Source organism: Salvia splendens, chromosome 7 (genome assembly GCF_004379255.2).
Source record: "Salvia splendens isolate huo1 chromosome 7, SspV2, whole genome shotgun sequence".
NCBI classification, from domain to species: Eukaryota; Viridiplantae; Streptophyta; class Magnoliopsida; order Lamiales; family Lamiaceae; genus Salvia; species Salvia splendens.
In genome coordinates this window covers 12,921,063-12,988,252 of record NC_056038.1, presented here as the reverse complement: position 1 = coordinate 12,988,252, position 67,190 = coordinate 12,921,063, and the positions used below count along the sequence as shown (strand labels likewise).

At 39.3% G+C, this 67,190-nt stretch overlaps 3 protein-coding genes and 1 pseudogene across 5 annotated transcripts; 1 reads left to right on the top strand and 3 right to left on the bottom strand.

Annotated features, from left to right (window-relative positions):
• Positions 1-20,802: 20,802 nt before the first annotated feature.
• LOC121810288 (putative ankyrin repeat protein RF_0381) lies at positions 20,803-23,908 on the bottom strand. 3 transcript variants are annotated; one of them, XM_042211080.1, is made up of 7 exons: positions 23,689-23,908; positions 23,544-23,618; positions 23,276-23,353; positions 22,311-22,775; positions 22,116-22,220; positions 21,601-22,028; positions 20,803-21,536 (listed from the first exon to the last, which is right to left on the bottom strand). In XM_042211080.1, exons 1-7 carry the CDS (start codon positions 23,891-23,893, stop codon positions 20,862-20,864), a joined length of 2,031 nt encoding a protein of 676 aa, XP_042067014.1. In that variant the 5' UTR covers positions 23,894-23,908; the 3' UTR covers positions 20,803-20,861. The 3 variants fall into 3 exon arrangements, with proteins under 3 accessions (XP_042067014.1, XP_042067015.1, XP_042067017.1); XM_042211081.1 differs by having other exon boundaries at positions 20,803-21,503; XM_042211083.1 differs by lacking the exon at positions 23,544-23,618.
• Positions 23,909-29,689: 5,781 nt separating this feature from the next.
• On the top strand, positions 29,690-38,441 carry LOC121811185 (MYG1 protein-like). Its single transcript, XM_042211988.1, has 8 exons — positions 29,690-29,890; positions 35,477-35,548; positions 35,629-35,775; positions 35,944-36,042; positions 36,761-36,952; positions 37,118-37,237; positions 37,914-37,985; positions 38,126-38,441. Exons 1-8 carry the CDS (start codon positions 29,732-29,734, stop codon positions 38,348-38,350), a joined length of 1,086 nt encoding a protein of 361 aa, XP_042067922.1. The 5' UTR covers positions 29,690-29,731; the 3' UTR covers positions 38,351-38,441.
• A 4,667-nt stretch (positions 38,442-43,108) lies between these two features.
• Positions 43,109-43,543, bottom strand: LOC121810433. Its single transcript, XM_042211203.1, has one exon. The coding sequence runs from the start codon at positions 43,541-43,543 to the stop codon at positions 43,109-43,111; it is 435 nt and encodes a 144-aa protein (XP_042067137.1).
• A 4,599-nt stretch (positions 43,544-48,142) lies between these two features.
• On the bottom strand, positions 48,143-48,714 carry LOC121741767 (annotated as a pseudogene).
• Between the last annotated feature and the right edge of the window lie 18,476 nt (positions 48,715-67,190).

Here is a 67,190-nt window from a genome sequence, read left to right as displayed (position 1 = left end):
GGATACCTCTAGCGTACAATCAGCGATACGTAGAGGCTAATTTTGTAGTTCACTCGATTGATTTACTTCTTTTCAGTACGAAGATTTAAAAAGAAAGAATAAAATATCCCCTTTCTTCCTTGTTAAGTGATTCACATTCCTTTTTGGGATGTCCCGAGCTAAGTGAGTTATTTCCTTTTTTTCCACTCTCTTATTTTTTCCTCTGTACTTTTTTATCTATCTCATTTTATTCTCTCCACTTAAGTAACAAAGGACTTTCTTAAAACCAGTGTAAGAAAGTAATGTCTCACTTAGTAAGGAACGGAGGGAGTAAGAGATAGAGTAAAGTAAGAGATATGAAAATAGAATAAAATAGGAGATAGTGTTAGTAATTTCTTACCAAAAATAGAAATGACTCAATTATATTTAAACTTTCCGAAATGGTAAAATGACTCAATTAACAAAGAACAGATGGAGTACTTTTTTGCTCCGCTTGTATCATGCTCTCTTGTGGGGGAATGGACCATTTTCGATCACCCCTCTACGTTTTTTAAAATCATGGAACTGTGTTTCGATTAAGCAGTCAAATTCCTTGGACTTGAGCAATGCCATGATGAAAGTTGTGTGTAAGGGCATCCGCAGTGGTGCGGATGTCCCGGCGGAATTCCCCGCGGAATTCCCACTACCACGCAATAAGGACTTCCCACTGCTCTGCCACGTCATAAGGACTTCCCACTGCACAGTGACGGAATTCCCACATTAAAAAAATTCACAAATTCACAAATTAACCAATTTCCGGAAGTAAATAATTTACGAAATTAAAATTTCTACGCGAATACGGAGAAAACGAACACACTTTATTTTTAAAAATACATACTTCATTAAAAAAATACATAATTAATAAAAAAAATTAAATGCAAAAATCGAAATTCCGTGACAGTCCACGCAATGGCGGACTTCAGGACGGAATTTCGCACAGAATTCCGCGGAAGGGCGCGGACCTGCGACGTCCTCATGCGAATTCCGTATCCGCGCGTGTGTGGCCTAATGGCGGATGTCCGCCACGGAATTCCGCCAAATCCGTGGGAATTCCGCGTTGAACTCCGCCATTGCGGATGCTCTAAAAAAATTATGAAGGTGTGAATTTGATATTCTTGACTCTCTAAGTAGATGACTTCCTATTATTCAGAAACGGCAAAAAGATAGTTGTCAAGCGTGAGGAATTGGTTGTCCAGTTTGGAATGAAAGATATGAGCGAAGCTAGTCGCATTCTAGGATCAAGGTTATCCAATATCGGAATCTTACATCAATGCAGTGATTTTTTTTAATAAATAGGAAATTACAAATGTCAAGAGCTCGAACGGAATATCTTACACAATAATGTCTAAGCTTATTGCCGCTAGGACAAAGGTTGTGATCTTACATCAATGTAGTGCTTAAACGCTTTATCGTGCAAGATTCTAAGAAAAGTTTTTTATCTCGAGAATCTTACATCGATGTGTTCAAAGACAACATCTGAGATAATGAAATGAAGACGAGTTCCTTACGCAACAATAGGAAGTATTACTTCCTCCGTCCCCTAAAAAATAGAAATTCATTCCTTTTTGGTCCGTCCCCTAAAAATAGAAACTTTCATTTTTAGGAAATTTCTTTCTCTCTAATGACGTGGGATCCATTTTCCACTAATACACTTTTCTTTCTCTCTCCTACTTTACCAAATTTTGCATTAAAACCTTTGCCATTACAAATGTTTCTATTTTTGGGGAGTATTATTTTTTATTATTATTTCAAAAAATATATTTAACTTTAATATTTTAATTTCTTATAAATCAGATGTAAATTGTGTAAAATGGATTTTTATCATGTAAATTAGGTTGAAAAATAAGGTTTAATCGTGTAATAGTATTATATTTAATCGTGTAATATCAGGTTCGGGTTGTTATCATGTCGTGTCAACTTATGTAATATCGTGTCATTAATGGGTTCATGTTGGGTGTGGGTCGTGTTCGGGTTCGAAGGTAGCCAGTCGGATTCATGTTTGGGTTTACCGATTCCTCAACATGACGAGTTCGGGTTTAGGCATTATTAGGTTGGGTCGTTATCAGGTTGACATAATAACAAACCAATGTGCACGATTTGTCACCCCTAACGATAATTATATTGATATACGAGTGATTATCGAAATATATGAAAATTCATGAAAATATTATTAAATTTTTATTATCCTGTCATGCTCCCTTTGTCCCAAGATAATCGAATCATTTCTTTCGGGCACGAGATTTAAGGAATTGATATTTAAAGAGTTACAGTGGAGAGAGTAAAGTACGAGAGAGAGAAAAAGTAGAGAAGTAAAGGGAGAATAAATTAGATGGATAATAAAGTAAGAGAAACGTTTTTTTGCTAAATCGGGAAATGACTCACTTATAGTTGAACATCCTAAAAAGGAATGTGATTCGCTTATCTTGGGACGGAGGAGTATGCAATTAGGATATCGTTAGAATCCTTATAAAATTACATTACGAAAAAATAATTTTAATTGAAATAGTTATATAAATTCAAAGTTTTAACATACAAGTATTTTTTAAAAGAAAAAAAAAATGATTAACAACTAATAAGAGCATCTCCAACCATTACACTTAACCCAAACCCATTTTAGCATAAATATCACAGTAAATATAAATATTGATTTTACTCCAAACATTTACGCTAAACTCAAATCCAAAAGAATATTCCCCACTCACTTACTTTTTATACTACTTTTTAGTCATACCTATATATTATATCTAAATTACACACTAACCCATGACACTTTATCAATAATTCAAATTAAAGTAAATAATATAATAAAATTTATTAATTAATATATCTATATATGAAATCTATATTTTTTAAATCAAAAAATTACATAATTTATAAATTTTAAATACAATAGAATTACTATAAAAATATTACAACGTACACATAAAATAACTAAAATTCAAGATTAAAATTCATTTAAAGATACCACAAGTATAAACATAATAGGTATTGTTTAGTTATTACTCCCTCTGTTCCAACTAAGTTGAGTCGTATTCCTCCCAACATTCATTTTTTCACCAAATTTCTGTCAGCTTTGACTGCACTGCGCAATGTTCGTAGAATAGTCATAACTTTCTCCACAGAACTCCGATTGAGGCGTGCGAGGTATTCACACGAAGCTTTTTCGAAGATGAAGAGAATGGTATGCATTAATCACTGATTAGACTTCAACACTGACCGAAAACTCAGCTAGAACTGAGGCTGCTACACCTTGGACTTTTTTGCACCGTTTTCTGCCTTTTTCTATCATTTCTCAACAAACACGTCAATATACCGATATGTATAACATATGCAATTTAAGAACATAATTTGCATGATCGACATTTAAAACAAGTAAAATCTAGCCTGAAAGATCTCAGGTTTGCGTAGGTGTCGCTCAAGCAAGGATCTATCCTACTGATCAGTATAAGAATCCCCGCTAGCCTAGAACCTGCTTTCAAAGAATACTCAACCCTCTTCTACTGGATAGTATAGTGAAGGTAGGGGTCGAATCCCACAGAGATGGTGCGCTAAAACTATTGCTATGATATTCTGGAGGGTTTGGTTAGCTACCACGCTCGGGTTGAGTCTCTACCTATGCAAGAATTTAAAAGTAGTATCCTACTGACTAGAATGGGGGAGAAGTGTAGATGTGCAGCTGTGTACGTGGAAATGGGTAATCATGGTGTAACAGAAAATATTCGAGAAGTACTGGGTTTCTATTTTGGGCCAAACGGAATATCCGAAGGTAGTGGGAATTGTGTGACTAGGCTGACAGATCTGCAGAGTACAAACTAAAAGTGAATGACAAAAGACAAAAAGTATCTAAAAAGTACAAGTGGTCCCCAACTATTGACATGGACATCATCTTCTTCAACACACTTGATCAAAATTAAATGACAACTCCAGATTCACCACGTAAAAAACAGAATAATAACTCATGAACACATATCCACAAATAAAAATTCCAAATCTGAAATCAAACACCAACACTGTAACTCCGCATACCGGTCAACATGAAAACGAATCGAAACTCAAACTAGACTTTGCATGCAACGATTTACTTCACAATCAAACAGTTCCCGATTGTACTAACTCAGAGAAAATTACGACGAAAACAGCAACAACCGATTTAACACTTAAAACAACCAGAAATTCTAGATCTAAGCTAACTAGGCAGAATGAAAAGCGAATCAGCGAGGTAAACTGAACAGAAAACAATTTCATAGCATAAAACAAGTTCGGATCTGCAAACAAAGTAGTTCTAAGCCGTGAAAATCAAAAGCAACACAGATCCATCGTGAAGAAAAATAAGAAATTTAAACTACGAAAGCGAAATAAAAGTGTTTGCCACTCCGGGCGATGGAACTCCTAAACTATGATCTTGCTGGCTGGAACGAGGATGACTGGAACTCCGGGAGCTTCTGGAACTCAGGTAATCATGGTTGTGTTGAGGAATGAGAAACTGGACTGGGCTGAAGAACTGAACTACCGAGAGAAATCTACCTAAAAGTGATGATGGTGAAATTAGATATCCCTTTTTCTCTCCAAGGGGGTTCCTTTTATAGAGAGACTTACCCTTGATTTTAGGGTAAATCCTTATTCCAAGATGACTCTTTTGCCCTTAATTGTGGGTAATCAGCCTCAGCTATCCGTCTTCTAAATCTCGAACCGTTTTAGCATGTATACTGATCAGGATAGCAACATCCTGACACCCTTTTCACTTGAGTTATTTCGAAGCTTCCCTACTGGTTAGAACACTCAACCTGCACGCTTAAGCAACTTGTTTTGTAGATAAAGTTCAAATATGCACATCATACTGACTAGTAACCAAGGCCTAGAATACGACCTATCAAACTGCTCACACTTACCACATGCTTGTCCTCAAGCGTGAAGAACAAACAAAAAGAAATAAGTCGAATTCTAGCCTGGTTACTCCCCTGACCGACTCTACCTAAACTAGACTCTATACTACGACGCAAAGAAAAACACTTGAACAAACATAGAAAAACACACAAACAAACATAAAAAGACTAAAACACAAAGATCTGGCTATATTTTCAACCATCCATCCCCTCGGGATCAGGTGCAATCCGGCCTTAGACAGCCTTGAACTTCTGTCGCCCCCCTTTTCTTTCCCAGTCAGTACATCCGCTTGTCAAGATCGCCCACACTCTCGGTCGAACACTAGGTTCACTCAGTCACTCATACCTCACCAGGAGTATTAGGACTGTTCTCTCTAATTGCTGGACTACAAAATGCTTCGGACTTAGATCTCACGTGCAGCGACTGAAGGACTTAAAAGCTTGTAAATGGGCTATTGACTTGTAGTGTTTTGGGGTGGATGTTCCTAAGGCTCTAAGGTTCAAAACCTCTTCTTTATTGATGTGGGGGAACTGTGTGCATTAGGCTTCTGATCAGTTGCTTTTTCTGACTTGGGTCTCCAACTGGTCAGTAGCATCTTTGTGGCTTCGCCACCCTTATTCCTTCTTCATTTTTTTTAAAACTATTTTCTTCATTTTTCCCCTGTTCCTTCTCTTTCCTTCCTCTTCTTTGTGGCTTCGCCACCCTTATACCTTCTTCTTCTTTGGACCTGGGACGACTCCCTGGTCTACTTTCTTCTAAGTTCCTTGCCCAGCTGGTTTCTGCCTTTTTGTATATCTTTCTGGCCAGTAAGCTTCATTCGCCTCATGCCTTGCACACACAGTCCCAGTGGCTAGGGGTGTTTATCTGGATATAGAAGGCTAAAAAGAAGGGTTCTAAAGGCGGGTTTTTTTATGGGGGTTTCCTACTGCCTTCAGTGTTTGCTACCCGTGGTCACTTCACCCTAGGCAATTTGTGGTAGCCACTCTTTTCTTTTCAATATGTGTGGAAAGTGGTTCCACTTAAAGCTTATAACTCACATTTTAAGAGGGATTTTGTGTTTGGCTCTAAGTATGAGCTTTTCTCTCATACTCACATCATCTATCCTGACTAGGAGGTACTAGGGAGGATGGTTTCGGTTTTCCAGCATGTCTTATCTCCCTCAATTCCCCTCACCGTTAGCTCGAGTCAGTTGAGTTTTAAGCCCAATCAACACACAAAACAAAAAACTAGACCTAACAAGACATAAGCACAAACACAGACCATATACATCATACTGACCATTGCGTCCCCCCTCCCACTTCACAAGTGTCTGCCCTCAGATAGGGCTGTGAAGTGGAAAAGGTAATGGTCAGTATGGTCGATATGCAGACAAACAACAAAACAACATACTAGAAACGAAACTTCTCACACTTAGACTATAGAATAGGCTAAGTGGAAGAGTTTAAAAACCTAAACAGAAACCTAAGACACAAACTCATTTATACACACTTCTCACACTTAGGCCATGCCATGGACTAAGTGCGAGTCAACATGCACACGAAAGAAAACATAAGAAGAAAAACATAGAAAAGCATGCTCAAACGATACAAACCTTTACTTCTCACACTTAGACTATAGAATATGCTAAGTGTTATGAAGTGGAGTCTGCGCACAAACACAAATTAACTATCTAAACAAACATTAAAAGAAACAAATACGAAAACCTAAAAAAAATAGAAAACTAAAAAGAAAACTAACTTGTCAGTATGGGGGGTCTATCGATGTCTCCTGCTCCTTCGCGGGGCAGGTGGTGCAGGTTGCTCCTCCAGTGCATTACCTTCCCACATTTAATTTCTTTGCTGCCATCGTCCAAGCTTTCAAAGGTATCCTCCAGCTTCTGTGTTTCGAAGAGTTTCATCTCCTCAGCAATCTCATTGGTGAAGTCTACGGTCCAGTGTTTGTATCGGAGCCTCTCAACTGGTGGATGCACAAGCTCTCGGTGGTCACCCGGGAGCGACTGTTCCCCATACTCCTCACCCTCCAAGGAGATGTCGCTATCTGAATCTGACTCTGCACTAGCGGCGTACTCACTATCACTTAACTCCCCTCGGCTGGGTGGAGTTCATTGAGATGCTTCGGTGATGACGATTCCTGTGTTTGCTACTCTGGACTTCTTGGTGACCGACTTCTTTTGGATTGGAGCCTTCCCTTTCCTCTTCCTGGCTCGCTGGTATTGGGCTTCCTCCTCTTGGGCAGTAAGGGTGGTTTCTCCTGGGGCTTGAGCATCAACATCATCAGCTTCCTCTGTCCTTACTGACCCGGGTGCGAGGTCCGGACCCTCAGCCACCCCTTCAGTTTCCGCGCCTTGCTCGTTATGTACAGGAGACACCCTAGTATCCTCTTGATCAGTAGCCTGTGTAGGCTCACCCTCTGCCTTCTTGCGAGTGGCCTGTTCTTCCTCGCTTGAGATCCCGACTGGGCTCTTGATTGTGCTCGCCTGGGCCTTGCTTGCTGCCCATTTGCCCAGGCATCGCTGCGATACCCTTTGCGGCATCGGTTGTACATCCTTCTGGTCTCCCTTCAACACTAACTTCCTCTTAACTGCCTTTGGTTTTATCACGGGTGATACTACTTGTTCAGATTCCTCTAAACTCTCTGCCGTCTCCTTCTGAGCAGTATGCTTCTCAACTGCCCCTTTTTCTTGCTGGGGAGTTTCTGACTTGTCTTCCAACATTCCTCATGCTACCCCGGATTTGAGGTCCGGTCCCTCAATCATCCTGGCAGCGTCTTCTTCCTGCCGATATACCCCTTCCAGAATCGCTTGAAATTCTTCATCCGTCATAAGGCCCTGCTTCCTGGTCGTCTCATTTAGATCTATGGTCTCTCTTGCTACTCCTTGAGGAACCGACTCTGCTATCGGTGTCTTCTCTGTCTCACCGCTCCCTTCTTTGTCTCCCTGTTCCTGACTCGTCCTGGCCTCGCGCTCCCTGTTCCTGACTTTGTCTCCCCGAATTGGGTACTGAGGTTTTCGGTGGCGCGGTCGCCGAGGGAGTTCCCTCCTCTGAATGTACTGCTGTATGGCTGACCGGCGCAGGCGGAATTTCACTGGGTGCGGTTCCTACGCCCCCCATTTGGCCGAAACTGGTCAGCGCCATCGTCCAGTCCCTTGTCGGGTCTTGTTGGCGAAGAAATGCCATCATGGCATCCATGGAAATCATGGGTGGCGGCTGAGCGGTCGGTGCCGGTGGTGGTGGATTTGGCTGTGGTTGTGCCTACGGGGTTTCTTGGCGGCGAGGTTTGATTTTCTTGGCGAACGCTTTCTTCCCCATGATCGGAAATTTACGATTTGGTGGTGGAAAGTAGGGTTTGAACTGGTGGAATGGGAAAGAAACTTTTGGGAGAGAAAATGTAAATGAGGGTTTGTGAGGGAAAAGGGTTGGGACGGTGAGTTTAATTTGGGTGAGAGAGAGCAGTTGCAGGTGGCAGTGACGGAACTAGAAATTTAAAGAAGCCGGTGCTAAAATTTAATAAAAGTGTTGCATAACACGTCCTTGTTATATGCCGAAGAAGCTAGCCTTTATCCCCACAAATCCAAGACCTTTATCCCCACATATCCAAGATTATATTCGAAGTAGATATTAGTTCATTTTTATATGAACATAAATACATACGTACGAATTATAAGGATATTGTAAAATAAACTAATAGTACTCCATTCATTCGTGATATAACGTCTCAATTTACTATTTTGTAATGTCCACAATTTAACGTGTCATTTTAGCTAGCGAACCCCCACACTTTACTAAAAAAGTGTGATCTACATTTCAATAACTTTTTTCACTATTTTCTTTCACTTTTTTTTAAACTCATGCCGAGTTAAAATGAGACTATAAATCATGAACAAAGGTAGTATTATTAAATTACTAATTTATATATAACATAATACAAATAAATTACTACTATAATACAAGAAATTAATACATGCAGTATATTATTACATACGAAGCAAAATTTTGAGTAATGTTTTTCTTGAAATATTAAGAAATAGTAATAAAATATTAAAATATAGTAAAAACTTTCCCTCACACTTTTTAAAACTAATACTCCATATACATTAAGAAAATATACTAGTAAAATATTGAACAGTATTGAGTAAAATAAAAAAAATTATAACTATTAAATTCCCAATCAAATGAATCCCAATCCATTTTTACGAAATCCCAATCCTACCTCGCTTCTCCCTTCTAACACTCTCTCTCCTCTCCAGCCCAATTAATTCCTCTCTCCCACCGGCTCGACTACTCCCCTATGAAAAATGGTGGACGGCACCGGCCAAGCCCCCGCTGAAGCGGGGGCTTGTCCTTAGCTGGTTCCGTCGGTGGCAGGTGGTTGTAACCGGTTATCAGGGGTTGTCGGTCGCGACGCTTCAGATGGGAGGCGGTTGAGATTGCTGGCCTCTGATTGGTCAGCGTGTCCCTTCTCTCTGCTCACGCGCCACTCCCAGCCGCTGCCACCCTGCAAAAGCTGCACCAACTTTAATTCAAATTTCCGTCATCTCCATAATCCCCCCTATACTTACCTAATAAGGAAAATAAATCAAATTGGCCCTTAAATAAAATCTGAAATAGCACCAGATAGGCAATTTTTTTTATCAATACGTACTCCAAATTAAAATTAAGGCCCGAATTTTTTTTTGGATTTTTAGAAATTATCTTGCATGCAGAGATTAACTACGTATTTACAATATTTACATTCCTTAGGCAATTTGAAATTCTACTTGGCCAGTATATGCATACTATTTTCAAAAAGAAACTAGCCACGTGGAACTCCAAATTCCTATCTTACTGATCAGTAGACAACCGTAGTAAGTGGTTGCAGTGGAATTTCATCCACTATACCCACCTCACTATTCTCCCTAAATATTTTTAGCCTATGTCCGTTTACTATGAAAGGTTCAGAGTTAGGAAAACTCCCTGAAATTTCCACTGGTCCATTGGAACGGAGTGAGGTGATGACATAAGGCCCTGTCCATTTCGACTTGAGCCTCCCAGGCATGAGCTTCAGCCTCGACTGGAAGAGTAGTACTTTCTGCCCAACATGGAGATCCTTGGTCCTCAGATTCCGGTCGTGCCACAATCTGGTTCGCTCCTTGTACCACATAGCTGAATCAAACGACTCCAATCTAAGTTCCTCAAGCTCCTGCAGCTTCCTTTCCTCTTCACAGGCTGTAGCATCCATATTCACTTTCTGTACTGCCCAGTATGCCCGGTGTTCAATTCCAACCGGTAAATGGCACATCTTCCCAAAAACGATCCGGTATGGGGACATTCCCATGGGGGTCTTGTAGGCTGTACGATATGCCCATAGAGCATCCTCTACCCTTGCACTCCAATCCTTCCTAGAAGGATTTACAGTCTTCTCTAAGATCTTCTTTATCTCGCGGTTAGAAATCTCCGCTTGACCGTTAGCTTGCGGATGGTAGGGGCTTGATAGTCTGTGGTGTACGCCGTATTTTTTCATTAATGCTTTAATTGTGCGATTACAGAAATGTGTACCTTGGTCCGATATGATCGCTCTTGGTACTCTGAACCGGCTGAAGATATGACTCTTTAGGAACTTGGCCACCTCCCTTGCTTCACACGTGCTTGTGGCCTTGGCCTCCACCCATTTGGAGACGTAATCCACTGCAACTAAAATGTACAAATTGCCATAGGACGAAGGAAACGGACCCATGAAATCCATTCCCCATATGTCGAACAGCTCACAAACAATGACGGGTACCTGCGGCATTTCATCCCGGGCAGATATTCCTCCGGTCAGTTGACAGCGTTCACAAGTTCTGCAGAACTCGTACGCATCCTTGTTGAGCGTTGGCCAATAAAAGCCGCTGTCCAGAATCTTCCTTGCCGTCTTCTTAGGACCGAAGTGTCCTTCACATGCCAAAGAGTGGCAATGTGTCACAACGTCCCTTTGCTCCCAGTCAGGAACGCACCTCCTTATCACTTGATCGGATCCTACTCTCCACAGATAGGGGTCGTCCCAAAAGTAGTATTTTGCCTCACTCTTGATTTTCATTCTCTGGGTCTTGGTAATACTCGGCACCTCTGGAAGTTCTCCAGTCACTAGGTAGTTGGCCAGGTCTGCATACCACGGCTCTTGCCCTACCTTTTATTTTCCTTTTTCAGTATCGTACTGGCTAGTAAGCTTCATCACTTATTCCCAGTCAATCTTCCTGGCCTCAAAATTTACCTCACATAAATGCTCTTCTGGAAACTTGTCGTACACTTCTTCGTTGTTTCCCTCTTGCACTATTCTACTCAAATGGTCCGCCACCTTGTTCTCGACTCCCTTCTTATCTTCCACGTCCCAATCGAATTCTTGTAACAAAAGGACCCATTAGATCAAGCGGGGTTTGGATTCCTTCTTGGCAATCAGATACTTAATCGTTGCATGGTCAGTATAAACGATGACCTTGGATCCCAACAAGTATGGCCGGAACTTCTCGAAAGAATACACCACTGCCAGCATCTCTTTCTCAGTGGTATCATAATTCCGCTGGGCTTGATTCAGAGTCTTAGATGCATAAAAAATTACGTAACTCTTCCCATCGATCTTCTGTCCCAGTACGGCTCCCACTGCATAATCGCTGGCGTCGCACATCACTTCGAAAGGATAGTCCCAGTCAGGAGCCCGTATGATAGGTGCGGATATCAGCTTTTCCTTGAGAAGGTTGAACGCAGCCTTGCATTGCTCATCAAAAACAAACTCTACTTCATGCTGAAGGAGTCGGGTAAGGGGTTGGGCAATCTTGAAGAAATCCTTGATAAATCTTCGATAAAATCCGACGTGCCCCAGAAAACCCCTTATCCCCTTCTGATGAGTAGGGAACGGTAATTTGGATATAACATCCACCTTAGCTCGATCCACCTAGATTCCCCTCTCTGAAACCACGTGTCCCAGAACAATCCCTTCGGTGACCATAAAATGACACTTCTCAAAATTCAACACCAGACTTTTTGCTTGACACCTTTCTAGAACTATATCCAAATGATGAAGGCAAGAATCGAAAGAGTCTCCGTAGACCGTGAAGTCATCCATGAATATCTCTATGCAGTCTTCAATCAAATCGGAAAATATGCTCATCATACATCGTTGAAACGTACCTGGAGCGTTGCATAGACCGAAAGGCATGCGTCGGTATGCATAGGTTCCGAATGGGCAAGTGAAGGTGGTCTTATCCTGGTCTTCAGAATTCACGTAAATTTGGAAGTAACCGATGTACCCATCCAGAAAACAGAAGTACTTCTTCCCAGCTAATCTCTCCAACATTTGGTCGATGAAAGGCAGGGGAAAATGGTCCTTCCTGGTCGCATTGTTCAGCTTACGGTAATCGATGCACATTCGCCAACCCGTGACTAGCCTCGTTGGTATTAGCTCATTCTTCACGACTTGGATCCCTGATTTCTTTGGAACCATGTGAATGGGGCTGACCCACTCGCTGTCCGGCACTGAATAGATAATCCCTAGCGACAACAACTTTAAGATTTCCTTCAATATCTCTTCTCGCATTTTAGGGTTTACCTTCCTTTGAGCATCTCGATGTGCCTTTGCTCCTTCCTCCAACCTAATGTGGTGCATGCAGACGTCGGGGCTAATTCCAACTAAATCTGTGAGACTCCATCCAATCGCCTTCTTGTTCTTGCTCAGCACGGTCAGTAGCCTAGCCTCTTGTTCCTTCGTAAGGCTGCTGCTGATGATCACTGGATGTGAGTTCTCCTCTCCGAGGAAGGCATACTTCAAATTTGATGGCAATTTCTTAAGCTCAACTTGGGGTGGAAGTGTGTCTTCGGGTAGAGGGTTTTTCTCAGCCTCTCCTCCTTTCTCTAATTCTCCCTCTGGAGATTCCTCTATACTGACTGGTAGCTGAGCCCCTGCGGCTCCAATGAACTCTGATTTCTGGCAGAAGTCCTTAATTGCTCCTTCTATCTCTCCATCAGTCAGCCCTTGGCTACTGATCAGATCACACCATGCAGCGACTTCTACGTCAGCTTGCTCATAGACATCTAAAGCTTGGAGCTTTTCCTGCAATAGTTCGGTCTCAAGAAAATCTTGGACTAAGGGGTCAATCACATCAACATAGAATAAATTTTCAGAATCGATAGGCTTTTTCATGGCCTCATCAATATCAAAAGTAAACTTCTCCCCATGAAAATCAATGCAAATTGTTCCCTCAGCCATGTCTACTATCGTCTTGGCCGTTCTAAAAAATGGCCTACCTAACAATATTCCACTAGATTCCCTAGCCTCGGACTCACTCATTTTGATCACATAAAAGTCAGCAGGGTAGGTAAACTCATGCACTCTGACCAACACATTCTCCAAAACACCCTCAGGACTTATGCATGACCTATCAGCCAGTTGGATCAACACCCTAGTACTCGACAATCTAACCCCCTTCAATTGGTTATAGATCGACAAAGGCATGACATTAATAGAAGCTCCAAGATCACACATTGCATGCTCGACTTTCACATCTCCTATAGTTATAGGCAGGGTGAACATACCTGGATCGGCCCTCTTGGGCGGTAGCTTCTCCTGCACTATTGCTGACACGATCCCTTCTACCATAATTTTTCCATCCTCCTGGGCTTTCCCGGCTATGAACTCCTTAATAAATTTTCCAAGTGGGGGTATCTTCACGGCTTGGAGGAATGGTATGGTAACATCCAGCTTCCCGAAAATTGACAAGTAATCCACTGGGTTTTCCTTCTTCCTCTTAGTTACGAAACGGTAAGGAAATGGTTTTTCCCCCTTTCTCTCCTCTACCGGTCCCTCAGCAACCTTCTTGGGACCTTCCTTGGGCAGATTCTGGGTCTGAGTTTCCTTCGTTCTGGATTCTACCTCTTGATGGGGTTCCTTCCTGACCAGTACGTTCTCGGGCTCGCCTTTTCCACATGGTGTTTCTCCCAAGAAAAATGGGTCCTGCATCTGGGGTAGAGGTCTGTGTAGCTCTTCTTCTGAGACAACGTCCCCCAATAATGTTGCTCCACTTGGTTCTCCACTAGACTTCTTTGGCTGGGGTCCTTCATAGGTAGTACCGGATCGTAGTGTGACTTTGCTCACATTCACCTTTTCAGGCACATGGACTGTGGACGGGAGTTTCCCTGAGTTTCCTTTCATTTCACCCATCGAACTGGCCAGTTGGGCCAACTGCCTATTCATCATATCCATGTTCGCCTTATGCTCCTTCTGGGCACTCTGCATCCCTTGCACTACTTCATTATAGGATTGTAACTCACCCTTGATACCTTGCTGCGATGCGAGCAATTCTCCCATCATGTCCTCCATAGATCTCCTTGACCTGCTAGGATATTGGGATTGATTCGGCCCTTGGTGTTGGTTATACTGGGAATTTTGGTTGGGCTGGAAATTTTGGAAATTTTGCTGGTTCGGGTTAGGTGGGTATTGGTTATACTGGCCAGGAGGGTTGTACTGGTCAGTATGATATTGGTTCTGGTTCTGGTTTTGGAACTGGGTTGGGTTTTGCTGAGGTGGTGGTCCTTGGTTAGGTTGACTCTGATAATTTTGAAAGTTCCTCTAGTGGGGTGGTACATAAACAGGGTTTGGGTTTTGTGGGTGTTGGTTTTGAGGTTGTTGACTGTGGAGTTGTTGGTTCCTTCCTGACCAGTTGAACTGGTTGTTTGGATTTTCCGGGCACGGTTGAAATTCTGGTTCGGGTGGGGGTTGTATTGGTTCTGACCTTGACCTTGGTTTTGATTTTGGCTCCCATCTCCCCATCGAAAATTCGGATGATCCCTCCATGGTGTATCCCGTTGTCTCCCTTGGATCCAATGCCCACTAGAATTGTAATACCCAGCAACGTTGACTTGCTCCATATTCACGAAGTCATTGGGCTGATCATAGCTCAGCCTTTGGTTCCCTTGTTCTGCACCCTTGTAGTTTCCAACTGGGGAAGTTGGTGGCGCATTTTTCTCGATTGCGCTCAAGAGCGTCTTCTTCAATTCGTCCATCTTCAAATCCATCTTCTGTTCTATCTTCTGCTCCTGGTCAGTAGACAAGGCGCTGGCAATCCTTTCTCTGCTGTAACCATCTCTGGAATTGTCATACTCCTTTTTTGCGCTCAACAGTTTCCCTAGGACCCTTTTAGCTTCGCTGACCCTTAGCTGCGTGAAGCTTCCTCCTGGCGAGGAATTCGCTAGATCCTTGGTTGTTTTGTTCATCCCTTCATAAAAGACATGGTGTACTTCAATATCTGCCATGCGATGGTTGGGGCACGCATCCAAGAGGCTCATATATTTCGCCCAGTAATCACTCAAAGGCTCATCGTACCCTTGCTTCACATTAGTTATCTCTCTCTTCAGCGCACTTGTCTTCGACGATGGGAAAAACTCGTCTAAGAATGCTGACTTGAAATCGGCCCAACTCTCAATGGAGTTGGGTGGCAGACGCATGAACCAAGTGTTGGCTTCCCCTTTTAGAACAAACGGCAAAGCCTTCAATCTATAGTCATCCTCGGTCGCCCCTGCTGGCCTCCTTTGCGCTCTACAAATCTTACAAAACTCATGCAGGAACTCGTAAGGTCCTTCATAGCCTTTCCACAGTATGTAGGCAGAATTGCGATAACATGGGGCTTCACATCACAGGCAGTCTGCCCCGGGGTGACTACAATGGCTTGCGGTGGTTCTCCCTCGGTATGCGCGTTCAGGGTACTGATCTCTGGATCATCATCTCCGTTGGCAGCCATCTCCCCTGGGTTGCCTTCCAACAGTGGAATCTCTTCTGGTATTGGTCCTTCTATGGTGTATTGCTCCTCGTCGCTACTCGAACCTAAGTCAGACAGAGCCGTCGACAAACCGGATCGAGTGGTTACGAGTATAGATCCTCGCTGAAATATCTTCGGCCTCCACTGGTCAGGAGCCGAGCTGCTTCTCATATACTGAAATAAAAAGAAAAGGAAAACGTTATGCACAATATATACGCCAAAGTATCACACACAATAGCTTCAAATAACGACATCCATCCCCGGCAACGGCGCCATTTGAAAGATCTTAGGTTTGCGTAGGTGTCGCTCAAGCAAGGGTCAATCCTACTGATCAGTATAAGCATCCCCGCTAGCCTAGAACCTGTTTTCAAAGAATCCTCAACCCTCTTCTACTGGGTAGTATAGTGAAGGTAGAGGTCGAATCCCACAGAGATGGTGCGCTAAAACTATTGCGGTGATATTCTGGAGGGTTTGGTTAGCTACCACGCTCGGGTTGAGTCTCTACCTAGGCAAGAATTTAAAAGTAGTATCCTACTGACTAGAATGGGGGAGAAGTGTAGAGGTGCAGCTGTGTACGTGGAAATGGGTAATCATGGTGTAACAGAAAATATTCGAGAAGTACTGGGTTTCTATTTTGAGCCAAACGGAATATCCGAAGGTAGTGGGAATTGTGTGACTAGGCTGACAGATCTGCAGAGTACAAACTAAAAGTGAAGGACAAAAGGCAAAAAGCATCTAAAAAGTAAAAGTGGTCCCCAACTATTGACATGGACATCATCTTCTTCAACACACTTGATCAAAATTAAATGACAACTCCAGATTCGCCACGTAAAACACAGAATAACAACTCACGAACACAGATCCACAAATAAAAATTCCAAATCTGAAATCAAACACCAACACTGTAACTCCGCATACCGGTCAACATGAAAACGAATCGAAACTCAAACTAGACTTTGCATGCAACGATTTACTTCACAATCAAACAGTTCCCGATTGTACTAACTTAGAGAAAATTACGACGAAAACAACAACAACCGATTTAACACTTAAAACAACCAGAAACTCTAGATCTAAGCTAATTAGGCAGAAGGAAAAGAGATCAGCGAGGTAAACTGAACAGAAAACAATTTCATAGCATAAAACAAGTTCGGATCTGCAAACAAAGTAGTTCTAAGCCGTGAAAATCAAAAGCAACACAGATCCATCGTGAAGAAAAATAAGAAATTTAAACTACGAAAGCGAAATAAAAGTGTTTGCCACTCCGGGCGATGGAACTCCTAAACTATGATCTTGCTGGCTGGAACGAGGATGACTGGAACTCCGGGAGCTTCTGGAACTCAGGTAATCATGGTTGTGTTGAGGAATGAGAAACTGGACTGGGCTGAAGAACTGAACTACCGAGAGAAATCTACCTAAAAGTGATGATGGTGAAATTAGATATCCCTTTTTCTCTCCAAGGGGGTTCCTTTTATATGGAGGCTTACCCTTGATTTTAGGGTAAATCCTTATTGCAAGATGACTCCTTTGCCCTTAATTGTGGGTAATCAGCCTCAGCTATCCGTCTTCTCCATCTCGAACCGTTTTAGCATGTATACTGATCAGGATAGCAACATCCTGACACCCTTTTCACTTGAGTTATTCCGAAGCTTCCCTACTGGTTAGAACACTCAACCTGCACGCTTAAGCAACTTGTTTTGCAGATAAAGTTCAAATATGCACATCATACTGACCAGTAACCAAGGCCTAAAATACGACTTATCATAGCCCCTTAGACATTACGCATAATATTACTTTAAAATCAAAGATCTTGTCCATTTTTAAACTAAAATAAACCAATCCTTAATATTAAAAATTTAAAAGCTACCAAATTATGTTGTAATTTACTAAAGCATAACTAATCAATATTAATAGGCATAACTAATTAATATATATATTTGTTAATTTAGAAAAAACTAAAACGTGAAGTATTTTTAACTAATCAATAAAATGTGTATTATACTAATATGGGCTAACCCACTAATTAATTACTGACCAAATATTAATAAAATTATATTACGTTATTTTCATATCTTCTTCTCCTAGCTGTTGAAACGCTGCGCTTCTTTTAAGTTTTCTATCTCTGTGTATTTTTACATCTCTTCCCCTTCCTTCCTCTTTTTTTCTATTTTGATAAATATAAAATGATTTAGACTTGAATGCAATAAATCAAAATTTGAAAAATGTATTGATATAGTTTTAGTATAAACTTAAAAATAAATGTATTTTTCTACTGCAGTTTATGTTTTGTAGTACTATTGGAGATAGACTAATGCGTTAATAGTTGTCATTAATACGACTGCATTAACAGGCTAACTGAGACGCATAAGAAACCACAAGAGCAAATGCGTAAGAATAAAATTATCAATATGTTACATGCCCAAATCATTAGAGTTTATTTAAATTTAACGTCTAATTTCTAAAAAAAGTAAAAATAATGTCAGAAAAATATTAAAGCACTAAAATTTACTCCCGTTACATTCCAACACTACATTATTTGAGAAATCAAGTGGAAAAGATACTCCACGTCTATATGCAATGAAGAAGAAGACAACCACCAATTACTGTTACACGAATATAGATATGTGTCGCCTAGAATTCAATTGAAGCTGTTTAATGAAATAATAATTTCAACTATAGCTTGTGTCAAGAAAACTAAAGATTGACGCAAGAACAATATTTTGGTACCATGGTCGTAAATAAGAGAAATTTCAAACACTGCTAAGATGTAACCAACATTTATGGAATTTAGCTATTATGATAATACATGCTAAGAGCATGCGGTGAGACGACATCCGTCCGTCCGTCCGTGCCAGCGGCGCGGCATCGCCTGCTCGCCGCTGCGCTCTTGCCGCTGGCGCGGCGCTGCTTGATGCATCGAGCACGTCCGTGCCAGCGAGCAGCTGATGAGGCACGTTCTGATTGGCCAACGATATTTCCGTTGGATTTTTTTTAAATACACACATTTATCATCCATTTTTCACATCAAATCATCTCCCATCCATCTCTCATTCATATTTTTTCATACAAATTATCTACATATTCCTCTCTCACTCAAACCCTCTCAAATGGATTTCACCAATCTCATTGCGGAAGCGGAGCACGAAGAACAAGAATACTATGAACAATATTGTGCCGCCTATGAAGCCTATGTCACCGTGAATACCCCCGCCCCTCCTCCTCGACCAACTAGATCAACTCGCAGCTACATCCATCGTGACCGGGAGGGAGCCAACGAAAGGCTCGTTGCCGACTATTTTTCCGACCAGCCGCGGTTTCCGGAAGATTACTTTCGGCGCTGTTTTCGCATGTCAAAACGCTTGTTTATGCGTATTGTCAACACATTATCCGCCCATGTTGAATACTTTTAAACAAGTACAGATGCAACCGGTCGGCAGAGTCTCTCGGCGTTGCAGAAGTGTACGTGTGCCATCCGACAACTTGCTACTGGGCAAACGGCTGACCTCTTCGACAAGTATTTGCATGTCGGTGAGTCAACTGGAATCCTTTGCCTTAAAAATTTTTGCGACGACGTTCGTTCAGCTTTCGGTGAGGAATTCATTCGGGCACCCACCACCGATGGTTGCCAACGGTTGCTTCGTCTTCACGAAACAGTCCATAGTTTTTCCGGTATGCTTGGCAGCATTGACTACATGCATTAGAGGTGGAAGAATTGCCCGACTGCTTGGAGGGGGCAACACTTAAGCGGTCACAAAGGCGGCGGCCAAACACTTATCCTTGAAGCGATCGCCGACTACCGCCTATGGATTTGACATGCATATTTTGGTATTGCCGGATCTAACAACGACTTGAATGTGCTCTATTCTTCACCACTCTTCAATGATGTTTTGAATGGTGTAGCACCGGCGATCGGCTTCACCGTCAACGGAAATGCATACCACATGGGTTACTATCTCGCCGATGGTATCTACCCAAGGTGGTCGACTTTCGTGAAGACGCTCAGCAACCCGCAAGACCCGAGACGGATTCTTTTTGCGGAGCGTCAAGAGTCCGCTCGGAAAGACGTCGAAAGAGCTTTTGGGGTCCTTCAAGCCCGATTCAGCATTGTGAAGGCCCCGTCTCGACTGTGGTACTTGAAAAATATCGCCGACATTATGTACACGTGTATTATCTTGCACAACATGATTATAGCTGACGAAGGACCGATGGCGGCTAGCTTTTACGACGAGGATGAAGCCGGATGCTCAACCGCGAGGTCTCCCCTATGCTGAGGTGTGCATACGACGGTGAGCGAGAGGATCGAAACAAGGAACACAATGCGCGATACCCGAGCCCACATTGAGCTACAAGAATACCTAATCAAACACATTTGGGCGAAATTCGGCCACGAGTAGTGAGGTTTTTTTTTTATTTATGAATTAATTATTTAATTAGATTTAATTATGTACTTTTTAATTTTTAGGATTTTAATTATGTATTTTTTAATTTTTTTGTAATTTGTAATAGTATTCCGGATATTTTTAATGCATTTTTATTTTGTGGAAATGTTTTTATTTAAATTGAATAATAGAATGGTGGGACCCTTAAGCTTGTCCTTGCGGAAGAGCACGAATGTGGGTGTTGTGCTCTTACCTAAGAGCATGGAGTAAAAGTGGGTCCGGGCCCACATCCGTGCTCGTTGGCAAGAGCACGGATGGGGATGCTCTAATAAGAACATAAAATAAAGCAAAAAACTGTATAAATATCTCGAATATGTCCAACCTTAACTCCATCGATGTTACAGCGACAAAGAAGGAACTGAAGATAATGATTTTATTATTTGATTTAGAGATTATATAAAAATTTTAACAAGAATATGATGTGAAAGTTAATAATCTCAATTTGTTGTTTTTCAACTTACGGTTGTTGGAATTTGTTTGACTCTTTAACCGACACGTTCACTAAATGTAGTTGGTAGACAATAAGTTTGGTCATCCACATCTATAGTTGAAGTTGAAAATACCAAAGCATTCACTCAATTTTAAGACCTTCTTTGTACATTTTATTACTCCCAAAATCTCTATTAATTCAAGTGAAGCATTATTCTACTTAGACCCCGTTTTGAGGCACATAACTGAATTTAACACAACGTGCAGCAGTTAGTGAATAATCTAAAATGAAGGTTCAAAATTAGTTAGGCATCTACATAGACATTCGACTAACGAAAATAAGAAGAAAATACAGAAAATTTGGAGGCTCCAAAAGTGTGTACACGACTACTCAAACTCTCGTACTTACCTGAGCTCGCTCTAGTCAGGCGATAATACTCTAGACGGCTGGTCTTGAGTGTTACCTTTATAAACTGGTACGAAATTCCAAGGACGAGCAACAAGTAAAGAGGAAGCATAAATGCCAAGACGAGCGCTTTTCTGTGCTGAACGAAGATCAAAAAGAAGGCGGACAAGAAAGCAGAGATGACGAACAAGATGGAGAGTAATAGAGCACACATTGATATCCTCAGGAGACGCGGCAACATGAAAAATTCGCGTTCTGGGAAGTTGGACGAAATGATGGACCAAAAACCTAAGATGCTCAGCGTTGAGCTAGACAATGCCAAGACTTGGAATATGATGAAAATTGGGAACCATTTGTTCTTCAATAGCATAGGTATCCCCGTCACTTGGTCAAACCCCCCAGGGGGAGCAAAGGCAGCAGCAAACACCAACGTCAGAACTAGTGTTGAGATAAGCATGCAGGATTCTGCTGTTTTCTTCGTGTATGCTTCGCTTGTTGCCAACATTTCCGTATGCTCCTTCCAGAATAGTTCTTCGGGTGTATATCCCTTTTTGTTTCTCATCTCCTGATAATAAGGTGGGACAGTGTTCTTCAATTTCTGCAAGTCACTCAAGTTAATACTGATGATGCATTTTGATTCTCCAAAATAAGCTATTAGTTACCTCAAACCAAGCGATCGCATTTTGCATATGAACATCGTGCTCGCCAACAACCTCCAGCCCCTTAAGACGCTTGGATGTTGATTTCGCAGCTGAATGCAAAAGGTTGTTGCCATCTTTGTCTTGCAAGACAGCGTTGAAGTCTTTAACGAACCTTGCCTTCTCGAGGAGTTGAAGGATATTCTCTTTTCGATGGATAACAATGATGTGAAAGATAGAGTATCCGTGCTTGTCATCCGTGTGTGCTAAAAGATCAGGGTAATCAGTTGTGATCATCTTTATAAGATCCAGGTTGCCTACTTTTGCTGCCTCGTGTAGAATTAACGGAGGACTTTTCATCAACTGCAGCACCCCATTCCTTCCCAAATCTTGAATATTAGTCCACAGCTTCTCGGACAAGCAACGAAGAGCCTTCCTCTTTTTACCATCTCCTGTTTTCCATCATCACATAAATCAACAACATTGTAGAGCTAATGTTGGATGCTATGTGAAATTAATATTGTGATTTAGGTGAGTGCCTGATGAGATATCCATTTGACACAGAACGTGTAGAGCTGTTCGATTATCGACACCCTTCATTAAGGCCAGACTTGATCTCATTTCCAATATTCTCAAAGCAACATCTGCAGAATGAGATATACTAACATTAAGATGAAAATAATACTAAAAGTAGTATAATGAGAAGTGAGGAGAGGAAAGAGATTTCGTCGTACCTAACATTTTGCTGCTTATAGCGACGAGCAAGATATTAAACCATTGTTCTCTGGATAAACCTTTGATCTCAGTGACAGTAGTCAGATAATACTCAACTATTTCTGTTTTTCCGAAGGAGATGGCAAGTGCAAAGGGCGTCGTCCCATAAAAGTTTGATAGATTGGCGATGAATGGGTTGGCCTCCATCAGTATACGAACGAGTTCAAGGTCACCAGCCATTATCGCATAGCAGCACGGTGTGTAGCCATTGCCATCGTACAACTCTAACATCTCCCATCCCACCATTTCGATGAGTTGGCGTACGAACTCTCTGTGTTTCCCAGAAACAGCTAAATGAATAGCTCTGTCGCTTTGTTCCGTTATCTCAATCCAACCTAACTTTTCATCTTTGTTCAAAAGAATTTTAGCTTCTTCCCAGTTGCCTTTTGTTGCAGCTCTATACATTGATTGGTGATCAGGATTCTCTGTTCACATCATCTTCATTTATGTTGGTAACAACTTTAATAGCCAAAATTGTTTTATTACATGAATTTTGGTCTACTTCTACTTTGTTACATAATCTTAGAAAATTGCACAGCACCCCCTTAATTTACTTATCAACTGATGTAAGAACATTTTTCTTCAAATGATGAGGCTACACTATGATTTTTGTAGTTTTGATATGCAAGTCACGCATCCTATATCACAATTAATTATAACTACCTACTCTATCCGTCCCACAATAAAAATCTATTTTTCCTATTTCGGTTTGTCAAGAGTCTCTTTTCACTTTTTCGACCTCACATATTCAACTAATTCAATACAGTCACATTTTATTATAAAATCAATATATAAATATAGACTCATATTCCACTTTTTAAATTCAATTTTCTTTATATTTCTTTTAACCCGTACGGACTCCTTTTTGGGGGGGCAGGGGAGTACAAACAATTATGAAGGCAAAAAAAGGTAGAGAAAATTTGACCTTCTTCAGCATCTTCTTCTTCTGCTGCTGCTATGTTGGCGGTGTGTTTTCCAGCTTCAATATTCGTCGATGATATTTCTGTAAAACCAACTGAAAATATGAGATGTTTAAAGTTTTCAGAAAATCACAATCTCAAATACATAGACAAGAAAAAATTGGCCGGAATTCGAATTTCAAAATCATGATTTGTAGATGTCAAGATTTTAACTTTTTTTATTTATTTATTTTTATTTACAGCATATTATATGAGACAGAAGAAAAATGTGACCTTTTGCAGTGTGATGTTGATCATGGATATCCTCCATATGAGAGGTTGTTGGCATAGAAATTGAGACATCATTATCTATTGAGTGATAATGAAGAAGTGAGAATTTTTATGTTTTGAGAAAAAAATACAAGAATAACAGAGTGACCTTTCAGTTTCAGAAAATGAGTCGACGATGGTGTTGGAGCAAGTTGAGTTTCCGGCGGCTGATCGTCCTTTGCTTCAGTCATCGTCGGTGCTTCCGGAAGAGAAGAAGTACTTTGTGAAGTCTGATATTCATTAAATTGTGTGGTTGGAATAGGAATAGGAATAGGAATAGGAATTGCGATATCAATTCCATCTTCATTATTCATTGCTAATGTTTTGTGTTACTAACTAGTAACTACTCCATTTATATTAATCAATTTAAACGTGCCCAACTATTCTTTTTCTCTCAACTATCAATATCTACATTGCCTAAAAGAAAGCTTATATTGATTCAAGTTGGTTGCTGATCTAATTGCTTCAAGCAACCGAAAAAACATTTTTTAATCTCGCAAAAATAAGAAAAATTGTCTGGGAATGAGGAACAATATATAATACAAATTCTAAAAAGTGGCGTCTGATTGTATTGTAAAATTACAAAAATAATTTTGCTTTTTTAACATTTAGGTAAATGTTGATGTGTTATTTCCCGTAGGTACACAAGAAGATTGGAGGAATTTTTCATAGCATTAGGCGCCTAGCAGACTAGGTTTACTGCACTGCACCACTTGTTGGTTCGTCGTTCCGCTTGTTTTTCAGGTTGATAATTAATATACTCCCTCCGTCCCATAAAAATATAGACAATGAGTATGATACGAGAATTAAAACAAAATTGGTAAAATAATAGAGAGGTGGAAAATAGTATGGTAAAATAATAGAGAGAAGGAGAATGGTAATTATAGGGTTAGTGGATAGTGGTACCTACATTATTAAATTTATATAATTTTCCAAAAATAGAATGCACATATTTTTATGGGACGGACGAAAATGGAAAGTGCACATATTTTTATGGGACGGAGCGAGTATATAATTCACACAAGAAGTTGCATACTTGTTGCGGGCAGTGTATGTAATGACGGATCTATGGGATAGGATGGTGCGGACACCGCTTCCCGATAAATTCAGAACATGATTTATTTTTAATTATGAATCCATAACAAAGCAACAAAAAGACACTCCCTTCGTCCTATAAAGTTTGTCTCAGTTAGACCCGACGCGTGATTTAATAAATTGTTTAACTTTGTCTCAGTTAGATTCCAATTGGAGCAAACTTTGTGGAACGAACAAAAATGGTAAAATAAGACAAATTTTGTAAAATAGAGAGAGTATGTTTTCAAGTATATATATTATATATATATACCCGCTAACAAAGAAAATCTTAAGCACCCAGAGTTTGGTAGAAGTCCCAGGGGAAGCACAATTGTGCCTATCCAAACTATCAATATGAGACCTAGCACCGACAAGTTTCCCAATATCATATTCTTGTGCATTGAACTATTGTTCTGCATAAATTTTACTAGTACTCCCCCCTCATAAAAGATGTCTCACTTTCCTTTTTTTAGTTTATCTCATTAAAGATATCACATTTCCATATTTAGAAAAAGTTCTCTCTCATAATAATTTAAATATTATATTTTATCTTTCCACCTAACATACAAAACAAAACCTCCTAAAATCTCGTGTCGTCCTACAACACAGATACTGGAAAATTCAATAATAATAGTAAAATTTAAAAAGTACATTAATTAAAAAAATTTACATTAATTTAAAAAAATCTAACGACGTGCAGTCCTTCGCGCCCACAACTCTTCAATTAAATCCTTTTGGAGTCAAATATGAGCATCCACTTGGCGCATGTCGACATGTGCCTTGAGGCGGCCGACTTCATCGTGAGGTACCCCCCTTCGTACGTTGGGGGCGGCCATGTCGTGGCTTGGGCCGGCTTCATTAGCATCGTCATTGGCCCAACTAGTCAGTTGTACACCTTCATCTTCGACAATCATGTTGTGCAGGATAATACATGCGTACATTATATCAGCAATGCAGTTGACATGCCACAAACGCGTTGGACCCCTAATTGCCGCCCATCGAGACTGAAGCACACCAAATGCGCGATCCACGTCCTTGCGCGCCGACTCCTGCCATTCCGCAAAGTAGGCCTTCCTCTCATCTGATGCGCATCTGATCGTCTTCACAAAGACGGGCCACCTAAGGTATATCCCATCCGCCAAGTAGTAGCCCATATCATGCTGGTTCCCGTTGGCGATAAAACTGATGGCCGGACCGACGCCCTGGCACTGCTCGTTGAAAAGGGGCGAGGAGTTGAGGTCGTTGTTCGACCCGGCTACCCCAAAATATGCATGCCAAATCCATAGCCGGTAATCAGCTACGGCCTCGAGGATCATCGTGGGATTCTTTCCCTTGTAGCCGATCGTGTAGAACCCTTTCCAAGCAGCGGGGCAGTTCTTCCACTCCCAATGCATACAATCTATGCTGCCCAACATCCCGAGGAACCCATGCTTCTCCCCGTGCATTTGCATCAGATCCTGGCACTCTTCAGGGGTAGGGCTTTAAGATACTGATCACGGAATATTTCAATGACGCCATGACAGAAATACTTCAGATAATCCAGGGCAGTCGTCTCACCGATGTGGAGGTACTCGTCCCACATGTCTGCCGCGCCTCCGCAAGCCAACTGTCTGATTGCCGCAGTGCACTTTTGTATAGGTGTGTGATCGGGTCTGCCTGCCGCATCGTACCTGAACCGGAAACACAAATATCGACGCTCCAAAGCATCAACGATACACATAAACACTGCCCTACGCATCCTAAAACGCCGCCTTAAAAGAGGCGCCCCAAACCGCGGCTCCTCCGCAAAGTAGTCTTCATATAGCCGCTGATGTGCAGCTAAGTGATCTCGATCAATCACTGCTCGTCGGTGGACAACGGGTGGAGGTCGAGGTACCGCCGGCTGCAAGGCCCTTTGTATCAACCGGTTTATCTCGCGGGACGTATAGGCCTCCAACTCTTCGTTCATTTTCCGTTCGTACTCCTCAGCATCCCCACCACTACCACTACTACTACCACCCGCGTTACTCATTTCACGTTGTTGTTCTTGTATAAAAATTAAGATGGAGAGAAAACTCGTTAAAACAAGTGGTGCGAATGAAAATGACGTGCAAATCGCGTATATATAGTATTTCGAAAAATTTAAAAAAAATTGAGCTGACCGATCGCTCGCCGATCGAGAGCCTGCAATGGCGGCCAGCCGACCGGTGAGCGGATCGGCCAACGCCAGAAAATCGGCGTCGGGTCGCTGATTTTTTCGCCGAAATGGCGCTCGCCGGTTCCAATGGTTCGGCGAGCGGACCGGCTAGCTCCGGGAATCGGCTAGCCTGTCCGGTCGCCGCCTTTGGAGATGCTCTAATAGAAAGTTGGTAGAAAAAGCTAGTAGAAATGAGTACTCCTACTACTTTCATTACTAAAAGTAGCACTTCTTTCGTCCCAACGAAGATGACCTATTTTCATTTTTAATTTGTCCCAACCAAGATGGCTCATAACAAAAAATAGAAACACTTTTATACCCCGTCCGGCATTAGGAGTCCCAGTTGAGTTGAGTGCGGGCTTTAAGAATTGTTTGAGTGTTTAATAATTGGAATGTGTGATAATGGAATGTGAGACCCATTTGCATTATTATTTGCTTTATTTTTTAGATGTGTTTTTACTTGTGTTTTTTTGTGTTTTATTTTATAATATTTTTATTTCACTTTTTATGGATATGTCTAATCGAGACTCCTAATGATGGAAGGGTGAAAATGGTTAACCGGGACTCCTATTGTCGGACGGAGGGAGTATCTACTTTATTTTTTTTCCTATTTTATTTTCTCTTCACTTAACAAATAAAATAACATTAAATAAAATCCAATATCGTCAAAGAATGGATCATCTTTGTTGAAATGGAGGAAGTAAAAATAAATGAGATAATTAAGGGGGCATATGGAAAAAAAGAAACTTAAACGATCAAAAGCGGACAGAATGAGTATTTGAAAGGATAAACTAAACTAAAGACCCACAGTCCATACAGAAAGTTGGAAGGTAGGAGGACTAGGGTAGGGAGTGTTAGAGTGTCCACAATGGAGCCGCGGCCCGCGGCTCGGTGCGCGGCCCCCATTGCAGAGAGCCGAGAGGCGGGGCGCAGGGCCGAGAGCCGAGGGCGAGCCGCGGCCCTCCATTGCAGCGGGCCGCGTTTCGCGGCTGGGCCGCGGATTTTAATTTTTTTTTTGTAAATTTCGAAAATTCTTTATAAAATACTACACTTCCATTCCATTTTTCCAACTCCATTTTACTTCCATTTTCCTCCAATCTTTCCAATATTTCCTTCCAATTTCAATTCAACCTTGCAACTATGGATTCCGACGATTAACAATTCCAACAAGCGGTAGATCTGGAGTTCCAAAACCTTGTTGCAGCGGTGCAATGTGAAGCCGACGAGGCGGAAGATGCGGCGGAGGCGGCGGCTGAGGCGGCGGCGGCGGCGGTGGCAGTTCCTCGGCGACCGTGATCATGCCGGGGCTGACCGCCGGTTGATGGAAGACTACTACAACGAGAACGCCCGTTATCCGCCACAGGTTTTCCGTAGGCGATTCAGAATGTCGCAAAATCTCTTCGTCCATATAGCGACGTGTTTGGCGTAGTGGTTTAAGTGCTTCAACTTGCGATATGATGCCACTGGCCGACCCGGCTTGTTGACATACCAGAAGTGTACGATGACAATTAGGCAGGTTGCCTATGCCGGGCCCGCTGACATGTTCGACGAATACCTACAGATGGGCGAAACGACTGCCCTACAAACGTTGAGGCAGTTTTGCAGGGGCATTAAGGATATCTTCAAAGGGGAGTATCTACGGAAGCCATCGGCCGATGATTGCCAGAGATTGATTGATATGCACGGGACTGCACATCATTTTCGAGGGATGTTGGGGAGCATCGATTGCATACACTAGGAGTGGAGGAACTGTCCGGTGGCTTGAAAGGGGCAGTTCACTTCTGGTTTCAAAGGCAGACATCCCACGATGATTCTGGAAGCCATTGCTGATTACCGATTGCGAATCTGGCATGCGTATTTTGGGGTCGCTGGATCGAACAACGACATCAACGTTCTACGATCGTCACACCTGTTCAATGACGAGAGCCGGGGTGAGGGTCCGCAAGTTAGATTCATGGCCAACGGCACTCAGTACAACATGTGGTACTATTTGGCCGATGGGATATACCCTCGCTGGCCCGTGTTTGTGAAGACGATCCGACAACCCGTTGGGCCAAAGCAAACATACTTCGCGAAAAAACAAGAGGGTGCTAGGAAGGATGTTGAGCGAGCTTTTGGTGTACTCCAAGCGCGATAGGCCATTATACGGTGCCCGGCTCGACAATGGCACGAAAATGATGTCGCAGACATCATGACTGCATGTATCATATTGCACAATATGATAATAGATGACGAAGGAGTTGCTGCAGAGCGATGGACACCGGAAGATGGTGCTAGTTCGAGCTCGGGTATTGCCATGGAGCCCCTGCAGATGGGTGTACCACGTAGTAATGAATACTTGATCCAGCGGTACACCGATATGCGGAGCCAAATATCGCATACATCACTGCAGGCTGATATGGCTGAAGAGGTCTGGAACCGTAGAAGGGGCGCCGCAGAGTGATATGGGTTTTCGGGTTGTTTTTAAATTAGAAAACTTTCGTTGTATAATTTTCCTATTTTAATATAATACAACGAAGTTCTTGTTACATTTGTTTTTAGGTTGTGAATTTTTTTATTTACAATCCAAATTATTTTATTTTTATTAAATTTATAAATATCATAAATTTAAAGTCTAATAAAATTTAATATAGTTAAATTAAAAATAACATTAAAAAAAGTGAACAAATTTTTTTTTTGAGAGGGCCACATTTGGTTGCCCTTGTTGTTTTTGTTAAATTTTGTTAATTACTATTGCAGAGGGCCACAAGAGAGCCACGAACTGTGGTCGGGCCACATTTGGTTGTGGACAGCCTTACAAACAATTTTTAACTTATTTGATTAGTGGACCCATTAACAATGCAAGTCCAATCCAGAATAGCTTTACCTATTTTCACTTAATTTTGCTTTTCATTTTGAATACATGTTCAAAATCAAAGCATTTTCAACCAAATTTCTCCACACCAATCGTCTCCTCTTCCCCTTCCAGCTTTCTCTACTCCGCCGTAGCCTCGCACTCATGTCAACCGCCACCCTTAAGCGTCTGGGTACTCACAACGGAAGCTTCCACTGCGACGAAGTCCTTGTTGCATGCATTACTATAAATACTATAAGTAGCTCATGCATGCAACGTGAGCACGAGACACACATGCAATATTGTGTAGTTAGTGACGTGGCATTAGTAATGAACTGGCATGGACCAATAGGAAGGAGGCAGTGACGTGTTGCTGACCAATGAGAAGGAGGCACGGGGATGACAGCTCATGCGGAGGAGAAGTGAAGTGAAGATGAGCTAAGAGGCAGAGTATAAATATAGCCGTAGCCGCTCTCTTTTGGTTTGTCGTGAATATTGTGAGTTGTATGTTTGTTAAGCTCCGATCGTGGATCGCGAGCTCCTCTTTGCTTCTATTTCGATTGTAGAACATTATCATTGTTAATGCAATCCATTCTATTGATCATTCAAGTGTTGAGATCTGCGTTTTATCGCTGAGTTCGGCAACGCCGAACTAAGAGAGGAAGACCGAGAAGAGGTCACTGAGCTCGGCAGTGACGAGCTAAGATAGGCCGACCACGAAGAAGTCACTGAGTTCGGCAGTGACGAGCTAAGATAGGTCGATCGCGGCGTAAGATCGTAACAATTGGTATTCAGAGCAATCGATCTCCGGACGTCGGAACGGTGACTCGAGGAGCAGAAATGGAGAAGAAGATGATGGAGATGATGGAGCAGAGAATGCATGAGATGCGAGAAGAGCATGAACGCAAAATTCTGGAATTGACGCAATCAATTGCGGCGATTAACTTGCAAAATCAGAAATATAAGGAAATGGAAACTGGCGAGGGTAGTAGGGGAGGAAATCGGTATGAAAATGGAACCGATTGGGGAAGATCAACGCGGTATGAATTTCCTAAGTTTGATGGTGACGGTTTTGAAGGGTGGATGATGCGAGCTGAATACTTCTTCCAAGTAGCCAAAGTGCCAGAGGAAGAGAAGGTTAGAGTAGCTGCGATCCATTTGGAAGGGAAGGCATTGCTGTGGCATCGAGGTTTTGAGAGCTTACATGGAAATATGGCATACGCTGACTGGCCGTGTTATAGCTCCTCCCTAGCTGCTCGCTTTGGTGCTCACGCATATGAGGATCCATTGGCTGATCTCAGGAACCTCAAACAAAAAGGTACGCTACAAGATTACATGGATAAGTTTGATGAATTATATCCTAGAGCTGGAATTAGAGAGGATCAAGCATTGAGCTTCTTTTTATCTGGTCTAATTGATGAATTGCAAATGCCTGTGCGTATGTTTAGACCTAAGGCATTGTCTGAAGCTTACTCTCTAGCTAAATTGCAAGAGCTTACTGTTAGAGCTTTAGGTGTTAAGGCTAAGGTTAATCAAAACCATGTGCAAGCTAACAGTAGCTACTACTCCAGTAGCAAGCCTATGTCTGTAACTGCTACTAATAAGGTTGGAACCGTGAGTAATTGGAGTGGAGGTAACAAAGAGAGTAACAAGTTTGGAGGAGTGAGAGCTAGCACAAACTTAACTCCTAAGGAAATGGATGAGAAGAGAGCAAGAAAAGAATGCTTTTGGTGCACTGAGAAGTTTACCCCAAACCACCAGTGCAGCAAAAGGAGATCTTATGTGGTTCAGTTACTGGAAGTAGGAGAAGTAGAGAATGGTGAGGTAGAAGAGAAAACTGATGAAGAAGAAGTAGAGGAGATATCTGAGTTACAGCTCTCATTACATGCGGTCTGGGGAAAGGAAGGGCCTCAAGTAATGAGGATTAAGGGCAGATGTCAGAAGAAGATCATAAGAATCTTGATAGACACTGGCAGCACTCATAATTTTTTAAGTGCTAAAGTAGCACAGAAACTTAATTGCAAGCTGCTTCCTGTTACTTCAAAAGCTGTGGAAGTGGCAAATGGGCAAATCCTACAGTGTAATCAGAAGTGTAGCAGATTGGAGTGGGAGATGCAAGGATCTCAGTTTCAAGCAGAAGTTTATCTCATAACCTTAGAAACTTATGATCTCATTTTGGGGGGAGAATGGTTGTCTACCTTGGGTGAGATTCAGTGGAATTTCAATAATCTCAGTATGGTTTTCAAAATTAATGGTGAAGAAGTGAAGCTGCAAGGGGAGAGATGGTCACCAAAAGCTGAACAATTAAATTTCCTGCATATACTGAATCCAGGAGAGGAAGATGTGAATGGAAGGAAACTGAATCAGTGGATACCAGAGGTTGAGATTGATTTAAGCTGTTGCTACGAGCTCAGTGTGGAAGAGATTTGGCCAAGCCTACAATTGATTCTTGAAGAGTATACTGAAATATTTGAGGAGCCTAGAACATTGCCTCCTCAGAGAGAGCATGATCACAAAATAATATTGAAAGATGGTGCTGATGCAGTAAACATGAGGCCTTATAAATATGCTGCACATCAAAAGGATGTAATTGAGACTATGATTGATGAAATGTTGAAGGCTGGAGTTATAAGGCATAGTGAGAGCCCTTTTGCAAGCTCTATTGTGTTAGTTAAGAAGAAAGATTCCACATGGAGGATGTGTGTGGATTATAGAGCTCTAAATGCTATAACTGTTAAAGATAAATATCCCATACCAGTGATAGAAGAGCTGTTGGATGAGTTGGGAAGAGCAGCCTGGTTTTCTAAAATAGATCTCAGATCCGGCTATTGGCAAGTGAGAATGAAGCCTGAGGATATCTATAAGACTGCTTTCAGGACTCACTCAGGGCATTATGAGTTTCTAGTCATGCCATTTGGCTTGACAAATGCTCCAGCTACCTTCCAAAACTTGATGAATACCATCTTTAGAGGTTACTTGAGAAGATTCATATTGGTTTTCTTTGATGATATCCTCATTTACAGTAACAGCCAAGAAGATCATGAACATCATCTAAGGTTGGTTATGGAACTGATGAGAAAGAACAACTTGCTAGCTAAAAGAAGTAAATGCACTTTTGGGTGTAGAAAAGTAGAATATCTGGGCCATGTTATATCTGATAAGGGGGTCTCCACTGATGAAGGAAAGATAGAGGCAGTTAAGCAGTGGCCTCAACCTAAAAATGTCAAGCAGGTGAGAAGCTTCTTGGGGTTAACTGGATATTACAGAAGGTTTGTGCATAATTATGGAGTGATATCTAGGCCACTGATTGATGTGATCAAGGGAAACTTATTCAGATGGACCCCGGAGGCACAAGAAGCCTTTGAGAAACTTAAATCAGCCATGATTACTGCTCCTGTGCTAGCCTTGCCTGATTTTTCTAAAGAGTTTATAGTGGAGACTGATGCATCTGGGATTGGGATTGGAGTTGTGTTGATGCAAGATAAGCATCCTATAGCCTTCATCAGCAAGTCTCTATCTCCTAAATATCAGAATTTATCAGTGTATGAAAAGGAATTGTTAGCCATTTTGATGGCCATCAAGAAATGGTGTCACTACTTACAGAGCAAGAAGTTTGTTATCTTAACTGATCATCAAAGTCTTAAGTACTTGATAGAGCAAAAACTGACTACTCCTACTCAACAAGCTTGGATGACTAAGCTAATGCAATTTGAGTATGAGATCAGATATAGAAAGGGCAGTGAGAATTCAGCAGCTGATGCATTATCCAGGGTACCTGAGGTGATGACCTATGCACTGACTTCCCTTGTAATTCCTCTGGAGTTAATTGCAAAGATTAAGGATTCATGGAAAAAGGATCCTCTGATACAGAAGTTGATAAAAGAGAAACAGCAGAATACAGATCTCCATCCCAAATTCACTTGGATCAATGAAGAGCTAAGAAGAAAAGGGAAGCTGATGGTGGGAAATGACTTGAATTTAAAGGCTCAGATTTTGTCCATCTTCCATGGATCTGCTTTGGCTGGCCATTCTGGAGTATTGGGAACTTTCAAGAGAATATCTGCTATAGTGTATTGGCCAAAATTGAGGAAGGATGTTAAGGAATTTGTCAGAATGTGTATCACTTGCCAGAGATATAAACCAAGTAACACTTCCCCAGCTGGTTTACTACAACCGCTTCCCATACCTGCTGCAATCTTTACAGATATTTCAATGGATTTTATTGAAGCTTTACCAAGTTCTCAAGGCTATGATACTATATTTGTGGTGGTTGATAGGTTGAGTAAATATGCACATTTTATGGCCCTATCTCATCCCTTCACAGCAAAGAAAGTGGCTGAGATATTCATGGATTCAGTTTTTAAGCTCCATGGAATGCCTATGAAGATTGTGAGTGATAGGGGGGCTATTTTTGTGGGGAGTTTCTGGAAGGAATTTATGAGTTTATTGGGTGTTGAGCTGCTCTACTCCACGGCCTATCATCCAGAAACTGATGGACAAACCGAGATAGTAAATAAAAGCTTGCAATGCTATCTGCGGTGTGCCATGGGTGAAAAGCCACATACTTGGTCACAATGGTTGGGGTTAGCCGAATATTGGTACAACACTACCTATCATTCTAGTATTCAAATGACTCCTTTTGAAGCACTGTATGGGTTTGAACCCCCCCTGCATGTACCCTATCTGCCAGGTGACTCAAATGTTGAGGCAGTGGATTTAGCTTTGAGAGACAGAGAAGATATGCTTGCTATACTCAAGAGAAATATTCAGAAAACGGCTGACCGAATGAAGAGGCAAGTGGATCAACATCGAACTGATAAAGAGTTTGAAATAGGAGAATGGGTTTGGTTGAAGCTGAGAGAGTATAAGCAGAAATCTATCAGAGGAAAGCATCACAAATTCGAGCCTAAGTACTTTGGGCCTTATCAGGTTCTAGATAGAATTGGTGCAGTGGCATACAAGCTCAATTTACCATCTTCGGCCACAATCCACAACGTGTTCCATGTTTCGCTATTAAAGCCGGCTTCTCCACCATCCGGCCCTATCATTGAATTACCGGATGTGTCATATATAAATGATGCCATTCCTCAAGCCATTTTGGATAGGAAAATGGTAAAAAGACAGAATCGTGCAGTAACCAAGTGGCTCATCCATTGGGAAGGGAAGTCACCGGCCGATGCTTCCTGGGAGTTCGCTGATGTAATTCAGGCTCGATTTCCCTGGTTCCTTGAGGACAAGGAACCCTAAGAAGGGGGTATTGTTGCATGCATTACTATAAATACTATAAGTAGCTCATGCATGCAACGTGAGCACGAGACACACATGCAATATTGTGTAGTTAGTGACGTGGCATTAGTAATGAACTGGCATGGACCAATAGGAAGGAGGCAGTGACGTGTTGCTGACCAATGAGAAGGAGGCACGGGGATGACAGCTCATGCGGAGGAGAAGTGAAGTGAAGATGAGCTAAGAGGCAGAGTATAAATATAGCCGTAGCCGCTCTCTTTTGGTTTGTCGTGAATATTGTGAGTTGTATGTTTGTTAAGCTCCGATCGTGGATCGCGAGCTCCTCTTTGCTTCTATTTCGATTGTAGAACATTATCATTGTTAATGCAATCCATTCTATTGATCATTCAAGTGTTGAGATCTGCGTTTTATCGCTGAGTTCGGCAACGCCGAACTAAGAGAGGAAGACCGAGAAGAGGTCACTGAGCTCGGCAGTGACGAGCTAAGATAGGCCGACCACGAAGAAGTCACTGAGTTCGGCAGTGACGAGCTAAGATAGGTCGATCGCGGCGTAAGATCGTAACAGTCCTCGGCTGCTTCATGATCCGCCTCACCAACAAGTTCTCCCAAGCTCACATCGTCCGCTCCCGCGACCCCAAGGTGCGTTTTATTCCGGGATATTTTATCCGCTGCGGCTTCTGTTTGTGTAGCTGACCTGTTTGATGAAATGCCTGTGTTAGGTTCTTGAAACTCTGGACGCTGTGCTGGATGTGGGTGGGGTTTACGACCCCGCCAAACACCGCTATGATCATCACCAGAAGGGTTTTGAAGAGATTTTTGGTCATGGCTTTAATACTAAGCTCAGTAGTGCTGGTCTTGTTTACAAGGTAATCTTCCCCTTTTCGGGGAATTTTTGCTTTGCATACATGTCGTTTCAATGTGGTATATAATTTGCACATTTTTTATATACAAAATCTCTTAGTTTTGTTCGATTGTTTTAGTTTGATTATTGCTCTTTTTGTTTGTGTTTGTGTTTCTAACTTTCTTATTTGTAGCATTTTGGGAAAGAGATAATTGCTAAGGAGCTTCAAGTTGATGAAGACCATCCCGACGTTCAGCGGTTGTTTCTTGCAGTTTACAAGAACTTCATGGAGGTTATTCATCTCTTGGCATTTTCTAGAATCTTGTTTTTGTTCCTTAACATTTTCAGTTTTCGTAGTTATTTTCTATGAAGGGTTATACTAGTTTGTGTCCCAATTTTGTTAACATTTTCTGAAAAATGTCTGCAACTTTGATTTTATGTCTCCATCTCCCCTTTTCTAGCAAAGGAACCCTAACTTTCAATTTTTTTCTAACTAATCCCTACTCTGGTTTTTTCTAACTAATCCCCAACTTTCAGTGTTGTTTCTTAAATGTTCTCAACTTTCAGCCTTTCAATAAAAAGGTCCCAATGTATAGCGGTTTCATATGATGATCTAGACTCTAGCAAGATGAATCAATTTTCCATCAACAGGTTTTATATAGTGGGACATGTTGTAGATATAGAGGTTCAGCCTGTGTTGTGGACACAATTCACGTTTAACCCTTTAAAGGATGGTCCATTCTACTCTATTTTTGTCCTTTTTGGTTTAAAAAGGTTGATTTTTAGTGGATGGTGTAATGTAGTGCAATGTGCATCTCGTTGGAGGGTTGCCCCTTTGGAATTGAATTTCAAAGATTCTGGCGATGGAAATGACCAAAGCGTAGAGATTTGGAATGTTCCAATAGAAATAGTAGCAGGGTTTTATAGTTTTGATTTCTATTTCTTCGAATGGTCTTAATGTCTTTTCCTTGTCTGATTCTACGTTCTACCATTTATCCTGTTGATAACAGGCGATCGATGCCATTGATAATGGAATCAATCAGTACGATACAGACCAGCCACCGAGATATGTGAACAATACACATTTGTCCTCACGAGTTGGGAAATTAAATCTAGACTGGACAGATCCTGATCAGTCGTCTGAGAAGGAAAATGGAGCCTTTGAACAAGCAATGGCTTTGGCTGGCCATGAGTTCATGGATGTAAGTTTTGAAAGTGCATAAGAACGGTGCCTTTCTTGCTTATTTACCTTTTACCATTCTTGGGTAACAACTAATTGTTTTGATTGTGGAACCTTATCTTGAATTTGCACGTGGATTAGACATTGCTTCTGTCAGTAATTCTAACAGTTACTATTTTTTGTTCAGAATGTTAGATCTCTCGCTCGATCATGGCTACCAGCTCGGTCAATTGTGATGCAGTGCCTTGAGGCGAGGCTTGATGTCGATCCTAGTGGAGAAATTATGGTCTTGGATCGGTTTTGTCCGGTCAGTATTTTACCAGCCCTCACAGTTGTAGAATTTTTTGTCCATCACCTACCCCAAAGAATTCAAGAGCTATTGTTCTTTGAAATGTGCACATATATTTTAATCCATTCAAATTCATAGTTATTGAATGAAGAGAATGAGATAATCATGTATGGAATTGAATCATTGAACAAAATAACCCTACATTAATACAAGAACATCATAAGTCATAAGCAATTAGATGAATCTGGAGCAAACCCTGGTTGGAACTAAAGCAGTCAACTTCAAGTACTATAGCTCCTTCATATCTGATTCAGTTTAATTAGTCAAACTGCCAGAGATATACATTTTTATTCTTTTATGATAGTACAAACATAAAGTGTAAAGGCCGTGTCATAGCGAACTCGAATCCAAGACTTTTGGTCTCGGGTATTAACCACTCTACCATTAGGCCAAGACATGCACAAAAGATGTATACGTTTTGTTGTCAAGCATTATAACCTCTTGTCTTAATCATCCCCATTTTTGTTTTTAAAAGAGGAGCACTTGTTCAAGTGTTTCTATCTAGTTCAATTTGAATATATATTATTGAACCATTATGTTATACTAAGAGCTAGACCATTGGTAGCAATGATCAAGTATAGATGCTAGGGTTTTCTGCTTTATTGTTAATTTCATAAAGTTTTATTTTCTGCAGTGGAAACTTCACTTATTTGAGCTTGAGGAGGAGATGAAGATTAATCCTCCTATTAAATATGTGCTTTATCAGGTTATTATGAGTTTTCCCTTTCTGTCCATATATCTTTCTCTGTTCGCCCACTTGTTCTTTTCTTTAACTTGCATCTACATGTACACGGAATCCTTCTTAACACCATGTATACACGATTGCATCATGTGGAAATGTACTAGGATGACCGAAGTAAAAGTTGGCGAGTCCAGGCAGTGGCAATGGCACCCGATAGATTTGAGAGCCGCAAGGCACTTCCTGCTCCATGGCGTGGGCTGAGAGATGACGAACTGTCTAGGGAGTCAGGGATTCCTGGGGGCGTTTTTGTCCACATGAGCGGTTTCATTGGCGGAAGTCAGACCTATGAGGGTGCACTTGCGATGGCGAAAGCAGCTTTGAAGCTCTAATCGTGAGAAGCAGCAAAATGTAATCCGGTTTTACCGTTATCGCATCGTTCTCCTTTAGGGCATACTGGTCTTTATTTCTTGATGATACATTTCATTTTAAGAGGCTGGACAGTTATAGGGGAAGAGAAGGCATTTAATCTTGAGAGACTCTTAGATTATTCATGTGATGTCATATTGCTGAACCTTTATAGTCTATATTCTCCAAATTTTTTAAGGATGGTATAATTTTTATTAATGTTAGAATTTTGTATTTCGTATTATTGTTTTTACTAGAACAGAAGCTGGCCGTAAATTTACTAGAAAGGAAAATAATAGTAATATATATATGCTCGCATTTGTGCACGTGTGAATGTGTGTGACCAATTACAATTGATTGATTGTGTTAATCTATACTCCAAGTAATGGACAATTAATCATAACGAGTACGCTAGGATCTAGCTACGCTAATCATATCTTGCCAATTCATCTATAACAATCATGATTAAGAAAATAAAACATTTGAAAGCTTATAATTTGCTACTCATTTCTTTTATCGATCGAATCCGTGGTTGATGATTTTCTTGGTATAGTATTATGTGGCTACATATTTCCCAACACCGCATTTAAATAATTGAAGGCATATCATCCCATCAAGCTGTATATACAGTTCATAGGTATGATGATTTTTTAAATAAGAGGATATGAATTTGATTAATACTTAAAAAATTTATATGCGAATTTTAGAATGACTTATTTTTTAAGTAGGATTCACGATTTTATTGAATTTGACATTGAATATACATTACTTAATCCTTATGAAAATTACTTCTACTTGAAATTGACTACTTATAGGAGCCATTTCATACGTATATATGGATAGCTTAATTCATTTACTAGCGGCATGCGATGAACCTATGCATTTTTCGTTCAATGTTATAAATCATGACAAAAATAAAATAAATTTGAAGTGTAAAACATTTAAGAAAACCTAAGACACCAATGTCATGGTCTCACAAGGTTAGAGAATTTTCAAACTATCCCATATCAGTGTTCATAGAAAACTGAAATCACTATATAAGCCTCATGAGCCTCTCCCCTATTATCAATTAGTTTTAGGATGAAACTTATGAATTTCTATCGTAAGATGCCCTTAAAAATTGGCGCACTAACTAACACTACTTCCATGATTCATGGTGTGATGGATAACTTTTGTTGAATTCTAACACCAATCATGATATTCTTCTTGATTAGTGTTTTTAAACTTGTTTTGCAAGTGTTTATAGATATTTTTTCCAATGAATTTCCACCAACTCGAGGGATCAAACATCAAATTGACTTATTGCCGGATGCATCTCAACCCAATAGGACTGCCTAAAAGGTCAATCAAATTGAGACCAGAGAGTTTTGAAGACAAGTTGATGAACAATATGGAGTCCAATCTTTGGTTTTCAACAAAGTAACTTTTTAGGCGTTGCATTTAATTATGTTAATTATAATGAAATAGATATTTTAAATTAAATTATATAGTTAATTTAATTACAATAAATAGAAATACATGAAATGAAAAATGAAGAAAAGTATGATGATGGGATTTGTGAATTGTGCAAAGGATGTTGACGTAGTTATTAAAAAATAGCATGTGACGAATAAAGAATGATTTTATTAATACTTTAATATATGTTGTGCCATGTATGAACTATAGATTTTCTCATAATCAGCAGGAGTATGATTTATAATTGTGAGTTTTGATTTTCACTCATATTACTATATAGCATCACAGTATAATATTAATCGGCCAAACTCAACGGTAGAATTGATTTTTTTAAAAGATTTATATAGGACTATTATAATTTAAAATTATGTAAACTCACAATTTATTGATGGATGGAAAGTGGTGTTACTGCGATGAATAACATGGAATTAGCGTATAATAGAAGTTAGATAAATTTAAACTGCATTCCAACTCTGATTAGTTTTCTTGTTGTGATAAAAATGCATAAGAATAATATTTGCTCATGGTTATCATAAGAAATCCATTACGTAGATTAGATAGTGTCACAGTTGAGTATTTGTTTTATAGAATTATTAAATTGGGATTGAGACAATCGAAAAGAGACCTAAAGTTATCAAATGCTCGGAACTGAGCATGTGGCATAATATTACCCTCAATTGATCTTAGGTTTAATATATAAATAAAACTTGTGACCATCTGGTTTAATGGGACCAAAATGTTTAACATTCATGTGATTACTCAAATCATTGATATGATTATAACAGGTTATTATTAAATATAATTGATATCGACATTGCATTAATAGATTTCTAGATGCTTCTGTAATTCGACCTACGTGTATATTTTAATAAATTCTTGGGCGAATTTTATTGAATTTTTCAAAATCAAAATCTTCACGGCTGTTGCATTTGGTATAATGTTTTTTGTACGTATGCATGCTAATATGATAAGTTTAAGTTACACGTAATTTTGAAGTTTTTAATATGTATTTTACTAGATGTATGGACGTTTTTCTCAATCTTATTTAATCTATAAATGTTAGTCGTGTGTATATATATGGTTGGTGATATCACTATTAAATAGAATTAAAAGTGAACTATTAGAATAAAAAGTTAGAATAAATAGCTCCAAAGTAGCGCGCGTACAGAACTCAATATCATGTTTAGTTCCATACAATATCATTATTACTGAAGATCAGCAAATTGATGAAGATTACATATTTTTAAAAATAGATTGAGTATCATTATTGATGAAGATCCAATATTATTATTTTTTTCAAATAAAAAACAAAGTCGATCGGTAATTTAATTACAAAATTATTAATATGAAAAACGAAAGTCATTATTGCATTTTAAGAGTATCATTCCAATAATTATAAGTAATTATTATGATAAATGCGAGTTATCATTTTATTAGGATTATATATATAAAAATGGGGTTGTGATCAATTGAGATTTTTAACCTAATTGAGAATTGAGATGCATTATCAACCACTCATTTTTATTAAATGAGTGGTCCAGAATTTGTCACATGGAAAATATTTTTAGATTAATTAATATGAAAGAGCAGAATGGTAATTTCATGGTACATTTTATTCAATAAATACATTTTTAAATTTTAATTTTTTTTATTATTTTTTAAAAAAACTACACACATATAATGTCAACTACATATGCAATTCATGTCAACTACACAAATATAATGTCTACTATGTGTACAATCCATGTGAACTACATATGCAATTCATGTCAACTATACACATAATGTCAACTACATATACAATTCATGTCAACTATACACATAATGTCAACTACATATACAATTCATGTCAACTATACACATATAATGTCAACTATAAGTTGTTGACATTTGATGTGCAAGCTATTGACGATAATACTCCGAGTTTACATAATCTACTTGCAGTTGATATTTCGAAAATGTTATGGATGGGTGGCTGAAAATGCATCTCAATTCTCAATTAAGTTAAAAAATCTCAAGCTAACGTGACTCTATAAAATGTATATATATTGGAGGACTCTAAATCTTGCTAAAAATAGAAAATTGAAAAGCTTGAAAACCTAGGCATAATAACAGGCTATGTAGATAGGTTTGTTATAGGAAAAATGAATTAAATTAGGTCATGCTTATATGATGGAATGAAATAACGATATGATGGAATGAAATGTCAATTTCTTTTGATTTTCTTTGCATTATAATCAATTCTCTCATTCATTCCATCACACTAAGCAAATGAATACAATAGAGGTAGAAATCACATTCCATTTTCCTACCATTCAATTCCATATTTCCATTCCATCATATCAACGTGACCAGGAAATTCAATAGATCTGGAGTACATAATCATAGGCATATATATAATTTTGATAAATGAATTTGTTTTAGAAAAATTGATGAATAAATTTCCAAAGAAAATCACTCTCGTATTAAATCCGTGCATTTGATACCAGATTGAAGCGGACCCTTGTCTTATGTTGAGCTTTGAGTTAAGCATACTTATGATATCAAACAATTAGAAATGGTTATATATAATTCTCTATGTTGCAATTATGTTACGAACCTTCATTTAGTTTAGATATATTAGGGATTTGAATATCTTTTCATATATGTGTTTCTTGTTCATTAAGTAGGTATTCTAGTATTATAAATATGATAGATTGTTATTATTTCAATTATTAAACCAATTAATGAAATCAGTATTTTGCCCAACTTGGCTTGAATCACAAAACTCTAATTATTTATCGCTGCCGACGAGATCGAACCTCACGTTCAGCTCTTCTTCCTGAGATCACCGTCGACCCAAGCACTTGGGCGCCGGATTAATCAACAGATTTCTTGTTCCTGTGCTCTACCCGGAGAACCAATTGCTTAAGAGGAAAACCCCTCCTAACATATTACTACTTTATCAAACACATCCTTATAGTTACGTAAGAATAAAAATGTTAAAATTCAATTTCTATTATTTTATAGAACTACTTGATTCGAATAATTGACTGAAAAATATAATTTATTTCTAAAATTTACTGCACAAGTAAATTTTTTCCACCGATTATTAAACGTGTAACAATTTTGTTAAGCAATAACATATTATTAATAATCATATATACATCTCCATAGAAATTATTTATCTACAAGACTACAACATAACAAGCATTCCTAATTTCCTATTACTACCAAAAACACAGTCTTCTCCAAATTCTTGAAAAACAGATCCCATCTCGAATCGAAATCGGAATTGGAATCGAAACTCAATAGTACTCCAAAAACATGTTGGAATTCTGTCGCTTCAAATCGTCATAAAACTTAGTTATAAATTCCTCAGCAGCTTCATCAACATTATTGTCTTCTTCAGCTTCAGCATCCGTCAACGGGAACGGAGAATCGGTGATCCGCAGCTGCCTCACCAACGGGCTCGGCCCGAACCCGGGCAGCGCAGGCGACGCCACCGCGCTGCTGAAACTCTCGACGGAGGCAGCCATCGTGTCTCTGTCAAACACCGCGTGAGAGCTCCTGCGCTTGGTGAGGTGGAAGGGGAGGCGGAATCTGTGGTGGTGGTGGTGGAACATGAGATTGTGTATGGCGGCTTGGCTGGCGATTTTGCCGCGCTTCATCATCATGTTAAGATGGGCTAATAGTTTGCCCTTTGTAATGCCTTTTCTCAGCATCAAATATACCACTCGCATTATTTTCCATATTTTTTTGGCTCTATTTTGCTCAATATTTGTATAGATGGATTTTGATTTTTGATGTTGGTATAGAGAGAGAGGTTGTTGGAATGTGATTGTTTGAGGGTAAGTAAATTGAGGTGGAGGATAGTGGTATTTAAAGGGCAAAGAAGATGGAAGGTGACACACGAAATTGTACTTCAATTTCAATTTAAAATACTATGCACAGGGGGGATTAATATCTCTTCATTACTAATTCGTCTCATTAAAAATGATTCAGTTTTTTTTGGGATGTTCATCTAAATTGACTTGTTTCAAGTTCTTAGTTAGAAATAATAGTGATATAGGGCAACCACTACTTAATGTATAATTAGAAAATAAAACACAGAGTGAACTAAATGTCATTATAGTAAAGTGTTTAGGTTTAGTTCACTATAAGGGCGTTTCAATACTAAAGAGAGACTCTTCAGATTAGGCAGTACTCCAGGGATTGAAGACATCTTATGTACCTTTTGCAAGGATGAACCTGAATCGATCGAGCACATTTTTATTCAGTTGCAAAGTTACATCAAAATTGTGGTACTTCTCTTGTTATTGCTGGAGCATGTCAATATGCTTGCCAAAAGGACCGGAAGCATGCTGTCCTCATGGCTTGGTGCTCCCTTCAAGATGTTCGACAAAAAAAATTTGGATTTCCATGTTCTATGTTGTCTCGTGGACGATTTGGAACATCCGAAATACAATAATTTCGAAGACTACATCAAACTGGGAGTTCGAAAAGAGAAGACTTTTGTGGCGCATTGGCACATGGGTGTGGGGTTAGCGCTCAGGATTTCATTTTTCCCATACACAAATGGCTGACAACTTGAACGATGTTAGATGCTAGCTAGGTTTGAAAGTAAAAGGAAGTAGATGGTTGAAGGCATTTGAGAGGTGCTCTTTGGTGATTTTGTTATTTTTTCTTTCTTTCTTTCTTTTTCCCTCTGGTACCTTTATTCCACCTCAAAACCTATATCTTGAGAAAGTATTTAAGGGTCGCCACATTTGTCATCTCAAACTTTTGGAACAGATTTTTTCTCAGGTTCATGATCTTTTCTTCATCATCTCCTGTAATAATCACGCCATCTACATCAATAACAAACGAGTTACTCGATTACATGTTCTCTTATAGAACAAAGTATGAATTACTTTGTACTCATATTGTTGCATAACTTGAAAGAATCTCTCAGGACAATGAATCTTGATTAGGGCTGGCTAAATATTAAAGTATTAATATTAGTTTAACCATAATATAATGTTAAATATCGAAGTATATTAAGCAAATGAGATGATTTAATTAAATGACATAATTTATTAAATTAAATCAAGTAGTAATTCATTTTATCAGTCAAATTATTGATTAACTTTCTAATAATAAAAAAGCTACTCATTAATTTCCTTAATTTACGCCAATCAATTAAAATAATCTATTTCAAAACAAACTTCTTTATTTATTTTCCCACCTCTCTATTTTGATAAATATACAATAATTTGGATTGAATGTAATAAATCAAAAAATTTAAAGTGATCTGGTTAGGCTATGGTGCAAACCAAAAAAATTACTCCATTACCTAAATTAGGATTTATTTTGAGTTATCATTGAGACTATTTTCTTATACTTTTCTTTGTATTTTGAGATAGTATTGAACTTGTTACTTCACTTTTTATGCTTTCTTTCATCTTTTTCTTCATCCCGTCCCTCTACAAGTGAGGAGCTCCAAATCGAACATTGTTTTGTAAAAATGATAGAGATAAAGTACAGTAAGTAAGATAATAATGTATACACGACTCTCTTCTATATTATTCTATATCTTACTTTACTTTCTCTCCACTTTAACTATTTATTATCATTTTCACAAAACAACGGCAAAAAAGAAACGTCTCACTTGTAGGGAGAGAGACAGAGTATCTCTTTAGGACATATATGCAAGACTGCAACGAAGATTTAAAAAAGAGTCTCGTCTCGTGAAAGACAACTAATAGACTTGCCCACGGTTCGAAAACCGGCGGTTCCGGTTCGGAACCGCCGGTTCCGGTTTTGGCGGAAGCGGAACCGGAACCGGACCGTGAGGCTATTTCACGGTTCCGGTTCCGGTTCGAAAACCGGGCGGTTCCGGTTCCGGTTCGGAACCGCCGGTTTTGCGGCGGTTTTGGCGGTTCCGGTTTTTGAACCGGCGGTTTCGCCGGTTCAATTAATTTTTTTTTTTTTTAAATTTGAAATTTGGCTTTATACAACAAATCGGAACAAGACAATGCATAATTCAAGCACAAATAAGACGAATAAGGAGAAAATGAAATAAATTTTATTGATTTTGAGTTGTAACGGACAACGATACATTACAATTTACAATACATAAGTATACAATACAACAACATACAACAATGTAATATAATTTACAAGTGTCGTCGGCTCGTCGCCTCGTCGGACTCGGAAGGTAAATTAATATATTTTTTTTTGTTTTAGTAATTGAGAAAGAAAGACAACTTCTAGAACTACGGGAACAAGTATAACTGTATAAGTGTATAACAATGCGTAATAAGAGTAGCACTTGCGTAATTAAATGGAAGCACAATAGCACAAATGAGAAATTGGAGACAAAGAGAGAGAATTGGGAGATTGAAGAGAGAAACTCTTATTAACACAAGAGTGGGGTGAATGTAAATGAGGATAGAGGGGGGTATTTATAGAAAAAAATGAGGGGGAAAATGGAAGAATTCGAATTTGAAATTTAAAAAAAAAAAAAATTTGAAATTTCACAAAACCGGCGGTTTTGGCGGAAAAACCGCCGGAACCGCCGGAACCGCCGGTTTCCGAAATAAAACCGCCGGTTCGGTCAACGAACCGTCTGCAAAAGCTGCTCCATTGTCGCCTCGTGCTCCGCGCCGCCTCGAAAGCCACTAAACCGGCGGTTAACCGCCGAAAAACCGGCGGTTCCGACCGGTTTGGAAGATCAGCACCGGCCCCCATCCCTCTGCCTCGATTTAAGCGCCGGAACCGGCGGTTCCACGGTTAACCGCCGGTTCTGAACCGTCCCGAACCGCCGGTTCGGTGACGGTTCCGGTTCGAAATATCTTGAACCTGAACCGGACCGCGAACCGAATTGCGACGGTTCCGGTTCGGGAATATTGCGCCGGTTCCGGTTCCGGAACCGGAACCGCCGGTTCCGGTTCGGCGGTTAACCGCCGGAACCGGAACCGGTGGGCATGTCTAACAACTAATGCATCTCCACATAAAAGTTTGATCAACAAACATAAACACCTCCCTAATTTATCATGAAGTAGTTGAAGAAACTCTCTTATCCCATTATTTCACATTATCTAATCATATCAGAGCATCCACGTCCGTACTCTTGCCAACGAGCACGGATGTGGGCCCGGACCCACTTTTTCTGCCTGCTCTTAGGCAAGAGCACAACACCCACATCCGTGCTCTTCCGCAAGGACAAGCTCAAGGGTCCCGCCATTCTATTATTCAATTTAAATAAAAACATTTCCACAAAATTAAAATGCATTAAAAATATCCGGAATAATATTACAAATTACAAAAAAATTAAAAATTACATAATTAAAATCATAAAAATTAAAAAGTACACAATTAAAATCCTAAAATTTTAAAAGTACATAATTAAAATCCTAAAAATAAAAAATTACATAATTAAATTCATAATCGGCCGAATTTCGTCCAAATGGATGATGAATGTGTGTATTTTTAGATGATTTTGGGATTAAATTTTTTTTAATTTCAAAAAAATTAAAAAAAACGGTAATTAAACGGCTATATTTTTGGGAATCCGAAAATATTTTTATTTTATTTTGGTATTATTTTCGATTTTTAAAAAAAAAAGAAAAAAAATGCCAACGGCCAATAGAAACGCGCCACATCGCCCTGCTCGCTGGCACGGACATGCTCTTAGCTAAGAGCATGTCCGTGCCAGCGGCAAGAGCGCAGCGGCGGACAGGGGTATCCTTGCTAGCGGCAAGGACGGACGGACTGCGTGTGCTCGCCGCTGTGGATGCTCTCAAGGCCCATTTCTTAAATCAACACATATCAATGCGAATTACTTGCAGTTATCATCTTTAGCCTTCAGATAGAGAAGGATTAAAAACATGTATTTAATGAATCATGAGCATCTGCCACAATTTTTTTGTATGATTAATGAATACTTGCTTCATCAATTTTGGTGTATTATATATATAAGGGTGTGCGCTTTTTTTAGTACAGTAGTTAATAATTGGGGGAGTGATCAATTGCTAATTAATTAGCAATTACAAATTAACACTACTAGAAAAATTGTCTATTACTACATCTTACTTATGGCACTTTTATAAAGCTGCCATTATACAATATCAGTCACTACATCAACCTTTCACTACGTTTTTGTTAAATACTAATACCACGATTATATATAAATGCCATGATGACACACATTTACTGACACTTTTATACAATGCGACATAAAATTTGTAATCAAAATCATCATTATAATTTTATTAAATATAAAAACCAGTTGCACTAAACATTTTTTTTAATACAGTAAAAGCATTCATCGATTTTCATTAACATAAATTTCCAATACACATCAGATCAGAAAACCACCAAGGCTATGCAACTACATATTTCCAAGAGCCACAAATCAAAATAGCAATTAACAATTACGCCCTCCCTCCCCTAATTCTCCTCGCGAGCTGGATATCCTTAGGCATAATTTTCACTCTCTTAGCATGAATAGCGCAGAGATTGGTATCCTCAAAACAATCCAACGAGGTACGCCTCGGCCGCCTCCTGAAGCGCCGCCACGGCGGAGCTCTGGAACCTCAGATCGGTTTTGAAATCCTGCGCAATCTCATGAACAAGCCTCTGGAACGGGAGCTTGTGGATCAAGAGCTCGGTAGACTTCTGATACTTACGGATCTCACGAAGAGCGACGGTTCCGGGGCGGAAGCGATGGGGCTTCTTCACTCCGCCGGTGGCCAGAGCGGATTTCCTGGCGGGTTTGGTAGCCAGCTGCTTGCGCGGTGCCTTGCCGGTGGTCGATGTGCGAGCGGTTTGCTTTGTGCGGGCCATTGCTAGCGCTAGGGTTTGGAGATTGGAATTTGTTGATGGAGATATAGGCGATTGAAATTTGGGATCAGTTGCACTAAACATAGAACCGCTAGCTTTCCCACAATCCACAGCTATTTCACTTTTCCCCCAAAAATTGACGTCCCTCTCCCCTTGATTCCAAATCCTCTCCTATCATAGTTTTTTCATTCCCTCAATCTGCCCTGCCCAATCCCACCGGAATATAAATTTCCTTCTCATATCAGAATTTTGTTGCAAAGAACATCTTTAGCATTCCAGAGAATGGATTCTCAGTGGCCGCGGCTACCCTGGAGTTCGAGGTTTGATTTTTACGTAATTAAGGAAATATCTCATTTCTTATTCCATGGATTTCCTAATTGGCCGTGGGGTACTGGAGAGATTAATAATGGAGAGAAATAGGGATTTTTATGTAGGTATTTCTTCTGATTTATCGTATTTTCTGTAATAATTTTGTGTTGAATTGCAAATTGGTGTGTAAAATTGATAACAATCATGCTTGCATTTGCTTTAAGATTGGGCGTCTTTGTTCGTTGACCGCAAATTACTCGATTGCCCTGATTCTGTTTTATGATTTTTTGGTAGGTCTAATTAGGTGAGTTACATGATTCTAATAATGAGCTTTCTCTTAATAGCCAGAGTTCTTGTGCTGAACTTTGGTGTAATATGTGCCACAGAACCTTAAAATTAGAAGGTTGCTTGAAAGATGCAATATGTTGCAAGAATGGAGAATATGGAGATTGAGCTTCTTGAGAAAACACTCTCTGATGATTAATGGAGTCTAATTAAACAAGATACAAAGCAAAGAGTGAGTGCAAGACTTAGAATGCTAGCAAAATTGTATTTAGCCAGTGTCCTTCTACTCAATTGTTATAATGTTGTGTTGTTTATAACTGGCAATGAGTTAGCTATGGATTCATATCTAGCTGGAGTAAAATATAATATTCTAAAATATGCTTTTGTCTTGTCATTGGTCTTTATGAGATCAGCCAAGGATTATTTGTTTTCAGGTGTAGGCTTGTAGCCAATGTTATGGTCATAACTAGTTCTAGTTGGACATATACATCTTCAATTCTTCAATCTTCCCAAGTGTATGCTACACACAGTTGTGTGTATAAAGTTGAGGTTGGTGATACTCTTGATGAAGCTAATGCGATGATACCCAATACTCTATCAATATATGAGTTTAAGGTAAGGTCAGTTTATGTTAGATGTTAGAAATTCCGTAATGCTTAGAAGGAATCTTATCGAAAATAGAACATGGTATAAAATCCAAGGCCATAAATCAGCAAAAGATGCTTGTATTTATTTTGTAGAATTGCTAAAGTTTAGTACTTACAGTGACTGCACTTTTTGGAATTATTTTGATTAGATTTCTATGTGCTTTAGTATTTAAGGATATAAAAGTTTTTTGCTTCATATTAGAGCCGAACTTAATAGTGAGACTTGATGTATATTTTGTTTCCTATTGCAAGAGCCTTGCTCCTGTAAGTGCAGTACTACCTAGATAATTGTGCTTCATGACTCATTGGCTCTAGAAGAGTATGAAGGTACTTGGCTGCAGAAACATGAGGTACATAATGACACTCATCTTATGTGTGTGAAAGCAGCTTCTTTGTTTGTCTTGTTTCTTTGCTTGTTTATACATGCATCATGTACTACAACTCCATCTTCTGTTCTTCCCACTCAAAAGGTCTCATCACTTTTTCTACTTCATCCAATTTTTTAGTTATTTCAGGCTGATGTCTGTGTTGATTAGTGCAGGTTGAAGAAAAAGTTCAAAAGTGGAGAGATTACACGAGGAAAGTTGCTTAAAGAGGACATCTGCAAGAAAAATAGAGCCACTAAAAGAGGTATGGAAGAATTACATATTGATAATTTCTCAATTACATTCAGATGCCAAATACTGTAAATTTAATTAACCTATATATTATTTGTATGACCAGTCTTGCTTTATGCTTTTTATTATGTTACTTCTATGAGGGATTAATTTTGACTTTTACTTTTCTTCCCATATTGTACTTTGACTATTGTTTTGTTAGGATATTATGGAAATGATGACCATAAATCCAATGTCGTGTGTATTGCATTATTCCAGTGTACCCTTTCATACGTATTTCATATATGACTTGGAATATCTATAATTTGGAGTGCTAATATTATTATTTGTTTTGTTCTTTTGACAGGTAGAGGAGGATCACATATTTAGGGAAACAAACAATATACCTACAAATGTTATGTTCTTTTGGAGAGATTATGATTAAATTTATGTACTAACTAGTTTTGTTAGTGCGTAGTTTAAGAAAAAGATGACTAACACGTCATTGATTGGGATGCTTGTTCAAAGCACGTAACATTGTGATATGAGACCTTTAGACTTATTTATATTCCAATATGTCATTTTATTAGTACGAGTTTTTGTTGGATGATTAATAATAGTTTGATATGAATTTTGTATGTCTGAAGTGAATATGGATTATATATATTTTAAAGAATGTAGATTTTAATTATTTAAAGGATAAAATATAATTTATAAATATTTGAAGGTAGAAGTATAAATTATAGAAATTTGTAGGTGGAAAATATATATTATAGACAATTGTAGGGGAAATTGCAATTACAAATATTTATAGGATGCATTTTGTAAATTTTCAGCTGTAGAAAGTTAGTGTACTTTTAAACAACATGTTACTACTCTTTCCAATGTCATTACACAAGGATTTTCCTGACATTTTAAAGTGAAGTAATAGTGGTTCTTTCCTTACGTGTAGTCTATCATTACACCCACTCTGTGTGACATTGGTATTAAGTGCCACTAAAGTTGAAGTGCCATGTGAATACGTTTTTCCTCACATTTCCAAGTGCCATGAAAGGTAATTTTTCTAGTAGTGTAAGATCAAATCCTAACCATTAGATTAGGAGATCTAGTGGTTTAAATAATGTCACATGAATTATATTTTAAATTAAAAAAATTATTAAATATACTTAAAGGGTATTAATGTCTATTCTCTCTCATCAAAATCATCTTAAAACTTTAAATTTACGTAACTATCTCGATTTAAATTATTTTTTCGTAAAAAATATATCAAATTAAAGATACTTTTATAAGGATTCCAACGAGTCTCAATTGCATATGTTCCGACGATGTTCGGGTGTTGAAATTTGATAAATTATATTTCATTTTTCTAAAACTTTAAATTTACGTAACTATCTCGATTTAAATTATTTTTTCGTAAAAAATATATCAAATTAAAGATACTTTTATAAGGATTCCAACGAGTCTCAATTGCATATGTTCCGACGATGTTCGGGTGTTGAAATTTGATAAATTATATTTCATTTTTCGTACATGTTTATAAGTAAATTTTATTAACAAATGCAAAAAATTCTCAATATATGTATGCAAAATCTCAATATAATGTAGGTAAAATATCAATAAATCTGTGTTGATATTTTCTTATACGCGTGTTGATATTCTCATGTCATATTGTTGATATTTGTAATACACTATGTTGATATAAAAAACACCCACGAAAATTATCATATGATAACATAATGACGATATTACTCTTCTGTTGATATTTTGTCTGCTATTTATTGAAATTTGTGAGTTTTAATCCCATCCACTCATTTCAAAATTTAAGGGGGTAGATTTAGTTTTAGTTTTGAATTATGATATTATAAGCATTAAAGAGGACCCTAATAAACCAATACCTAATTAAATACTTTTAATATAACAAAATAAATACTAGTAGTATTATGTTCTTTTAAAATTTGGCTGCCGGGGTAGTAGAGCCAGTTCAGTTTTGGACCTTCATAAATTTGCATGGAAAGATACTATATTGAAGACTTCAATGATTCTCCAACTTGTTAAGCGTTGTTGAACTCTCACTTTATTATTTTATTTAATTTGGACTCTTGTTATTTTCTTGGTTATTGTTTTTATTTTTCTTGTTTGTTTTACTTTGTGGTACTGGCACGGCTAGCTACTGCCTTATCCGTTTAGTGTAATTGTCGAGAAAAAAGGATAACAAAGTGGCAATTAAAAATAAATTTATATTAGCATTATTGTTATTAATTTAGTACAGTAAATACTAAATGTTAAACTAATTAATAAATTCCCCAATTAAATAATCTACATACTACGTACACTCTTTGATCAAAGTATAACAGGGCTTCAGAAATTGTGTACGAATTCAAAGATGATCGACAGAAATAATTATCTAAAATATCAAGTTCAGAATTATCAATTGTCAGTTGGCTTATTGACCTTGTCAGCACATCCTGCCAACAAAAACTCGACAGAATCATGTACAAAATCTGAATTATAGTTTTCCATCTATCGAACTCAATATATTTACATTCTTTAATTGCGCAGAATTTTAGGAGGATGAGTTAAGTGGAATAAGGCCACCCGCAATGGGTCTCGCGGGTGGCTCGTATCTTGTCTCGGCGGGACGAGACGGCGGCGAGACGCGTTGCAGAGCCCCGTCTCGTCCCGGTCTCGCCGAGACGCCCGTTACGCCGAGACACTGCGCGGGCTGTCTCACCACGTCGCGCAAGACGGCGGCGAGACGCGTTGCAGAGCCCCGTCTCGTCCCGATCTCGCCGAGACGCCCGTTACGCCGAGACATGGCGCGGGCTGTCTCGCCACGCGCTTGCGCGACGTGGCGCGCTCCGGCGCCATGCGTGACGCCCACTCGCCGGCCCGCGAGTGGGCGTCGTCACGCTGACGCTATAAATTATTTTTTTAAAGTCGAATTTAATAAAAAAATTAAAAATTCGAAAACGATAATATTACCGTTTTCGACCGTTTTCATTTTTTATATATATATTTTATTTTTACTCTATAAATACTCCTATTTCATCCTCATTTCACACACAAATACACATCAAATCCTCCAAATCATCTCCATTTCCTCTCCAATTTTCATCTAACATCTCATCACAAAATGTCCGGTGACGGAAACTCTGGCGGGTTCGACATCAACGTGTTTGGCGACTGGGTGACATGTACAACGTGTTGGGTGGTTCCGGTTCGTCTACGCCGGGCACCTAGGGCTCGTCGACGCCGGGGGTACCAACCACCCCATTTTGATGTGGATGCATACGCTCGTCCCTCCGCCCCGAGGTATTCGCAGGGGTTATCCCAAATTCGGGAAGATTATCCGGATGAACTCCATCCTGAAGGAGGACGGGGCGGTGGAAGCTCCAGGGCATTCGACGCCGTGGAGGAAGAGGCGGAGCCGACCGAGGAGGATGAGGAGGCAGGCCGATATCCGTACAGCCGCAAGGACACGATGACGGTGTACAACGCCTGGATCAGCGTCTCGTACGATCCCATCGTCGGGAATCAATAATCTCGGAAGTGCTTCTGGGAAAAGGTCACCGAGGCCGACAACGAGATCAAGCCAAAGGGGTCCCGCCGCCGCACATTGAAGATGCTCCGCGCTCACTTTGACCGAGTCGACAGGGAGGTCAAAAAATTCTGCGGCATCTACAAGGACGAAGCGGCTCATTACCAAAGCGGAGCCACGGGAGCCAACATTCTGAGATCGGCTTTGCGAGTCTACTTCGACGACACCGGCAAAGAATTCAGACATGTCGATGTCTGAGAGGCCGTCAAAGACGAGGAATGGTGGGCCGACGGTGTGCGGTCTAGCTCGGGCTCAACCTCGAAGTGCATGAAGCACACGGCGGGTGGCCAATACTCCTCTAGTGGGGGCGGTCGGGCAGCGCCGCACAAGAGGCGCCTCGCAGGAGGTTGAGGGCACGACAGACGATGCCGGGGGTCCTCTCGTGGGCGCCGTCGGCCGTAAGGGGCGAATGAGGCTAGAGGGAGGAAGGGTCGAGGCAAATCAAGCCAGGCGGGCTTGGGCTCGAACACCCTATTGTCCATGTACTTGACTGCCACGATGGCGGACACTTCCCGCATGACGCCTCCACTATACCAAGCCCATCTTGCCGAAATTGAGTATATGGCAAGACAAATTGGTATTCCGCCTCCAGGTAGCTTCAGTGCACCGCCACCGCCTTCGGGAGATGATTCGTCGGCGGAGTAGTTTTTTTAATTTCTATAAAATTGTAATTTAAATTATGTCTTTTATTTATTTATTTTGCCACGAATTTAATTATGTATTTTTAGGATTTTAAGTTGTATTTTTATTTTATTTAATGAAGTGTATTTTTTTATTAATTGAATTTGTTGAAAAAAAAATAAAAAATGAAATTGAATGAATAGTAAATTAAGAGATAGTTAAGAGACGGATAAGAGATGGAGGGTTTCAGGTTCTGTCTCTTAGTTAAGAGATGGAGTGAAAAGTACAGTGAGACCCATGAATAGTTAAGGGATGAGACGGTTAAGAGACGGATAAGAAACAGCGTTGCGGATGGCCTAAGTACAAAGGAAAAAATAATATAATATTTTAATAAAGAAAGAAAATGAAGATTTATTTCCAAAAAAAAAGGATATTTTGAGTGAGATAAACTTAAGGAAGGTGGACATCTTAAGTGCGACAACATGGATTACTACTAGTTGGCCTAGCACACTTTCACATCAGATATCAGAATGTGTAACAATCTTCATTGCTACACCTCGTTCCTTGTTAATTGATTTGAGTGAACTATAAAATTAGCCCCTATGTATAGCTAATCATTTGATGGAGGTACCCATGTTTTGTAAAATGCACCAGATGCCTCTACGTATGGGTATAATATCATTTGAAGTCTTTTTTTCATTATTTATGGTCTTTCGTGCCCTTCTTTCCTCATTATTTTTCCAAAATGCTTCCATTATTTCACACTTTTGAGAAGTTGAAAATAGTTTTAAAATGGGGGTTGGTTGCCGTCTTCTCCCTCTTGTCGTTCGCCATTTTACTGATGATAATATTATAGTAATAAGAATTTTTATATATTCCTAGTATAAATTAGTTTTAGAAGAGTGGGGGGAAAATAATTTTTATATATTACTACTATAGTTTAATCTTTATTACTAGTATTTCTTAAGAAATATAATGGAAGAATAAAATATATTTATTTACATTCCTTTTTGGGATGTTCCGAGCTAAGTGAGTCATTTCCTTTTTTCCACCCTCTCTTATTTTTTCCTCTGTAATTTTTTGTCTATCTCATTTTATTCTCTCCACTTAACTAACAAAGGACTTTCTTAAAACCGGTGTAAAAAAGTAATGTCTCACTTAGTAAGGGATGGAGGGAGTAAAACATAGAGTAAAGTAAGAGAGACGAAAAGAGAATAAAGTAGGAGATAGTGCTAGTAGATTTTTGTCAAAAATAGAAATGACTCAATTATCTTAGAACTTTCCGAAATGGTAAATGACTTAATTAACAAGGAACGAATGAAGTACTTTTTTGATCCGCTTGTATCATGCTCTCTTGTGGGGAATGGACCATTTTTTATCACCCCTCTATGTTTTTTAAAATTATGGAAACTGTGTTTCGATTAAGCAGTCAAATTCCTTGGTTTTGAGCAATGCCTTGATGAAAGCTGTGTGTACAGAAGAGTATGAAGGTGTGAATTTGATATTCTTGACTCTCTAAGTAGATGACTTCCTATTATTTGGAAACGGCAAAAAGATAGTTGTCAGACGTGAGGAATTGGTTATCCAGGTTTTTTTTTTTTTTTTTTTTTTTAAAATTAACTTCATATATTAATATCATATATATGAAGAAGGAAATTACAAATCAACTCCTATAACAAGGAGGAAAGACAAATTACGCCACCCAGGGTTCGAACTCGAGACCTCCAGGATGGACGCGGTATCCAGCACCCTTTACCGCTAGGCCAAGGGGCTTGGATGAATTGGTTATCCAGGTTGGAATGAAAGATATGAGCGAAGCTAATCGCATTCTAGGATCAAGGTTATCCAATATCGGAAGAAGAATATATCTCAAGAATCTTACATCAGTGTAGTGCTTAAACGCTTTATCGTGCAAGATTCCAAGAAAAATATTTTTATCTCGAAAATCTTACATCGATGTGTTCCAAGACAAAATCTGAGATAATGAAATGAAGACGAGTTCCTTATGCAACAATAGGAAGTATTACTCCCTCCGTCCCCCTAAAAATATAAATTCTTTTCTTTTTGGCCCGTCCCCTAAAAATAGAAACTTTCATTTTTAGGAAATTTCTTTCTCTCTAATGAAGTGGGATCCATTTTCCACTAACACACTTTTCTTTCTCTCTCTTACTTTACCAAATTTTGCATTAAAACCCATGTCATTTCAAATGTTTCTATTTTTGGGGAGTATTATTATTTTTATTATTTAAAAAATATATTTAACTGTAATATTTTAATTTCTTGTAAATCGGGTTTAAATTGTATAAAATGGATTTTTATCGTGTAAATTAGGTGGAAAAATAAGGTTTAATCGTGTAATATTAGATTTAATCATGTAATATCATATTTTAATCGTGTAATATCAGGTTCGGGTTGTTATCATGTCGTCTCAACCTATATAATATCGTGTCATTAATGGGTTTATGTTGGGTGGGGGTCGTGTTTCGGGTTCGAAGGTAGCCAGTCGGATTCGTGTTCGGGTTTACCGATTCCTCAACATGACGAGTTCGGGTTTGGGCATTATTAGGTTGAGTCATTATCAGGTTGACCCAATAACGAACCAATACGCACGATTTGTCACCCATAATGATAATTATATTGATATACAAGTGGTTATAGAAATATATGAAAATTCACGAAAATATTATTAAATTTTATTATCCAGTCATACTCCCTCTGTCCCAAGATAAGCGAATCATTTCTTTCGGGCATGGGATCTAAGGAATTGATATTTAAAGAGTTAAAGTAGAGAGAGTAAAGTACGAGAGAGAGAAAAAGTAGAGAAGTAAAGAGAGAATAGGTGGATAATAAAGTAAGAGAAATGATTTTTTTACTAAAAAGGGAAAGAGTGAACTGCACCAAAGGGCCCTAACTTTTCGCCTTGTAACAGCAGAGGTCCCTAACATTTAAAAATCACATCACAGGGATCTAACAAAATATATAATCACAAATCGTGTATATTTTGCCATTTTCCGGGCGAAAATGCCCAAATGGGCTGAAGGGCAGTTTAGACTTTTTACGTACTACACCTGCACCCTATTGCTGCACATAGTCTGCATGTGCAGGGGCTGTCTTGTCAAGCAGAATAGTAATCATAATTCAATTCAAATATTTTCTTTCATCTTTCCTCCCTCTCTGTTTCATTTTCGTCTTTCATCTTTCGTCTGCTTTCATATTTCCCTCTCTAAACATAATAGGCAAATAGTTATTTTGTTCGGCATCTGGGAATTTAGGGGATTTAATTTGTTCGGGATCTGGTAATTTAGGGGATTTAATTTGTTCGGCATCTGTTCGGCAGCTGGAATTTAGGGGATTTCATCTGGATTTCGCTGAATTTAGGGTATCCACAAGGGTTTAGGCGATTTGGAATTTTATTTTGCAATTATTGGTTACTATCGGGCATCTGGAAAACTATTTTGTAATTCTTGGTCGAATTTAATGGTTGTAGGGTTACAGTCGGTGCATGTGGAAAATTTTGCAATTCTTGGTTGGGCGGAATTATGATTTTAGTTTTTGTGTTATGTGCTATGTGCTATCTTTCGGCGAAATTGCATTGCTGATTAGAATTTTGTACTGTCAAATTGAATTCAGGTCGTGTGGCAATGTCTTCTTCTTCTCAATCTTTCGGCTCAAGCTTCAATTGGAATTGGCCTCGTCCCGAAATTGTGAAGTGTAATCACGATCTTGAGGCTGAGCTTGTGAGATCTAGGACGGATGCTAACCCGGGTAGGCGTTACTTTCGCTGCCCAATATGGAAGGTTAAAACCATGTATTTTGGTCGTTTTTCCATTAATTTTGTTGGCATAAAGATTAATGAGAAAGTATTATGCAGGAAGATGATTGCAATTTTTTTCGATGGGTTGATGCGAGTCTATCGCCAAGCCAAGACAGTTACTTTCAGAGAGTGAAACTTGAGCGAGACCAATTCGAATCTGAACTTCGAGCCAAATCGCTACTTGAAGGTGTTCTGCACGAGAAATTGTGATTGAAATTTGTGGAGTTTGAAGCCCTGAAGTTACAACTGGGCATGAAGACTGAAGAGTGTGACGCATTGGCGCTAATAATTGGTAAAACGGCAACAACTCTCCGACGGTTAAAATTCACAATCTTGTTCTTATGTATTGTAATTTTTCTACTGTTATAACAAAGCTATGTTGTCGTGTTCACTCCGTCGTTATCTTCTGATGTTGATTGATTACGCTTTGCTTTGTTTTCATCTATGCCTGAAATCACGAAAGAGGTTACTCAACTATGACTGAAATCACAAACCATGTACACAAATGAATACAAACCGACGAAGTACTCTATCAAATGCCTATGTTGATTGACCACGTTTTGTTCTCATCTATGGTCTGAAATCACGAATGTAGTTACTCAACTATGAATGAAATCACAAACTATGTACAAAAATGAATACAAACCGACGAAGTACTCTTTCAAATGCCTGATGATGATTGATTACGTTTTGTTTCAACTATGCCTGAAATCACGAATGAAGTTACTCAACTATGAATGAAATCACAAACCATGTACAGAAATGAATACAAACCGACGAAGTACTCTTTCAAATGCATGATTGATTACGTTTTGTTTCAACTATGCCTGAAATCACGAATGAAGTTACCCAACTATGACTGAAATCAAATACTATGTAAAAAATGGATACAAACCGATGAAGTAGAGTAATTTGTCATGATATCATTTCCACCAAAATACTACCAAAATACTACCAAAATACTAGAGTAATTTGTTACAAACTAGTCTGTAACATACATAACATAAATATCATATCATCACTGCCACCAAAATTTAAAATCTCGTAGTTAGCATACACATCATGTCAACACTGCCAAAAAAAATTGTTCACCCATCCCAAACAAACACAAAGTTTTAAGATTAAGTAAGGCCCGTCAATCTTGATCACCGCAGCGGCCGCATCTCTGAGGCTGAGTCCTGGTCCGAGTGCTTGGTCCCGGGTTTGAAACATTAGGCTGCAACAATTAATAGTATAGTAAGTATATATGAGAAAGCAATGTGTACAATTAGAGAATATAGTTGCGGATGCTTATTGCATAGTACCTCTTGGTGTCGGCGATTGTTTGACGATTCAGGCAAAGTACAATCACCACGTTCACGCGACCTGCTGTGCTGCTGAAGTCTCCCCAACCTGAGCACGGGCATCTAGTCCGAGGATCATTGCTGCATGTCCTCCTATTATGACATTCTAGACCGCACCGACGACATTTCATCACGAAGGTGCGACGCAATGACTCACCTCTGTCTGCATGAAGACGAATCTGGGGCTCCTCATGTCTCAGTTTCTTCGGCCTACCACGCTGTCGCTTTGACCTCGGAGGCGCCAGTTCCACCGCACCATCAGAAGTAGTCTTGGGCCAATTGTCCACCCCATTGATGGGGTAAAGGACATTCTCGTACAACATGATCATTGTTGACTTCAAATAATAGCGGGAAATGGATCACGTCACGTCGTCGCCATTCTTGTTGATTGTTGCGATAGCATGCGTGCACGGGATTCCGGTTAGCTGCCACAATCTGCAGGAGCATGTAAAATCGAGCATGTTGACAACATATTGGCCAGACGGCCCAGATACTTGGTACGAAGACTGTCCGTTCCATGTAGCCCTCCACGATGAAGCCCTCGCGTACCACTTATCAACAAGCTCCTTGATAACAGGAGGGACTGCGTGATCGTAGCTTTTGATCCACTGGCCTCTGATCTGAATTCTTTCCATTTGACTTGTTCGAATGTCCTCCAACATGCTGATAATTGCTTTCTCTCGAGCCAATGCAATCTTCGAATTGAATGTCTCACAAATGTTGTTGAGGAGCACATCACAACAAGTGTGTGGAGAGAAAAATGCATTGACCCACTTTTCTTTGGGAGCAACTCCAGACAGCCACTGATGTGCTTGGGGATACTCGGTCTGCAAAGCATCCATCTTGTCCACATAATGTTCGAGGGTGGTACTCGAGGCAATCTCCCACAACCGGTCTTTGAAATTTTCTCCAACAAATCTCTTCTTGAAATAGTTGTATATATGCTGAATACAGAAGCGATGCTCGCTCTGTGGGAATTCCTCAGCAATCAACTTTGCAAGGCCCTGATGGATGCAACACAACAAAACATTACCACAAAATCACAGTTCCAGTACATAATGTATTGATCAAATCACAGATAAAATTCAATCACATACCACGTACATTATGTAATATTGAAATCACGGCAGCCATACCTTTTGTTGGTCAGACATAAACACATATCATGGGCCATTTGCATGCAAGTTCAGGTCATCAGACAAGTACTCCACGAACCACTTCCACTGGATATAACTCTCGGCCTCAGTCACAGCCCAAGCAATCGGCCACCAGCCATTGTTGGGGTCAATCCCCATTGCTGTCATGAGCTGTCCTTTGTACATCCCTTGCAAGAAACAAGTGTCGAAGAAGATAATGGGCCGACATAACTGCATCCATCGCTTTTTCAATGGTCCTAGACAGCAGTAGAACCTCAGGAATCTCGGACCCACGGCGTCAGAATCCCTCGTATTCTCATAATGTATATGTATGCTGGAATCAGGGTGCGTCCGCTCCAATTCGGCTTTGTAGTAGAACAAGTTTCTGTATTGGGTTGTCGCAGAGCCGAATATGCCTTCATTCTACCTATCTTCAGGCCAAAATCTTCATCCACACACTGCCGTATAGCTGCAAGTGGAATGTGAGGGTTGACTTTGATCTTCTGCATATAACGCTCACCTAGCCACTTTGTCATCAGCCACTTCGAATCCAACACCTGAGAGCATGTGTGCGCGTGATCGCGTTGCATATTCATCACCACGTAATCATGACCGTAGTGTATTTCGTCCTTCCTCAAGTACACATACCACTCACATCCTTGCACCCGCCTTCTGGTCATTATTGCGTACTGCCTCAACACGTCGTACAAGAAACCTCTATGCTTAAAAACATCACCAGGCTTTCACAACGGAAGCTCATTACTCTCGAGCTTGAACGGGGTAAACTTTATGCCTCTCTTCTTCAAACCATCCAAACCCTCCAAATCCTCAAGGTCGTCAATATCTTGTAGCTCGTCCACAACTTCTTCCTCGAAAAGTGGGTTGTCTGTCATGTTCCTCTTGCCCACATAAGGCGAATACTTCCTCCACCGTTTATCCCCTGACCCCCGTGACCACCCTGACCCCCTTGACCCCTGCTGGTCTTCGGCACAACCCTGCTGGTCTTCGCCTTCACCCGGCTGGGATTCGCCTTCACCCGGCTGGTCTACATTCTCTGGCTCCTGTCTCGCATGTTGTTGTTGGAAAATGGATTCGTAATATGAGGTGAAATGCTGCTCATCTCGGCACATGTGTGCCAACGAGATAAAATGGTCCATCTCATCATCTTCATCATGAGTCGGCGGTCCCTCGTTATGTAGATGGCAGCCGTCCAGAACGTACTCAAACGAAGGAATGTATACCTCCTCTTGAGGTTCTACTCCCAGACCATCATGTACTTGCGGTCCACCTTCTACTTCGGGTCCAGTTTGCACTTCCGGTCCATCCTGCACTTCAGGCCAATCCTGTATTTCCTGTCCAGCATGTTCCATATCACGTTTAAGTTAGCAATTCATCCGGAATCTCCTCGAGAATGGGAACTTCCGACTGCAGTTGACATTGAGGTTCGGCTGAAAAATCCAGGGTTGGGTTGTACACACTATCGTCAACATGTTGAACATCTTGACTATGAATAGATTGCCCCATCTGATTTAACATAAAATCACAAATGAACACCATACATACAAGCATAAATCACAACTCTATTACAAAGGTGTGCACTAACCTCTGCCACACTATCAGGATCTACAATTGCTTCATCATCATGCTGCCCAATCTGACCCCAAAAATGAATCACATATGAATACCAAACATAAATAACAAATCACAAACATATTCCACAGTGGTGTACTAACCTCTGCATGGTCTATAACTGCTTCAACCTCAACCTCAGGTTGAATAACGTGTTCACCATGGCTAACTTGTCCAATAACACCATCGACTGCATCATTCTCTTCAACCTCAACCACAACAGCTTCTGCTTGTTCTGCACTACATGATGCAAATGCATCCATCAAATTCTTACGTGCTGCCTCCTCTTCCCTCTTCCATTCGCGACGTTTGTCTTCTAAACTTTTGTTCAAATACTCTTCAAACTCGACATCCCTAGGGTACCATTCAAGCATCAATAATGGCGCCGATGGTTTTTTCTGCTCCTCGTGCTGATGTTTCTTCCTTTTTGGTTTACTCTTCGGCACAATTGGTTCCGGTTCGTCAAGCTCTTCAATGATCACCGTGGGTTTTTTACAAGCGTTCACAAATTTTAGAAACTCCTTCGCTTCTTCCTTTCGTTTCTTGAGCAAGACGGCCGCCTCTGTCATCTCCACGAGATAAATGTGAACTAGCTTTGTGCTAGTAGCCGCGACTTTGAGAAAAGGGGCCAGATGTGGATCGTCAATAATGGGCAGCAACGGACCTCCTATGTCCACGCCCATACAGCCATCACTGTTCCTTGGATGAACGTAATAGAACTCACATATGGTTTTCCTAATGTACCTCATCCGCAACACCATGCTGGAAAGATCTAAGAGCTCGAATTGGCGAATCCAGCAATAGTCAAAGAATGTCAATTGCCCCCAACATACTTCTTCTGTCCATTGATTTCGAAGATTGACCCACCGTGATGAAAAGTGACGAAAAACATCCCGGCATGGTCCCCTGTTAGGAGTTAGAAAAATTCCAAATTTAAACCAACGAATTTCACATATAAAGTCCTAAATCACAGTCAAAACAATTTCCGAAACGCGACGACATCAAAACAATTTCACAAAATCTCCCAATTTTCGGAGCCCTAAATCACAGTCAAAATCGCTTGCTTGGAATTTTAAATTTGAACTTACTATATTCTTCTTCCGGAACAAAGAAATCCAACAGAGGATCGCGAATGCTCCATGTTTCTGGGTCTACGTCGATTATCTCCGAGAATGGCGTGAAAGGCAGCGGCGTTTTCCGAGAATTAGTAGAAAATTGTGGTGAGATAAGACGAAAATGATGAAGTGACAGTGGATTGGAGGGAAAAAAGAAAGAGAAGCTACCGGCTAATTGTTTTGGCGAAATGGCAAATTTTGGAAATTACAATGCAGGTCCGAAGCGTGGGAAAATAATAGGGGACAAGACATCAATTGCTTTTCTGCTTTTCGCCGTCCCATCAACACTGCATGCAGCAGTGTCGGCTATGCAAAAGGGCGATTTTGCCCTTCCAAGCCCCAAGGGTGTTATGGTCCCAAAAACACGATTTGTGATTATATATTTTGTTAGATCCATGTGATGTAATTTTTAAATGTTAGGGACCTCTGCTGTTACAATGCGAAAAGTTAGGGCCTTTTGTGTAGTTCACTCAAAGGGAAATGACTCACTTATAGTAGGACATCCCAAAAAGAAATGTGACTCGCTTATCTTGGGACAGAAGAAGTATGCAATTAGGATATCGTTAGAATCCTTATAAAATTACTTTACGAAAAAATAATTTTAATTCAAATAGTTATATAAATTCAAAGTTTTAAGATACAAGTATTTTTTAAAAGAAAAAAAATGATTAACAACTACTAAGAGCATCTCCAACCATTACACTAAACCCAAACTCATTTTAGCGTAAATGTCACACTAAATATAAATATTCATTTTACTCCAAACATTTACGCTAAACTCAAATCCAAAAGAATATTCCCCACTCACTTACTTTTTATACTAAGTAGTACTTTTTAATCATACCTATATATTTTTATCTAAATTACACACTAACCCCATGACAATTTATCAATAATTCAAATTAAATTAAATAATATAATAAGATTTAATATCTAATATAACTATACATGAAATCTATATTTATTAAATAAAAAAATTACATAATTTAAAAATTTTAAATACAATAGAATTATTATAAAAATATTACAACATATACATAAAATAACTAAAATTCAAGATTAAAATTCATTTAAAGATAACACAAGTATATAAACATAAGAGGTATCGTTTAGTTATTACCAATATTTAACTATTGTTTATTATTGATGCACTATTTATTAGCACTAAAAATACCTACAAGCATACTTGGTAGATCTAGTATAACTAAACGTGAGTACCGGGATATCAAACACATGGAATAAGATTGCAACTGACTATTATATACTATGTAGAGACACGGAGCTTTTGGTTTTGATTTTCTAAACTAGACATAAATAAATAAACAAGTATAATAATAAAATAATACAAAACAAACTAATGAATGGAGAGTTTTAGGATACAACTACTACGACCTATGATTAATATCATAGAACCATTACCTTTATGTGTCTCTAGGATTATTAGGAAAATCGCGATTCTAGGATAAGCCAACTCTTGAGTGCACCTATCTAGTAGATTAGATTCTAACTATCAAAGTCTCATTCTAATAGATTAGATTCTAATTCCTTAAGTTCCTAAGACTCAAGCACTCACAAAAGGTCCCCTCTCTCAAGTGCAGATAAACCTATGTGTTGTACTCGTTCCTTTTACCACGAAAAACTTGCTATCTCTCGATTAATCTAGTTAAACGGACATAGTTCTAAAGTTGGCCAGACAAAAGAACAATAAAAGCACTAAAACAAGCAAAACAATCACAAGAGCTAGGAAAAGTAATCAATTAAATAAATCAAAACATGTTCATAATAATCTTCAACAAAAAAAAACTACAAATGATGTTTAGCTACTCATAGACAAGCAGTAAAAACAATAAAGTATGTGACATGAAAGAAATTGATAAAACCCGGTTGAATCTTCAATATTCCCTTGCCTGGATCTGCAGAGCTCCGCTCCAATGGAAGATGGATGAATTATATGTGGAATACGGGATAGAAGAATGTGTAGGGAGAGATTGGAGGCTCTAAGATGAAGACTATGAATTAGGTTATGGGGTATTTATAGGCTAGAAAAAAGGTTTAAACCTAGTAAAAATTGTACTCCAAGTAATACAAAAGATATTATTTTCGAATCCTTCAATTAATAGGAGAGATTTGGGCAATAATTTCTTCATTACTTGAATTTCCGCCTAATTTCTTTTAGCTTTGACTGCACCGCGCAATGTTCGTAGAATAGTCATAACTTTCTCCACAGAACTCCGATTGAGACGTGCAAGGTATCCACACGAAGCTCTTTCAAAGATGAAGAGAATGGTATGCATTAATCACTGATTCGACTTCAACACTACCCGAAATCTCAGCTTGAAATGAGGCTGCTGCACCTTGGACTTTTTTGCACATTTTTCAGCCCTTTTCTATAATTTCTCAACAAACACGTCAATATACCAACATGTATAACATATGCAATTTAAGAACATAATGTGCATGATTGACATTTAAAACAAGTCAATTCTAGCCCTTAAAAACATGCAAAATCCGTGTTTGTCAGTTATATTTGAGCATATTTAGTTTGATATTAGGCATTAGGCACAATATTAGTTTAAATCAAAGATCTTGTCAATTTTTAAAGTAAAATAAAACAATCCTTAATATTAAAAATTTAAAAGCTACCAAATTATGTACTCCTAGTAATTTACTAAAGCATAACTAATAAATTATATTAATAGGCATAACTAATTAATATTTATATTTGTTAATCTAGAAAAAACTAAAACGTGAAGTATTTTTAACTAATCAATTAAATATGTATTATACTAATATGGGCTAATCCACTAATTAATTACTAACTAAATATTAATAAAATTATATTACGTTATTTTCATATCTTCTTCTCCTAGCCGTTGAAACGCTGCGCTTCTTGTAAGTTTTCTATCTCTGTGTATTTTACATCTCTTCCCTCCTCCTTTTTTTTTCTATTTTGATAAATATAAAATGATTTAGACTTGAATGCAATAAATCAAAATTTAAAATTTGTTTTGATATAGTTCAAGTACTCCCTCCGTCTCATGTTACTTGCACTGTTACTTTTCGGCTCGTCACAAACTCCTTAATTTATAGTTTAAGTTAGAATTAATGCATTTAATTAATATTTAGTTTAAGTTAAGAGCTCATTTATTAAGTGATGTCTCATTACACTTAAAAGTCTAATTTAATTACACTAAAAAATCAATCCCAAATTTACGTCTAAAATGAAAAGTGCGAGTAACATGGGACGGAGGGAGTATAAACCTAAAGATAAATATATTTTCTTTAAAAGCCTTTAATTGGATTGGTTTTGTTGAAGTATTTTTCTACTGTACTTTATGTTTTGTAGTACTATTAAAAATAGTGTAATGCGTTAATAGTTGTAGTTAATACGACTACATTAACAGGCTAACTGAGAGGCAGAACAAACCACAAAAACAAATGCTTAAGAATAAAATTATCAATATGTTACAT

Excerpts from the sequence above, each read along its gene's own strand:
- LOC121810288 (XM_042211080.1), bottom strand. The coding sequence starts at position 23,893 with ATGAATAATGAAGATGGAATTGATATCGCAATTCCTATTCCTATTCCT. Across the intron at positions 23,619-23,688 it reads TCATTTTCTGAAACTGAAAG|ATAATGATGTCTCAATTTCT; the intron begins GTCACTCTGTTA and ends ATCACTCAATAG. Across the intron at positions 22,221-22,310 it reads TATAAGCAGCAAAATGTTAG|ATGTTGCTTTGAGAATATTG; the intron begins GTACGACGAAAT and ends CTCATTCTGCAG.
- LOC121811185 (XM_042211988.1), top strand. The coding sequence starts at position 29,732 with ATGTTCAAAATCAAAGCATTTTCAACCAAATTTCTCCACACCAATCGT. Across the intron at positions 36,953-37,117 it reads CTGGCCATGAGTTCATGGAT|AATGTTAGATCTCTCGCTCG; the intron begins GTAAGTTTTGAA and ends TTTTTTGTTCAG. Across the intron at positions 37,238-37,913 it reads TCTTGGATCGGTTTTGTCCG|TGGAAACTTCACTTATTTGA; the intron begins GTCAGTATTTTA and ends TATTTTCTGCAG.
- LOC121810433 (XM_042211203.1), bottom strand. The coding sequence starts at position 43,543 with ATGCGAGTGGTATATTTGATGCTGAGAAAAGGCATTACAAAGGGCAAA.